Consider the following 72,089-nt stretch of genomic DNA (forward strand, 5'->3'; position numbering starts at 1 on the left):
ATGATCACTTCTATGAACTCACGCATGCATGAGAGCAGATGTCCATTATTATATCAACGCTCATTTTTCAGAAAAAGGGCGGTAATGCAGTCGAAGGCTGACGGCCTGGCCGCGGAATATCCTACATATTAGCTCATCTCTGGTATTTCTTTCGTATTTTTTTGTTTCATCGGTGTTTAGCCCCAAACTCAAGGATATCTCCACATACGATGTCGGGCAGAGCCCGGGGAAACCCACGACCATTCGCAGGTTGCTGTCGGACTTCCACACGAATGACCAGAAAGAAAGCCAGCATGAGCTGGCGTTGAATTCACAGCGACGACATTTGTGAGAGGCTCCTGGGTCATTGTGCTGGATAGACGTATTTCAACCACTAGGTCACAAAGCTACCTGGCCTTCATAAACTGTCTTCCTTCCATTTGTCAACCAAGATACGGGTACTATTACTTTTTGTGTTAAAGGCTTTAATACGATCGACTCACCTGACCTAATGTATAGGCATACGAGTGTTTACACCTGTCCTAGGATAGCAAGTAAAAAGGTGGACAAAATTGCTGAGCAAACACAAATTCATAACAGAAGACAACTCCAAAATATGCATGCATTGGTTATCTTTTATTGACTCACATTGATTCAAATAGTGAATTACGTTTTGTGTGTACAGTAAATTATATATATATATATATATATATATGTGTGTGTGTGTGTGTGTGTGTGTGTGTGTGTGTGTGTGTGTGTGTGTCCTTTTTGTTTACAATAGGCAAAATACAAGTGCCGGTTTGTATTGCATAATAGCTGAAGAGTCCACAACATGTTCGGCATCACTTAACCACGAATATGAATTTTTAACCAATAGAACGAGACTCGGTAGAAGGGGGCAACGCCAAGCTGTATACTCAGTATGAACGAGGCGTAAGCCAAGCTCTACTATGTTGTATAGTCAGTCAGAACAAGGCGTAGGCCTAGCGACGCCAAGTTGTGTACTCAGTAAGAACAAGGCGTAGGCCTAGCGACACCACGCTGTATACTCAGTCAGAGCGAGGCGTAAGCGAGTCGACAACACAAGTGATTTATAAAGTAATAAATCTAGACAAACACTAGGAGATCTACAAAACTGTGCTGTTCGGTTTTACTTCCCGTATGGGCATATTAACACGGGACATTCCCGACAGTGAAACAAAGTTTATACTGAACCATAAAGGCATGTGTAGTTACACACAATGGGGCCATATCATATAGCTTATATCATATCATACAGCTTATGAAAGGTTTTGTAAGTCTTGTAAACTTAAGTATAAAACTTTTTTTTCTCTTTTGAAGCCAGTAAACAGAATGCTGAAAAACGTGACACTGGTGTAAAACATCCTTTATTTCCATCACATGGAGAACGCTATATTTTAACCTATTTTTGCAAAGAATTCAACGTTGAAAAGGTGTAACAGAGGAAAATGAAGTTCTCAGTTTGAAAAAATCTGACCCAAAGATAGCTTTCAGGACCAGAATATCTGCAGTTAGATATGGCATTTCAACCAGCTATCATTTGTATTATGTTTCATATGAAGCCAGGTGTAAACTGATTAGGACAAAATCTTCACCAAAAAACAAATATTCATTTATACTTTGCTTTTAGGTTAACTCATTTGCTTTATAATTTGGATTCAATCGGACTACCCCATTTAGAACACATTCGACACACATATGATAGACCATTTTAGGATCAATATGCAAATTCATGTTATAAGTGTGGTTGACTTATTATATTACATATGAATCAATGGGTGAACTGGCGGTGATGTTGGCAAGTGGCGGGTTACAACAACAACACTAGCTTTTGATATGCAAATGATACTGTTGAGAAGTTGGACAAGATTCTGCTATAAAACAACCATGTATATTACCAAATCACACCACTTAGTGTTTGTGTTCCACAACAACTACTACTTTGCATTTGGAAGATGGTTTTGAGTGGATTGTAAAGTTTTTTCTTATAAAAAAAGTACATTCATATAATTAACATCTGATAATCACTATAATCCTTTTCAGAAATTTGTCAGATATTCTCCTTCTAAAGATTAATTATGCTTGCAAATAGAACTTGGTTAACAAACATACAGCTTACAAAAATAACAGTGACAAAACAAATTTCCATCATTATAAATGATGAAAATGTATTTATAAGGATACCAATCAAAACCTCAGAGGATTCCCATTTCTGATTACATGTTAATATGTTTATGTACCTATGCAAGATGAAACAAAATGAGCAAAATGGACAAAAAAGAAAATGAAAAGGTAATAAAGAAATTTGAAAGAAAATGAACCATAAAACATTCTAGTTCCAGAAAAGGTTCATTTCAAGCTTATAGTTAGCAATCAAAAGATCAACAAACTGTGTTCCTTACACATATTCGTTTTACCCCAATTACTCACAAGGTACGAGTCACTTGGGTTCTCAGAACACTGCTCTTGTGAAAATGCCCTTTGGGGAGCTGAACTTGCTGAATCCCTTGGGAACTGTATGATTCTAAGATGCTCAACAACCATAAAACCCAAAGGGAGCTGAACAACCATAGAACCCCAAGAGAGCTGAACAACCATAGACCCCCAAGAGAGCTGAACAACGCTTAAACCCCAAGGGAACTGAACAACCCTAAAACTCAAAGGGAGTTAAACAGCCCTTGAACCCCAAGGGAACTGAACAACCCTTAAACCCCAAGGGAGCTGACAACTCTTGAACCCTTCAGTAACTAGTTTCAAGAAACATTTCAAAATGACAGTGAACACAAAACACTACAAGTAAAGAAAATCCTAATCATAAATGAAAAATACATTTTTAAAAAATTTAATTTGAGAAACAAAACTCTATGATTTACATAACTGGTTAGAATACAGCATAGAGAGTCAGATATGGCAACCAAAACAATATATATTTAGTGCATAGCCTTTGTATGCAAAGGCTTTTTGTTATGAAGACCTAATCTACTCTTGTGTGTAAAATCTAACCATACAAAGACTATATTGTACATGTATGAAAATCAACACTATTTGACAACCACAAAGTAGACAAAACTGAACCATTTTTTGTCACCATTTACACTCATTTTTTCCATCAGTACAGTGAGGCTTCAATCACACTGTTTCAAATCTGATGTTCACAATTTTACAAGGTCATACAAGATCGTGCAACAACTGTTACAAACTGATGACCCTACTAACATTTAAGCCTCTGTACAATTCTGTCAGTGTTCAACATTCCTTGCCTTACATGAAGGCACAACAGGCTAGTGCTCAGTATGTGAATAACACACTAAGGTGGTGCTTCTTACTGTGCAATCAGCCAGCATAACATTGGTTTGCTGGATCGAATCAGTCTGACTAGAGTCATGAACTTGCATTTGCACACACCTCACAATGACCAGATGCTTGCCATTTCACCGAGATCAGATGCCATGGTGACTGGTTGCTATGGTAACCAGACTTTCCCCATGGTGGGGACAGCGCCCTCCTTGCATAACAAGGGAAGCTGCAACCAAAGTGGGTGCCAGTTGAAGGCAACCCAAACAGCATCACAACTGTTGAGCTTTTGACGCTCCAACAAGTCGCGGAAACATTTTTCAGCCAACGACGACAAAGGTACGTGTGGTTGGATACATTCACACGGCCAGGGTTTCGTGTTCCATCGGTGCGGTGTTGTTGTAAGAACTCTCGCCAACGGTTTCCCCGACATCCATCCCTACAGGCTTCATCGTTTCCACGGGTGATGGTTTCACACATGTGCCCATGGGAAGAGCACCGCTCTGTGTAGTGATGTCAGCGGGATGATTGTCTCTACATAACCCGTGCCACTGGTACGGCGACTTGAGATCGCGGCGAGCCCGGCGCCGCATGCGCCTCTCTTCCATCATTTGTTGCAGTCGATGGAGTTTTCCTCTTAGGGCCTCTTCCTCATCACTAAAGCTCTTTGTTTCCACATCTGGGCAAAGGTTTCCTGAAATCAAAGAAAAACACCATAGTACAGTAGAAAATCAAAAATCAATGAATGAAAGGAAAAGTGTGTTCAAAAAAATTGAAAACCCTTCAATACAATCAATACTTTTCATTTCTGCTACACCATGAAGTTTCTTTGTAGCACACAGGTCATTTCTGCTACACCATGAAGTTTCTTTGTAGCACACAGGTCATTTCTGCTACACCATGAAGTTTCTTTGTAGCACACAGGTCATGTTTGAACAACAAAAACACAAAGCCATGAAATACCAGCCATCCAAACAATTTGAAAAGGATATAACTGCTCAAAACTTCAAACATTTGCATTTTTACTTGTCCCACTGTCACTGTAAACAAAAGAAAAATCAGAAATGGATCCTCACATTTATTGTTCAACAAAAATTAATCACATGCAGGCCATTAAATGTGAATTTATCCATTAATATGTACCTTGGTGGTTAAATGGAGGTCGGGATAGCTTTAGATTAGGTTGATGATGTGTGGGATCCTTTGGGCAAGCAGCAGAGGGTCGTAAAGCGGGATTGGCACCCAGAAGGTCATTAAGGATATGGATTATTGTGCTGATGTCTCTCTTGGGTTTTCCATCACGATCCTGCAGAGTTGGATCCAGTGTACCTACACAGACAAAGAGCACATCTACATCCACAAACTGAATGATCTCAGCAAACAATGATCAAGCAGGTTGGTAATTCTGAAATACAACACTTAAATGTTACAACTGCATTAAGTTAGAAAATCTGTGAAAAGACGATTCTTGTTAATATATCAAAAGTTCTATACCATTACATTGTTTTACTTTTGTAAAATTATACAAAAGCTTATAAAATTGAATATATTAACTAGTCAAAATGACAGCCAATTTTAATATTAATGACCAAACTTTGACCTTTAAAGACAGACTAAGAAATCAACGGTATGCAAGTTAAAAGGAACTGTATAAATTCATGCCAAGCCCCCACCTAGCCAACAAAAGCAAAACATTTTTTATTTTAAAATTAGAATTTTTAACAAAAAAAAGGATAATTTGTGAAAATACACCTGTAATAATGTAACCCCCTATCTGACCTTGGTCTGGCCAACAAGATTCAGGAATAAAGAATATACCCTAAAAAAAGGGTGAACTCACCTTAAATATTTCACAGACAAAATGTATGAAAATAATGAAAACTACTAATTTGTGTAAATTTACATGCCCAGTTTCCTCCTACCATAAAGCTGGCTGGCTGCTGTCCTATAAGCGAAATATTTTTGAGTGCGGTATAAAACACCAGTCAAATAAATAAATGAATAAATTTACCTGAAAATGTTCCAGAGTACACTCCCTTGCCATGGTGGTGCATACTTTCTATAGTGGCTCCAGAATCCTTTTCTGCAGTGGGAAATGGGGTCACTTCATTGGAACACTGTAACAAAGCGGAATAAAAAAAAGCCCTGAGTAATATGATCTTGCTGGGTTCATGTATTTCTGTCAAATAGTCAATGATATCCCACTTCCCAAAACAATTAAGGCACAGCCACAGGTTTTGTGCTGCTGTGAAGCTTGTTGGGGACAATACCCAAGGCACCTGGAGAGATATGGAGTGACCACAGTGAAACCATAGCAATCTAACTGCTATTCTGGTGCAGGCTATAAACAAGAGCAAATCTGTAATATCTGTCACATCTTTCAAAGAGATCATGGAGTGTAACACTGAGGCATCCCCATATAAACTTGATAGCTAGGATGTCAAAACTTTTATTGACTCAATGACTGACTGAAAGACAAGACAAACTTACAGAGCAAGTAACAGCTAAAAAGTCAAACTAAATCTTGAACTTTTCCATCTGTTGACTTCCCATGATCTTTTTAAAGATTACCATGTGATACACAGATGTGCATATATACAGGCATGCAGAGATTACCCTGTGATACACAAATGTACATGTATATAGAGATGCAGTCTTAAAATAAAAGTCAGACAGAAAAAAATAAAAGTCAGACAGAAAAAAAAATCGGACAGATGTACTTGTGGAATTGTTAAATGATGGTCACAAACAGGATTAATTCTCACCTTTGGATTAACGGAGGTTATTCTGGATAACTGTTGAAGTTTTTGTGACAGGTTCCTGCTGGCCCGTGTGAGCGAGTTAGGGCTGAGAGGTGGGCCTTGGGAGGAGGTGCCCGTTACTGTGGAGTTGACAACCGTTGTACTGGGCACACCCTGCCCAACTGTGGGGCTTGGGCTGGCTGCTGCAGTGGGTGGAGTTAACAATGGGGCAGCATGATTTCTGTTGCGACGTGCCACACACGGTGCAGTGGAGAGCTGTAGTTGCACAAACATCATATGGTCACCGAGACGCATTGCCAACAACAACGGAGCCTTGCCGGACAGGAAATCATTAACCTGTTTGGAGGGAGACGGGAAAGGCTTCAGGTTAGAATAATGATTACACTGATGTTAACAGTCAGCAACGTCTTACACTACTGTTCATCATTAAAGCTCAACTAAAACTGATTGATAGAAATTGGTAAAACTGGTACAACATACATGTCATTGATATTTTTTTATCACTTATGTACTCGCATTAATTTTGCATTAATTCTGTTTATTGCTTAGCTGCTAAAATGCTTATGTATATAATGTAATAAAATGATGTTATAGGCACAAGTTATTAAAACATGTATTATGTAGTGGTAGATACCTGTGATGGAGTAAACTGCTGTCAATTTATGCATGTCATAATGGACAGCCCATTCATAAGGGAGACAACTCTTACAGGCATACAGAGCACACCCACCTGTGAATCGGAGAGGTTTTCCAAGGCTTGAATAACTCCTACTTCTGACTTCTGAACCTGAAAAGAGGAAAAACAAGAAAAAATATAATGACCCTAATCTATTTATTAAACAGGTAATGGAGTAAAGCTACCCTGGGATCACATAAGCACTGTGTGGTACACATAGTACAAGGTACAATACCTTTGAACTTTCAGAACCAGCTGGACTTGACACCAGCACACCTAGGTACAGTGTATATCAATTATGCATTGTTCTTGTACTATACATCTTGTACACTTCAACTTTCAGATGGACAACGGCAAACTTTATCTGTTTATCAAAATAATTAGCCCTGAATTAATAATTCATTTTTTTTTTAATTGAAATATATATTTATGTATATACAATTTGTAGATATATCTGTTTTATGTCTGATTACTAAGATATTTATTTAAAAGAATGTTAACTAAGTGCTTGGGGTTATAAAACCTCACTTTCAACATTGCCGATACTTAATCATAAGTCAAGCATTAGGAGAGAGTTTACAATCATATATACAAACAAAATGGCACGTATGCAGGACTTCAAACATAAGGAAATTTACACACTTGTTGCATTTTAATTTAATACATTCAGTAACTATTTTACAATATTTGATATTGGGTTATTCACAGCATGACAGAACAAGATGGTAGACAAAGTACATTTGACCCATCTTGGGTTTATCAGTCATCACAAGAAGATCTTGCTTAGTCATGGTAATTGTCTCTCGTCCAATTACCACACAAGTCAGCTTTCATTAGTACATCCTAAGGCTATATTTAATGAGATGCTAATCACACAAGCTGGTCATTCAGGAAGGGGTATTCTAGGATGTATTTATAAGTATTTCTGACACACTAGCTTACATCTTTTATATTTCATCGCTATGGAGAATTAATATATATCTACCATGAGGTAAATTAGAAAACCAGAAAGTCATGTGTTTATAAAGGGAGGGGGAGGGGGAAGGGGAGGGGGAGAGGGAGGGGGATAATGAAGTACAATGTACATTTGTAGGAAAGACTGCTGTGCTTGACGTCATCTGATCTAAAACTGGCCTAAACTATGCTGACTTCTGTAGATTACACATATGATTTTAAACATAATTTAAATGCACAATTGGGTACATGTACAAGAATTTTGATACAAGGAGAAACTCAAGAGCAATTCTGAGCAACATCTTCAATAATGATGTTTGTAGAAGTGCATTCAACTATGTAGGCCTCCAACTAAACCCCCAAAAAAACTGCAAACATGATCTTAGAGTAAATAAAGAGCTTCGTGGAGAATTCTTGAGCAATACTGGAAAGAAAAGAAAGATTGAGAAATTAGGTCATTGGTGACGGCTTCATTTCACAAGAGCTATGAGGTGACGAGATTTGTGGGGCAGCCTACCTGACCTGTATGTACGTCACATGTTAGCTAGGCAGGTAATTAAGGGACAGGTGGCCATGTATAGGTATTAAAGCAGGTTTGGGGTGAATGCCCTGCTTTATTGATATAACCTGCCCAAACTGTACAAGCCCTGTGTACTTGGCAGATGTATCGTCACCATGGTAAGAAAACTATATCGCAAACTGGTTATATGGTGCAGCTAAGATTTTTGAAAAAAACAATTGTGATTTATAAGTGGCGATTTTTGTGAGAGAAGCAGGGGAGAAAATGCACAGTTGCCAACAAAGATTCTACTTAACAAAAATTGACTTATTCAAACTTCAAAAGGTAACACACAGCCCCCTCCCCCCCCCCCCCCCCCCACCACGCCCTCAACCCCACCCCCTTCATTTCCCAATTACACCCTGTGACCATGTAGATACACGTTGCAAGCTAAAAGAAATCAATGGCCCAGATGTAAGCTTAATCACACAAGAATCCTACCCGATTCAAGTGTCTGGAGCGCATTGTAAGGCAGCATGCCAGTATAGTGTAGGCTGCGACTAATGCGCAGCAGATTCACTTCAACACCTTCCCATGGCCATGTAAATTCCTCAGCTATTAAAATGACACACATGTATCTATTTTCCACACTTTGACCTTATTTTCCAGTACTGCACCCTATTTTTTTTCAATATTTGAAACACAATTTTCCACTCTTGTAATTATTTATTTATTTACTTAAGTTACATTTACCAATCCTTTTTTCCTTTAACATTTCACACTTTTTTAAAAAATGCTAAAAGCCTAAAAATGTAAGTCCTGCAGAGCTAGCCAATGAAATCCATCATAAAAGCTACATTTAAAAACACCCTGCACATTAAGTTTGTCCTAGGCTGTGAATTTAGTGCAATCTTGGCCACCAGTCTGTGTGGGTGCAAGGAATGTGTTACACTGTACCCTATAATTACATGTACTCTGAAAACATGCTGAACCTACAACAACAGACTGAACTCCCTGACCAATGCCTACACATCTAATACAGCACATGTGTGAACAGGTTAACGGGTCTACAATCCTTCCATATTTATCATTCCCACACTTGTTTGTACCTCATCTTTCCCCACGTACACTTTAGTCTACAGCCGCTTTGTTACATAGTTGACAACTTCCCCGATTCTATACACCCACACACTGCAGGTAGCTCGAGCTAAGCACCTCCACCAGGTATGCCCGCTATTTGGGAAGACTGACATACAGCTACAGGGCCAAGGCTTCTTTTCAACAGTGTGCCTATGTCATAGATTTCATACATAATGTATGTTTACTTACTTTAAATGCATTTTCAACTTATTTGCAATGGGAAACAATGTCTAAATCTTAATGTATGTATTATGCCTATTTCTTTGCTTTTTCAATACACAATACTTAATAAAATTATACCCTCAACTTTCCATCACTAACATGCACATTTACACATAATTAATAGGTGAAATTCAGTTCTCTAAATTACTATTTATCATTTTAAAAAAATGCGTGGGAAAGGGGATGGAGTGGTTTATGTATACTGCATGTAACAATAATTGATCGTACAGTATTATGCAATTATTGAATATAATGTAAAAATCCTAAGCATTTATATATTACATAAATTTATAACAATGCAGGAAGAAGAGCTAAGGTTGGGGTGAAGGCTACGCTGTGCACGATGTGCCTAAAGGCTTTCATGCTGATACAGTCAGGCACTTTCTGGATATCATCACGACTTTATCCTAGTTCACCAGATTTTCAATCGACCATGAAAAGGCTCTGTGTCAGCCAGGGTTATATCTTGTGTGTACATACACTACATACACTCAAGGGCATGTAGGCATGCAAATGTGACAGCTGACTTTAGTTCGGTAAACCTAAGCAGAAAATAAAAATTTGCCCAGGCTTTATTCAACATGCAAATTAGATTCAAAAAGGATAATCTTTTATAGCATAAAGGCCATGTGAATCTGCCCACTCATTGCCTTGATCTGCCCGAGGCTATAACAGTACCAGATTTGGCTTTAGCCACACTTAATTCTAGATACAGATACATGCCGGTAGTAATTAAATCTGTATTAAAATGATGCAATGGTAGGTCAGCTAATCTGGAGAGTCTCTATATAGAGGGAGAGAGATAGAGAGATAGAGATATATTATTCCTCGAAAATAACATGAAGTTTGAAACTGCAGTTGGAATATAACAAAATGTAGAAAGTTAAGAAGGCATTTTATTATTTTTTTTTTCCCTATGTCAATTCTCCTCACCAGGGGATCTTTCTCTATTTCTTCAAATTATCTATATATATATATATATATACACACACATAGGTCACTGTGCATATTTAAACAGCAATGTAAAACATATTTAATGACAATGTTAATCTTCACAAGGTATAGTACTGTGGCAAATCCAACAAATAATGTAAAGTGTAACTATTAAACTATTTAAAATGTTTCAAATAAAACTGAAATACTGAATCCTAGTGAAATAGTAAAATTGCCACAGCACTTTACCTAATGCTAGGTCTAATCTTCAATTTCAATGTCACATCATGTTTACCATATCTTGTATTTTAACATTAAGAAGAAACCACCCATACACTTTACGAAGGTTTTTCAAAGATGATAGCTCACACTTCAGGTCAGTTTATTCTTCTAAAGTTTTCCTAACAATGGTAATTTGATTCATGTTTGAGATGCTCAAAACCATTCCACAAATCGATACCTATATGAATATCCCCAAGTTTCTGCATATTCATACAGTTTACCCCTAAAAACTAGAGAGAATACATGCCTAAATCAGATGGTTCTATCCTTCCAATAGATTATTTTAGCTTTTACCTGAAAGTTCTGAAGTGGGTCAACCCAGAAAATGTTGTGGTATATATTATTTACCACACAGAATTTAAACATCTGATCACAGGTGAAAAACTTTTACAAGCCCTCCCATTTTTTCCCTACCTTTGGTTAACAGGCTTGAAAAATTCGAAGTGAATAGAATTCCTTTACCAAACCACTTATTGGCTTCTGAGAGGTATTTTTTCTTTCTCTGTTCAACACCGCTACTAATTAATGATTTCATCTGAGTGTGACATTCATTCTGAACGTTCAGGAGAAGGATTGCAGCTCTGCGTAAGCTGATGTATCGGCAGAAGCTGTATAGACTGTGCTCAGAACGTGCCAAGTGCCAGTAACTAGCTACTGGGCTATTTTAGGCCTCCATTAAGAGGCTAGCCCAGATTCAGACAAACTGTGTCGTAACCTACGTCATAGACTAACATGTGAGCGGGCTACATAATGAATGACAACAGCACTGGCACGATTTAATGCAGATTTCGTTTGTGCTGTAAACGGAATAAGGAAAACCTGTTGGGTCCTTTGCCAGGAGGACGGTGGATGGCGACAGACGTGTGTTTTGAGTCATCTGACAGACCATAGTGCGATCAACAGTCACCCACAGTACCTGTGAGAGCCGATACTTAACACCTCGTACAAATGTTGACACATTTCGCAGAATTGATTGAAACGTACATACCGATAACCCACTTTCCATATTTGGTAAGAGAGTGATGCGGCTGCCATCAGTGACCTGATAACACTGTAACTGCCCCGAATCCAGCAATCTGCAACACAGAAGTAATCAATGTCAATACCTATATCACAAAACAAGAATATTCAGCTCAGTAAAAAGTATACTGTACGAGTTTTTTTTTTTAACATAACCTTTGACATGCAATTTATTCCCTAATTTGTGGTTCAAAGAGTGTGCTTTGGTCAATATACATTCAACTGTGTTGTGTTTTCTTGTTGATATCAGAAGAGTATCAAAGTTTAATTTCAGAAAAAAAAGGACATGTGCTTTACGTATGGTAGAACATGTGGACTGAATGTTCATTCAATGGGTTGAAATTATAAAACACAGGAATATGATCAAATGATACCCAGGTGAGAAGACGCACATCTTACCTCTTGTGAATGGTAAAGATTTATTTAAGTTACCATCTGCAAGATCATATTAATGTCAATATGCCCACCATAAAAATGCCAAACGATCAATCAATTCAAATCATATTCTTATTTCTGCTTTTTAACCAGTGAAGTTTGTTCACATATGCATTCAAATAAAAGATACAAACCTTTCAGAACTTTCATAGCTTCACTGAGTATAATTAATATGATTTTCATCACAACCTGTACAAACATGTATTATGATACTACTAAATGTACACCAGTAAAGCTGTCTACCCTGATCAAATTGAAAATAAATACAGATGGTGGAGAATAACACCCTGCCCGTACCACCATCCCTATCCACCCCCTACGCCCCGCCCCCAGAACAGCATCCCACTGCCAAAGGCCTGATTATGTCATTGAATAACCTCAACAAAAACTTTTGAAAATAAAGATGAACACAGATCTGTTAGAGGATGTTCATGATGTACACACCTGTACCACTGCCTATACCGCTGCCTATACAAGCCTGTGCCACTGCCTGTACTTGCCTGTACCACTGCATGCACCACTGTGTGTACCACTACATATATCACTGTCTGTACCACTGCCTGTACACGCCTTTACCACTGCCTGTAAATGCATGTACCACTGAATGTACACACCCGCACCACTGCCTGTACCACTGAATGTACACACCGTACCACTGCCTATACACATATAGGCCAATATGTAGGGGTACACTGGACCACAACATCTCTCATATATTCATTCACTCAGCACACATGTTTCAGTGGGTGGGCACATAGTAATTACATGCCAGTGGGGATGTGACTTTTTACCACTTTTAATTTCACCCACATATACCACAAGTCTGGGTTTTTTTTGATAAGATCTGTGTACAGCATAGCTCTGACAGCAAGTAGTACCACCTACCTCTTATAAACAGTAATATTTCAACTAATGTATATGTTTAATAAAATATCAGTTAAATAAATAGTGCCATGTAGTCCTTTTAAATACCCCTAATTCAACTGAATTCGCTGATAATATTCTAACATACATGTATCATAAGAACATGTCAAACACAAATCTTAGATGAATTTTTTTTTTGAACATCTATCCTGACTGAAAATTTAGTGAGTGAAAGATATAAAATGCATTTCTTCTGACATTCACGTCAACAAATAATGACATGAAGTTCTCTGTAGAGTAATTATGTTAACCGCCTCCTGAGTGATCACACACTGGTTAGTTGTGCAGCCTGAACTTCAGGTGAAAGTACACTTGGTACTTTGGGGGGTTTTCTCTTCTGCATCATTATTACTGTTTGGACCCTATCCTTAATTCAGACAGAGAACAGAGCCCCATAACTGCCATGTAATTGCCATAGATTTTTTGATTCATAGATTAAGTCACTGCTGTTTAAAGTTGTGCTCAACCCTGAGGTTTTGTGTGAAGTAATTTTAAGTTCTGTACTACCCCATATAAAGAATGTACGTAGGCCTATATCGCAAAGAATTACAGCGCAAAATTCCTGAAACCGCAGACCTTGTTCTATCATAAAGTTAAATACCATTTGATCTGACATAAAATATATTGGTTATCAGGTCCTACTTTGCCTTTATTGGAAGGGTTCAAACTCTACAACACATGCAAGTATGTGTGGGTGGGAATGTGATTACATATTTTCACATATGCAAGTATAAACATGCTTCCCATAAAATTAGCACGCCTACACTAATGAGAGATAACATTTTCAACAGATCTACTACCATAGACGTTATAATTTTTTTTAACATGGAATCGAAAAAAATATAATGTGCATGTTTTCAGTACACAAGCATACATTCTTCAAAATTGTTGCTGGTCATCATATCACGAGTACTGTTAATAACTGATTTCCCAAATTTACCATGTCTTCTTCAAATTAACTGACATATATTCTTAATGAATGGCTTGGCTTTTATAATTAAACGTGTAAAATTTGACAAGACTTCAAATATTTAGAAAACTTAAGCCAGACGTGTGTAAAAAAAGTCCCACTGAAAACTGTATACTGTTTATACAGACCTACACCAACTGAACAATAAAAGTAGGTCAATATACCTACATTTTACTGCTGTGTTATAGTGGTGGGTGGGGAAGGTGTGGGGGGGGGGGCACAGGAAATTTGATCTGGTTCTGTTAATTGTACAACCTGCCACCTATTTTAGCTGTTTCATGCCACACGTCATAACGCACGTGCATGGATATCTATATATGGCCTGGGAGCATGAAAAGTTTACCTAAACAATAGGCTGTTGCTGACCCAGTTTTAGGGCTCTAGGCCTTGCTCTTCCCTCTTGTGGCCTCCTGCACACCCAGTGACAGAGGTGGCTGTATTGTTTACTTGTGGTTAAGTTAGGGTAACCACAAGCTCCTGTTTCCAAACAGCGCCATGTGCCAGGCAGGCATGCTCTGCTGATCTGTATCTAGATAATGGCCTCAGAGAGGGTGCTAGGGCTTGGACATTTCCCCGCCCACATGCATATATATATTACACTGTTTGGAGGCAGGCATTGTATCTCACTGTTCGCACTGAAATCTAATATCCTTTGTTGCGATCTTGCTAGAATGAAGACTAGAGTTCAAAACCGTGAGGTGTCAATTTGTAAATCTCAACCATATAGAATTTTGGGGGGGGGGGGGGGAAGTGGGGTGTGGGGTGGTTAGGGGAGACATGGTGTGTTTGTCCAGGTATTCAAAGCCCAAGCCGTTCAATGACAAACCCGTAAATGCACAGGTCTTTTTACCAACCTCACAAATAAAAACTAGAATACAATTTCAGTTTCATCAGAGAATTACATGTACTTCAGTGAATGTCCAAAAAATAATGAAAATCTGGTTAAACATCTCCTTATCTGGACATACAAGCACTTTTAAACTGTATACATGCGGTCAACACACACATCAATTAATTTAAGCTCAACTATGTTTACCATAAGACATAACTGTGTGTACTCCATATCCTTATTTCCCAAGCGCACATTTCCCGACCAATAGAATGGCAGATGTGTCACCAGGACACAAGCTCACAGCTGTCAATAAACTCATACACTGCCTTTGTTTAGCGTAGCCACAATGACCATATATGGTCAAATCCCGACTGCGTTTCATAAATCAATGAGTGGTCTGTGTTCTACCTGACCATAAACTAGTGTTGCCACAAACAACGCTCACTGATACTGACACATATCCTAAGAGCCAGCATGAATGGAAAAACCACAGTGCGTCGTGTGTAGCCTGATCACCAGCTACACACACAACAAGGGAGGTCTGTTATAGTCTCCTACCACATCAGGAGTTACTACAATAGTATTTACTCCCCAGTTATTTTAATCCATACACAATGAGTATACATACTTCTTTGAGGTGTAACATCACAAATATCAAGATTAATAAAAGGGGCGAATCCTATATGAAATAGTCATATTACATGAACACATGCTGCATATTAATAAGGGAGATAAAAATAGCAAAAATAATAAAATATACATGTATAATACAAATATCATAACTGTACTTTTCTAGGTTTCGCAATTTAAGGGATTCACATAAATCCATATTGATACGATGAAAATTTGTGCACTCTGATTTTAATTAGAGCACCTGAACTATAATAAAACATGAATCACTCCTGGAAATATTATGTCTGAATATGTATTGTTTATGTTTATACCTGTATAAAAAATTTCAGTTCATTAGTTTATACGCAGGTAAAAAAAAACAAAGGAACAAAACCCACAGAAAACCTGAGCTCAATATAGGCAAAGACGACAAAGATATATTTGTAACCATCCCACAAGCAAAAACAAGTCACTTTTCACAACTTGTGAACCTTCTATATGCAGCTAACTAGGTCGTACTGGTTCACGCTGAAAACAGAGACACCGGAGTTATTTTGGACTGCTAGTTTTTGTTCCCTCATGACATGAATTGACCAGCCTGTGTGTGCTGGTCTAAATTTGTACATATATCCTCCTTGTGTATAACGGGGCATGACCCTTGATCTTATGTAGAGATATAAACAATAACCAGATGCATGAGGTGCATATATCTGCACCCTGATTACACTGTGGGGCATGGAAATGAACTACATGTCCATGTGCTGGCTTCATGCATGGCTCACAAAATCACACATTCCCCCTCCCTCACCCCATCACCCCCAACTCCGCTTTATAACAACACACCCTCCTCTGATCCCTAAACTAGTAGTGTTCTTTCATATTTATAAATATGTTCATCATGAAACACTATAACATGTGCTCTGGCAACGTCATGATGGTGCTTGTAGCATGATGGTCCCGGTGCTGCCAGCATTCTGGGGACACCACTGTGGACACCAGTTAGGACATTGTATACCCAAGTTGAGTCACGGTACATGGCCGTTAAAGTGGACTCTCCAATGTATGTATTACAGGTCTTCAATATAACATGAATAACTTAGTGTAGTTGAGAGTGTAGAGAGTACCGGTATACCTACTAGCTGAACTCAATTAAGGCACTGCTCCCATGACTGTGCTGGGATGGGATCCCCAGAACCACATATAAGAACCAAATAAACCATGCGCAAACCTTCTAACTAACCAGTTCACTACAGGCTATTGAAATTGTAACAGTTCACTGGGTTAGACAGAGGACAGTATGTACCCCTTCTGCCCCTCTCCCAACCCTACCCTTATATATGCGATCTGAAACAATCTTCCCTAAGTGGCAAATATCTGTGAGAAGGAGACAAATGGCATGTGGTTTTGTAGGGCTAGCCTGCTGTGCCTGCCAGGATCTCTGTGCCTGCCAGGATCTTTGTGCCTGCCAGGATCTCTGTGCCTGGCAGGAAGCTAGGATCATGGCAAGCTAGAACACTCCCAATTTGCTCCCACCTACAATACTCAGAAGGCCATCAGATTGTGCTGGACAGGGTATTTTTCTTCTTGGAGACACTGGAGTAGGGAATAACACTAAACATTCACCCAGCCTAGGTGTGAATGCACACAAATTCACGGTACATGTATCATAGTTTCTAAACAGGATGACAGGATGTAAAGGTACATCTGGTATAGAGTTTTAATTTTTCACTACTTTAGGAGAAAATAAATGCACTTGGGACTTCCAGATAACATAAATCCAAATGCACAGTACATATCAGAGACAACAGAATTCATAAAATTGGGACTAATCCTCTACCTTATCCTTTTTCTTTATGAATTCATCAGGACTTAAATTCTATTTTGTGAAAAGTAATAATGGCTAGCCCATGCTTTTGTTTTCCAAACAATTGTATGCCATCTTACTGAATTTAATCACATTTTCTTCTCAAATTTAATCTCATCTCTCTAAAACAACTCCTGAACGAAGAATTACATCAAAGTAAATATTGCGTAAGTTAAAAATGAACTTAGGTTTTTTTTTTGATCTCAAATGTTTCAGATATCGTCCTATAAATTAAAACTGTCCCAGGTGAAAGTCCACATTTGTCCTGCGTATAGCTCCAGATATGTTAGTTCTGCAGTGCTGATGCACTTAATAACCCCTCCCCCCCCACTACACACCTCTTTACTTCACACACACTCCCTCATCCTCTCCCATCTTGTGAGGGCACCTCATACCACTAAACCTCTACTAACTGCTAGCACTAACCGGTGAAGTGTTTTTACATGACAGATAAAAGTGACAAGAGCATGATCTAAAATGTCATTGTGGTCATTTGTCCTTAGAAAGAGCTTTTAAGCTAATGTCCTGCTCTAGGTCAGGTCATGGGGACGAAGAAATAGGCTTCTCTACAACACGTCTGGAAATCTGATATTTTCTAACAGTGACAGAAATGGCACAAAGTTACAACAGAAATAAACTTTCAGGTGGTGATTGGTATTTGCTCTGAGGGGTGAGGACCTAAGAGCCTAAGGTCAATCTACAATGAGTATCTGTACTAGTAACTGGGTTCTGTGGGACAGAGAGTGGCTTAACCCTATAGTGAACTTTACCATTGTCTATCAGTCTAATTCAATACATACATGTGTGTCATTTTAGGGTTCAGTGTCATTTATCTGAACAATAGAAAAATCAAAGCCAAAAATGAAAGTTAGGCCTGTATACTGGTACACCTATATAACCATAAGGGTCGACATCTGAGTTCAAGTGAATGCTTGCACCTGTAGCAGCTACATGTAGGTACTACCAGGTGTTAATCTTGCACACCATGTAGCTTCTTAGCAAAATTCCAGGCCTTCCTTCTTGACAGTGAAATGTCTCAACAATCTACATGACAAACCAAGCCAAGCATGCCTGTTTGTTTCCTCATGAAGTCTTCAGTGTAACTGATCATGTTGAAGGCAGTCCTTAAAGAGAATAACAGCTTGGGTACAAAGGCTGTCCAGTAACATACAATACAGTATACACCAATAGTCAGGGAAATAAAACTTCATTATAATAATAATACTAATAATATTTTATTTTTAGATCAATTAGTTAGAAAGCCAAATAAACAATGCATGTAATAAATAATACAGCAGTGATGTCGACAATTAATTTTGAAATTGCTGTAATACTGGTATACATATATCACACTACAAAAGTGCAGGCCAGCATGAATGTGGCACTTTGGGGTACATAGTAAGCTGTAATATACAACTTCAAGTTCCACCAAAACTGGTCAGTTCCACAAGTTAGCACTTTGTCTATTCTTATCTCAGTGTACATTTGCTAACAATGCAGAGTTGCTAAGCGGCCCTGACACAGATTGTAGCTTTACCCCCTCCTAACACCCTACAGGCATGACATTCCAGCTCCCCACACTTCTCAATCCAGAAACCACAACCATACAGCCTGTATATATACATGTATGTCAGACATAGCAGGAGTGTACTACAAGTCTAAACATCCCTATCTTTGCAATTACACCTACTTCAGTTCTACTCCAATGTACACATATCACTACTGGAAAACAAGAGGTTAAAAGCTGTCAAGATATGACAGTTAAGGCCCATATATATTTATATAAGAAAAACTCCACGGTTGAATACACCTACGGGTAAGTTAATATACCAGAGCTTTATAAATACCAGTTATATAGCGCTATCCATTCCTTACCACATGTCGACCTACAAGCAGTTATCGATACAGTACTTATGGTATAGAGTTATCTTATACAGATACAAACCATTCTATACAACAGGTATATGGTGCTTATATCTGCACCAAACAAGCAGATCAGTACAGTGTTATGGTTATTAAAAAGCCAGTTGGTTATCATTATCGTGTTTATGATCACCTTACACTCAATGTATATATACAGGCAGAATACTAATATTATGGTGGTTTAATAGTCAACTTATATACAACCTAACATACATGCATATGCATATATACATATATATATAAATATATGCATATACACACAGTCAGTAATCCAAGTACATGTACTACATTTAGCCACACTGAAATGTATGTGTACACACACAACACATGTATCAGGTGAATTTGCAGAGGGTCGTGGGCTTCCCCTGGGCTTCCTGACACTACAGTGTTGGCCGCAATCATATAAGTAAAATATTCCAGAATAGACAGCAAAACACCAATCAAATGAATACGTGAATACTGCAGTTTGAGATCTGGCACTGCTCACATTAATATCATCCAAAATCTACTTGTGGTGGCACATACAAAACAAAGATAAAGACATGTGTACATTTATTGAAAATTTCTAAATCAATTTACACACCATGTTATATTTACTGCTTAATGTTTATAGTTACTGCAGACTGATTACCAGTCTGTGGAAGTTAGATAACGCCACCTGTGATATACGTCACACCTCTCAGGCCACTAACTTCCTGTTTGGTTTATCACGCGAAAAAAAAAAAAAGAAAGGACAACAAAATAAGGTTTCCTCTTTGGTTGATAACAAAAACACAATACTTTGTATGCAGAGCGTATCCCATTCCAAACATAAACTGAAGAGAAGGCTATTGACCAATCTGAACAGGCAATGTGCTTAGGCACCATATCCTTACATGCATACAAAACCATATAGATCTCACAAGGATATTTTGATGTAAATAAAACATTGCTCTTTCGGGTACGTATATACATTATAGGCATATGTTTTCCTCAACTCCACTTACTCATAACACCCCTAAAAGGTAAACATCCCACTCACCCACAGCACCATTTTTGTTAGCATTAAAATTGAATGATACTATAGCTGTCGGATTCTCTGAGCTTTCACGCTTCACTTGCTGGATTCACCCATGGCTGTTTGAACATTTGGGCGTTGGTCACCAACACATCCGTAATCCTAACTTTCCTAACCTTAGCACACGACAGTATACATTTATTACCCAGGAGGTGAGCATACCACTGTACAGTTTTCGTTTGTTCACCACATAACCTAAGCTGCCATAGGACGCCCATAAACAAGCAATTGAGGGAGCGTGCCCACTCTATGATGCTACTCAAAGGCAATTTTAACACGACTTCCACGAAATCTTTTCAGACCTGGTGAAACCTTGCTTCACTCAATTATGTCCCTATTGAAAACATTCATTTCAGCTTAGGTCTGGATATGGTGGGCCCCACCCACCATGTCCTGTTTACTTTGACCTCCTTTCTTGTCTGGTTTTAAATCTTCGGGACCAATTAATGACCCAGAACTGTAATACATGTATATGGTGTACAACAGCTATTTTCAACACTTCCTGGCCAGCATTAATTTCCAGAAAAGCCTGTTAGCTGAATTTATATCACATAGTGTTTGATTACATGTATGTACTTACAAGCATGTGCATGTGTGTTAAGTGTTATAGTTAAAATGCATGTAAACAAATATTTGAATTCACTTATAAATCCGTGTTAACATGAAAAAAATATTTTCCTCGAGTTTTCGAGGCTCCTGGGTTATTATAATTGCGCCGCACTAGAGCCCTAAACATTAAAGAACAGTGAAATTTAGGCAGGAGAATCAATACGCTTTTTTGTCCACAATAGCTGGAGGTACACGTGTGATCTAGGCAGAAATCAAGTCAGGTAGTGCCATATAGTGACACTACCAGTGCCTCAGAACTTAGCTGTACCCCTTTATGCACAATAATCAGCATCAAGCCATAGAAGTACAGAAGTCATCAATTTGAAAATCCAAGGCATGACTTCAGTATATACATCTACACAAACACAGGGTCATAATGTTTATTTTTTACAGTTTTCACGACAAAATCTGGCACACATTTAGGACTATATAGCCCTATGCATCCCAACAACGTAACTCAAAAACGCCCAAGCACATATTTATTAGTTACATAAGCAGAATTCAGAACGAATTCAGAACAGATTTGTGTATGTTAGCACGCCAGTAGGTGTAGGTAGATCAATGTGTCCACACTAACATAGATCAGGCTGGCCAGACCACATATTGGTCCCACATGTAGGAGTCAAAAGGGAGTAGAAATAAATGACACTAAATGCAGTTTCAAGTTTATTTACTACCACCCACCAAGCTGCTTTCACCCCACAGCTGTGGTCCTGTCTGAGAACTTAGCACCAGATACAGCCAATGTAAGGCTTTGTTTACATACCATATATGGTCGGGTGTCTCACAAAATTGATAAGGTGAACACAGATTCAAAGAAATCAACACCACCACACCTGTAATGCTGTATGTCAAGGACGTCTTGTCAACCCCCAACAAACGTCAGAAAACGTGATCTACTGTTATGAACGAATAAAACGCAGTTAAGAGATATCCCCTACAACTAAACGGTAAGTGGGAGAGCAGAAATTTACAGAGATGGAAAAGGTCAAAACAGGCATCACGGAAGATTTTATGTGAGACTGTCACTTTATACACCTGTAAACTACACACGTACGAATAAGAGCGCCACATGATAATAACAAATGGAAATGACGGGCTGAGCTTGTGTCAGCTGTAACTCACACACAGTCTACTGTGAAAACCGTTATCTGCAGTTACATGTCTGTCTATTTAATTATTTATTTATTTATTTTAATGCCATACTCAAAATTTGTTCACATATACAACAACAGTCAACAATATAGGTGGAGCTTTACAATTATATGTGTGTACAATGAAGCCTCATAGTAGTCACTTGTTATCATTAAATTGTGTAAATAATGCATTACATAATAAATGTGGTATATTAGCCTAACACACCTTCCACAGTGTGTGAAATCCATTGTATACTTGAAGCCTGCTTATTTCTGTCATCACTGGTGTTTTTTATTTTGTTTACCATACAACAGTAAGAAACGCACATGTAAATAAACAGAACCTCAAACCTTTACAGCTTTGATTTAAAACTTTACCATATCTGCATGTCCTTTTTTGGTCAAAGGGGATTGGCTGGATGTCCATAGCAATTATAGAGAGATCCTCAGAATATTCCCTAAACTTTGAAAGATTTACAAAGCTTGAGCCCTTTTTGAACACAGGGGAGTCAAAAGTATTCACAGGTACCAGTTTCATACCCTAAAACATTAACAAACTCTGCATTTTCGGTCTTCATTGTACAATGCTAAATTTTATGAATACTTTACCTATTGTGGAAATACCACAGGTGCTACATGTACAAACTAAGCAGGCGTCACACTGATCAGCGAAGACCTTTCAATTAGAGGGAGAATATTACACCTGTACGCACCTGATTCCAAGAGCCAAGCCCTAATGACCCAGGGGTGGGCAGGGAGGGGTGAGGGATGATAAATAATTATCCTTGCTCCCGATGTTTACAAAATATAGTTCCACCTTCACCTATCCCACTGCCACTTGGTGATATAGTGTACATAAAGATGGATGGCTTAATTCACTGGCTGGCATATACCTGGCTCTCTATGCAACGTCAAACCACCTGAGTCAAGTCTATCAGGGTGAGGAATATACATAAACACAGACATATTTGTGTACATCCTTACGTCTGTGTTGTGAGGGGGTGGTTTTGTTTCCATGCGTAGAAGCCTAGTAGGGCAGAGTTGTCAGCTACAGACATCTGTCTCCAGAATATGATACTGCTGGCAATTTGTCATCACATCAACACAAATCTATGTATATCCACACAAACTTTAGTCCACCACACATCTTATACAACAATGATAAATGATTCAAATTATCTGTAGCTTAGCTGCTTAGCTGGCCAGCCACACCTAACAGGCCACACATGTGGCATGATATGGTGATCATCATTCATCTGTGTTCAGGTCTTTATAAGAACCCTTCCCATTCTACAGCTACTTTAGAGTACAAGTTTGTTTACTAACTCAAACCATAAATAGTCATAATAATTATAATCATGTTTACATTATCTATCCTGGAATGTTTTCACATTTTGACATAACAAATACACCAACTTGTATCACCTATCAACCATGCATGTATACATCTCGTTTGTATAGGTTCATGGTCAATGGTCCTATTTAAGTCAACTTTGATGTCAGAAGTGAAATACAAAACATCTACACATGCCTAAATCACTAAGCCTCAACAAACCAGCAAGAGTCCAGAGGTCCCCCATCTGATTCCCCCACCAGAAGTGCCCCATCCCTGAGTGTTTCCCCACCAAGGGTGTCCCACCTGTGAGATCCCCCACCAGAGGGGCCTATCCCCGAGAGATTCCCCACCAAGGGTGCCCCACCCGTGAGATCCCCCACCAGAGGTGCCTATCCCTGAGTGGTTCCCCACCAGAGGTGCCTCATCCTGGAGTGATTCCCCACCAAGGGTGCCCCACCCATGAGATTCCCCACCAGAGGTGCCTATCCCTGAGTGGTTCCCCACCAGAGGTGCCCCACCCGTGAGATCCCCACCAGAGGTGCCTATCCCTGAGTGGTTCTCCACCAGAGGTGGCCCACCTGTGAGATCCCCCACCAGAGGTGCCTCATCCCTCAGTGATTCCCCACCAGAGGTGCCTCATCCCTGAGTGATTCCCCACCAAGGGTGCCCCACCCATGAGATTCCCCACCAGAGGTGCCTATCCCTGAGTGGTTCCCCACCAAAGGTGCCCCACCCATGTGATCCCCCACCAGAGGTGCCTATCCCTGAGTGGTCCCCCACCAAAGGTGCCTCATCCCTGAGTGATTCCCCACCACGGGTGCCCCACCCGTGAGATTCCCCACCAGAGGTGCCTATCCCTGAGTGGTTCCCCACCAAAGGTGCCCCATCCCTAAGTGATTCCCCACCAAGGGTGCCCCACCTGTGAGATTCCCCACCAGAGGTGCCTATCCCTGAGTGGTTCCCCACCAGAGGTGCCTCATCCCTGAGTGATTCCCCACCAAGGGTGCCCCACCCGTGAGATTCCCCACCAGAGGTGCCTATCCCTGAGTGGTTCCCCACCAAACGTGCCCTACGAGTGTGATCCCCCACCAGAGGTGCCTATCCCTGAGTGGTTCCCCACCAGAGGTGCCTATCCCTGAGTGGTTCCCCACCAAAGGTGCCCCACCCGACTGATCCCCCACCAGAGGTGCCCCACCATGAGTGATTCCCCACAACAGGTGCCCCACCCCTGAGTGATTCCCATCGGAGGTGCCCCACCCCGGAGCAATTGCCCCACCTGAGTGATTCCAACCAGAGGTGTCCCACCCAAGTGTTTCCCCACCAGAGATTACCCACCCCTGGATGATTCCCCACCAGAGGTTCCCAATTCGTGAACCTCCAGCAGATGTTCTGATAGAGAGAGGCACAGCAATAACTGTCTGTGAGAACTGTCATGGGGAGAAGCACAGCAGTAACACTGTCAGAACTCTGTGATAGGGAGAGGCACAGCAACAGCTGTTTGTGATAGCTGTGATGGGGAGAAGCACAGCAGTAGCACTGTCGAAGCTCTGTGATAGGGAGAGGCACAGCAACAGCTGTTTGTGAGAGCTGTGACGGGGAGAAGCACAGCAGTTGCACTGTCAGAACTCTGTGATAGGGAGAGGCACAGCAACAGCTGCTTTTGAGAGCTGTGATGGAGAGAAGCACAGCAGTAGCACTGTTGGAACTCTGTGATGGGGAGAGGCACAGCAACAGCTGCTTTTGAGAGCTGTGATGGGGAGAAGCACAGCAGTAGCACTGTCGGAACTCTGTGATAGGGAGAGGCACAGCAACAGCTGTTTGTGATAGCTGTGATGGGGAGAATAGCAGTGGCTGCCTTACAGAACTCTAGTCTGTGATGGGGAGAGGCATAGTAACAACTATCTATGGCAACTCTATGATGGCGAGAGGCACAGCAATAGCTGTCTGTGGAAGCTTTCTGATTGGGAGAGGCATAGCAATAGCTGTCTGTGGAAGCTCAAGTCTGTGACGGGGAGAAGCATGGTTATAGCTGTCTTTGGGAGCTAAAGTCTGCATTGGAGAGAGGCACAGCAATAGCTGTCTGTGGAAGCTCAAGTCTGTGACAGGGAGAAGCATGGTTATAGCTGTCTTTGGGAGCTAAAGTCTGCATTGGAGAGAGGCACAGCTATAGCTCTCTGTAGGAGCTCTCAGATGGGGGGAGGCACAGCAATATATAATGTGGGAGAAATAGCTGCCTCCAGGAGGTCTACTTTCTGATTGAGAAAGTCTCAGCCTGTGGGAGGTCTGGGTCTCTGATGGGGACACAACCTGCAGGAGCTCTAGTCTCTAATGGAGAGAGGCGCAGCAATAGCTGTCTGTGGGAGCTCTAGTCTGTCATGGGGAGAGGAACACTGCCTATGGGAGCTCTTGTGTCTGACAGAGAGGCACAGCAGTATAAACATTGATGTATAAGCATTGATGCATTCACTAATGCCACTATGCCCAATGTTGATCTACCTACCCGCCAGCCACACTGTATCACACTCAAACACAAGTCAAGAAAATAAATAGAATATGGCTGGTATTTGTGACAGAGGTCTGAGTCCCATGATGTGTTTGTGTCAGTGACACCTCCCCACACTGTCAGCTCCTCGCTAGTTTATTGGACAAAGTCAGAAGCCAGCACAGCCACACACAATACAGACAGGAGCTGGTCAGGAATTTCACTTCCTGAATTCTGAGCTTCACCTTCACCCCCTCTCCCTTACACCCTGAAGACACACATACCTCACAAAGACTACCTTTGGGTGAGGTTCCTACAGGTTTAATGTGTTTCTTCACTTCTCTGAGATAGCTGGTTGGAAAATAAAAATGCAAGAGCCTTGCAACAGGAAATTATATAACCTTGTGGACATAAAGACATATTTTATTAATCCTATCATGTTTATGAAGCTCAATCATCCAGAGACATGATATATATATAGATATACATAAATATATATATATATATATATACCAGATTTGTTCTCAATGAAATTACATACTTTCCATATCATTATAATACCATCCATTTATCACTGCAAAGAATTTCTCCTCTACAAGCAGCAATTATGTTCACTGCACAATCTGCAGCACATTTACAGCTAACAGTAAATCTATGCTCAGACAGCAAAGATAAAGACAAGTCCAAAATCATAATATGTTGATCAACTTTGCTGTCCTATTGGGATGCAAGCACTGCAGGAGTGCACACCAATGCACATGCTAGTACATAAATCCAACAACATTATTTGAAGACCCCTAATGAATTTATTGAATTATTTGAATTATTTGTTTTTTTTTATGCTGTACTCAAGAATATTTCACTTATACGACGACTGCCAGCATTAATGTGGGAGGAAAACGGGCAGAGCCCGGCAGGGAACCCACAACCATCCACAAGTCAGCAACAGACCTTCCCACTTACTGCAGAAGAGGAAGCCAGCACGAGCTGGGCTTGAACTCCCAGCGACCGCATTGGTGAGAGGCTTCTGGGTTATTACGCTGCGCTAGTGCTCTAACCGACTGAGGTGCAGAGGTCCCGACCCTAATTAAATTTGAAGGCCTGTGGTAAAGTCACGGTGTGAAACAATAAATTGCCCACAGGCCCTGGGCAACTTTGTGTTCTACAGACCAATGTAATTGTCATGAATATCAGGCTCTTTATATGTGGGTTACCCAGATTTTTGCCCTTGGGCAAGACCAAGTACACTTTTTCTTTATTTTCAGTTTGTACTGACTTGACCTATTCATTATTACAAGGATAGCTGCATGAGTCAGTACACATCCACACAGCATGTCCATGTACATGCAATGCACATGCCATTCATAAAACAGTTAAACTTAGTGTTGTCAAATTAATAACAAAAAAAATTCACCATGATTGAACTTACTGATTAGGGTACAATAAAACATATGGCACAGGGAGCTGATCTTAGCGATTTAAAAGTTTGTTTAGATGAAGTAAATCACTAAATGAAATTAAAAAAAAAAAATGTTGACATCATTTATGTGTCAGTTTTGGGTGTAGAAGTGGTGGATGAGAGGTAAAGAGTAAAAGTTTTACATTTTCTTAACAATTCAAAGGTAAGTCATGTAAGTGCTCATTTGCATGAAAGGTAAAACAGGGTTCACTATACTGAGTTAAGGCATGGGGGAGGGGGAGGTAGGATTTGAGTGGGGGTGGAAGGGGGGAGATATACAGGTCAGGCCTGGGGGTGGAAGCCTACCAACTGGCAGTATTGATTGGAGCTGATATCTTAGAAGCAGTGCTCACTGAGAGCTAGGGCCTGTGCACTATACAACTGAGGGCCCAGATGCAGCCAGATCTGGGACTCGGCTTCTCCAACCACGTCATAACTGACCTGGGTTGTATGTAAATGGAGCATTATAAATACTACATGTGTGCAGATAGTAGAAAAAGCTCGGCAGTTTGCCCCAGCCACACACCCACACACATATTCTGACAAGGCCTGAGAAGCTGAAAGCCATTCCAGGATAGCTTGATACAAGTGTAGACCTGCAGGCCTATAACACAGCTAGTCATCACCAGGTCCGCCCTAATTTTCCCCTCTCGCTTGCCATTCATCCCGCTAAGACGCTCTTATACAGAGTAGTCAGCAGTTAATTCTACACACAGCCAAAGGCTGACAAAAACTTCTGGAAGTATCTGGTACACTCCGGAAGACATCTATCACGGGCATTTAATAATGATCTGAAAACAGGATTGAACTGATTTTCACCTACATGTTAATGAAAACATTAGTAAGATCTGTTTTGAAAATATATTTTGTATAGAATACTGCTTAAAATAACACTGAGTACCAGTACTTTTCAGCTCTTTAATGATACACACTTTAAGGGCAGTATTCCAAAGAGTAGAGGAAAGAGTACATATCTGCAAGTATATATCGATTATATCTCCATCTTCAACATCTCTGAATACCGATTCTTAATAGATTTTAAAGAGAGCAACATTTCTTTCAGAAAAACTGGCCAAAAAAAACAGTTTTTCTAAATTCTGACACTGTAGTATGACTGATGTAGCTTTAAAAAGACCTAAACATCAAATAAATAATGTTTTAAATGTCTGTAGAATGAAAGAGTTGGTTATTCTGTGAAAATTATGGCTCAATCTGATTGTACAATTAACACAGAGCCAATTACAGTTCTACAATGAAAAGGCACCATATGTAATTACACTGAACCGAATGCAGCAAGAATGTTACATGCTGCCATATGTTCATTCAGTTCTAATCGGCAAATCAATGAATCTAAAGATACATTGTGATTATGTCCTTATTAGCACTTAACTTTACGTTCAGCAGGTGCTCTAGCATACACTACAGCAACTGCGGACAAACACATTTGTGGCCATGCATCCAGTGCTCACTTGGAGGCAGAAAGGATTGTAATGTACAGGTTGGCATTTTAATTGGGATATGTAATTCCGTCCTTGACTAACTTGCCTATATTTCCTGGTTTTCAGATTTTCATTGATTTTACAAAGGTGTTTTGAGGTTTGCTTGGAACATGGGATGATATTCTACAGGAAAATCACAATTTTAGCCTCAAACAAAATATTCTGTGACAATTATTTGCCTTTCAAAAATGCACTTTTGTGGACGAAATTTTCGGTCCTATATACACAGATCTATATACTACGTTTTCAAACAGTGTCAAATCTTCGCCTAATTGCCCTCTCTAATTAAATAACTCCCACGCGAGAGTCTGATATAATACATTTATATTCTGCATCTGAAGCTGTTGTTGTCAATGAGAAGGAAAGTTGAACTAAAAGTTGGACAATTGTGCCCGAACAAGGGAGCAACTACTTGCACCAGTATACCAAGGTGAAGATGTGTAATAAATCAGTTCATCGTGCTAGCTGAAGAAGGAAAAATGTCGTTAAGATATTTTGTGCGTGCTGTCGTGTAGAAACTAACACATTCACATCTATTCTGGACGAGTGTACTCATGTTCCCGACAAAAACGTACAGAACGTGTAGAACCGCTCGACTCGGTCACGACACCGGTATACTGGCACTCTAGCGGAGAAGCCGGGTCAGCAGAGGCCGCCAGAAACATACGCAAGGCACCGACACAATTACAATAGCCTCGTCCACAATGTAGCTTTACTTAAACATGGGTTGCTAAGTCCTTACGAATTGTTTATTTCCTACCTTAATTTGAGAACACTGAACTTACGCTGGTGTTTACGCACAAATGCATAGTTTCTTTGTGAATTAGCCATTAAAATTACACTGAATAACCACACAGAAACATCTGGCAAAGATTTCACAGAACAATGAAAGTGAAAGCGACTAGCCCGTGTCACTACATTTGGACGGGTCCATTTTGGACCGGGGGTTCTGTGTGTTGCTGTTGTGGGAACTCTGCCGGGAGGCTGTACGTGGTACAAGAAATTTAGGAGGGGGAGAAAAGCCCTTAGCAAATATGAGAGGGCATTAAACAGCTATCGGCGCACAAACGTACCGTTCTGCAGGATAAATATTCGTACAGCCTATTCTTAAAAAAAAAAAAAGAAAAAAAGAAGAAGAAAAAAAGAAAAGAAAAATCACAAACTTTCCATTCGAACACACTCCTGCAGTTTCAAATCATGTCAATACGTATTATAAATACATCACGTGCATGTAGTTCTTACAATCAAACTTACCTATTTTTGTACAACAGGGTTATTTTCTCGGGAGGGATGCGCAGATTTCTGGAGATTAGCCATTTCAAACCATTCACGGTTTCCTTTTCCAAGATGTTCAGTTCCATTCTTCCCCCAGTCGTCGGACAAATGCTGATCTTCATTTTCCGTGCACTTTGGTTCGTGTCTTGGCTTGCAGTGTTCGAGTTTCGGACAGGGTGACGCGCACTTCCCTCTGACATTCTCAGGCTTTAGTTTAAAGGACCCCCGCGAAGTTTCTGACGTCGCTCAAGTAGGCTATTCGAGCACGTAGCTGTTGGAGTTGTGGGGATTGCTTTTACGCCTATCGTTTGGGCACCTAATACACTGAAGTACTGTCTTCTAGCGCAAGCATCAGCTAGCCATTCGTGCAAGTGTACCGAAACTGGGACAGGTCCCTTAAGTCTTACGTAGCTGGTCGTCGTCAGTGGTAAATAGTTGACTGCGTGCGGCAGGAAATGGGTTACGTATTTACCACCCAGGTTGAGATCAAGTTGAATATATATATATATATATATATATATACATTTATATATATATATATATAGACAGACAACTATCGATAGATGTCCGAGTAGATGAGACAGCACTGAAAGGCTGGTTGTGTCAGCTGGTTGGCCGATTCATTCCTGCAATAATGTTCCGCCGACTAAGTCACACACGCTGTGCCAGTTACTACTCGTACGAGCTGTGTGTGTATGAGCGTATCAGCTATCGCGTCAGTACGCTACCACTACCCCCTACACAACAACATCAGGTTTATAACTCAGCTCTGCCGACCAATCATGACTTTGAGGTCGATTGGGCGATTCCATCTAAAAGGGGTGATCAGAGAATATCCCGTACTGAGGCTCTCCAGGTTGGGGCTTGATCGCAATCGTCAATACCTCTGACGTTGGGTGTTCTTTCATTTGGGTGGTTGATGGTCGGGGTGAGGGTTGTTACAAGCATAAAATACCCATTCTTCAAGGGCTTTGTATTTCTTTTTATAGTGGCAAAAGGTTTGTTCTAAAGATATTAAATTGGAAGTAGTACATTCAATGTTAGTGTTAAATTAACGTATCTTAGATAAATAATCAGCGATGTGGGCAAGGTACGGTAAACATTGAAGAAAATTGGTTCCTTATACACGGAAAAGTACATGTTAAACACAATGAATCACTGGCAGCATGTCTAAATTCCATTTTTCATTCAGGAAAATGGAACGGGCCTTACAATGTAGGGTATAGACCGGATAGTTCTCAGCTGTTTCTGACAAGCTGCAAGGCAAGCAGACTGGCAGGCGGCAGATGCTGTGGCTGAGCAGGCTCTGCGCTTGTTGGTTTGCTGACGGGATTGCGTCATTAGAACCGTAAGTCTACTCCCACCTGACAGTGATGCATACTGATGTAGCATGGTTTTGAAATATACACCGAGCGTGCTGTAATAAATATTTGTGTTGTGTGAGTAGCTTTGTATTGCCGAACTGTTCTGCAGTTTGTAATCTACATATTATATGGATATAGGTGAAGTCGAACTACGTATGTCTACTAAATCCGTTTGTACATACACGTACTTGTTAGACAACGCGGTGTAAACAAACTTCGTCAGGGGATTCTGGGATACGCCTCCCCAAACAGAACAGTGCTCTAACTGCATTCGCCTATTTAATCGTGGTCTTTAGATGATTTGCCTTGAGACTTTGGTGGAAATTGTGTTAAGGACATAAAAGACGTTGTCTGCTTTGTTAATCCTACTTCACCCTATAAAATCCTTCTGCGTGTCCTTCCTCGCCCTATAAGACCCTTCTGCGTGTCCTTCCTCGCCCAATAAAACCCTTCTGCGTGTCCTTCCTCGCCCTATAAAACCCTTCTGCGTGTCTTTGATTGCACGTTTGACAAAACGTCGTCAACATATACTTGACAAGCAATAGTTCTGGGCAATGATTTTGTTTCTAAACATAAGATTCTATAAATGTCAGAAAATAATGGAAAGGCGCATATATATGTGCTTTTTAAGAGATGTATCGTTATTAAGGTGTCTGTAGATATAGCATGTCAAACCATTAGTAATATATAGGTACTAGCATATAATCGTACTAACTACTGGACCTGTCCCGCCCAATGCTATATTTCTGCCACTCTTCGATCTGTAATGTTAATATTGCTATGCGTTTAGTTTTATACATGTATGTATACGCTCTTTTGTGTGCAAGGCTTTGTAAGTATAGAAGGCGTATATGTTTTTGAGCGCCTCGGTAGAAAGATTTCGGTACCGATATCTTTTAAGGTCAAATTCGTAGTCACGTATATTAGGAGAAATTTCAGCGTCATAAGTACAAACGTTTCGCCCCCATAGAAGACGAATAGAAGTCGGCGTCAAGTAAGAGACATTTGGGACGCCAAACATAGAGATGAACCTCGAAATCATATATAAAACACATTTGGACGTTGGATGCAGCGCATAGAAGAAGAAATTCGGCGTCATGTGGATGCCATTTAACCGTCATTTAATTTGGGCCATATACATGCAAGATGAATAGAAACCCAGGGAAGAAACATTTGGACGTCATACGTGCGAGATGAATATCGACGTCCATGGAAGAGACATTTGGACGCCAAACACGGAAGTTGAATATGGATGCCAAACATGAAAGATGAATTTCGGCGTCATGGAAGAGACATTTGGACGCCAAACATGAAGATGAATTTGAACGCCAAACATATAAGAGTATATGAGATATGTATAAACGTCGATCTTATATTAGAGGATTATCCGTGCCACGTGAGGGTTATTTTGACATCAAAGATGACGAATTTCGGCGGAGTTCAAGATTCTTGGTTAATATTGTAGAACTCTACCTAAGACTTTATCATGTCCAGTAACTGGAGGAGAAAAAAGTGTATACTTTGTGTTAACCACATATATACCCTTGTATATCTGTAAGCAGCTGACAATTTGATTGTGAGAACATTTAATTTTTTACTTGTCAATTTGCAGTCTTGGCAAAATAAAAATAACATTTTGAATTAAATATGGAAATCTTTCAAACCTGACAAAGGCAATCCTGTCCGAGACAATGTAGAAAGTACTATATGTATAACCGTATATCCGAGACGAGTCGTGAACTTTTCCACATGAGTCAACAGGGACTGTATATCATATAAGTCTCAACATTAGAATGTGCGATATATCTAGAAAGCGTATTTAATAACGGCGGAATTTTTGAGCCTCACGTCATTTTCTTATTTGTTGTTCATATATCTATAAGTGAACAGTTGACACATAAACTTTGTTAAAAGCAAAAGGAATTCCACAAAAGGATAGTCGGATAGAAGACATTTGCACCAAAACTTACGTATCTTTTGCAATCATTGTACAATATGGATCAGAATGTAATACTCCCACGACCACCCTTCGCTCAGCAAAGAAAAGAAAATTGATTACTTTACATGATTGGTGTTTGACGCCGTACTCAAGAATATTTGACTTATACCACGGCGACCAGCGTTGGAAGGAAACCGAGCAGAGCCAACGGAGAGGGAGGGTGGGGGGGATCCAACGGCCATCCGCAAGTTGTTGGAAGACCTTCCCAATGCGGTCGCGCGGCACGCTAAGTACCTCGGCCAAGAACGCCCCAGACTCTAGGATATATAGTCCCTAATGATAATAATATTTTTCGCTATTATGTAAGTATTATGTCTTTGACAATATTGCACCTCATTCCAGGCGAATGCCTGTTGTTCATTACATGCCAGTATATAATGATCAGGGAAATAAGCATAGTTCATACGGCACCATACGCCACTAAGGCAAAGATGTATACAAGCGCTCACACTATCTGGTATATTGAGCTGGGAAAGGAAAAATTCCAAAGAATGAAGAGTACAGATCTGAATGTACCCGAGGAAGCTTTTGGATATATGCCTCACTGAAGTTAAACCATTGCATGTATACTTAATTGCAATGTTAATATCGAGAAACAGAATAAAGTGAATACGATATTATGTGTATATAAGGATGTCTTCACAATACTGAGTATAGCATTACGATAACGGGCCAGACCTATGTACAAATGTAGGTTTCTGTCCCTGTCAGCTGTGCATGTTGGGAAATAAACAACGAACTACAGATTTAACAAACATTTAAATGGAACGCCGAGAGGGATAGGAATGAAGTAACCCTTTGATCTATCTGCTGGTGCAGCTCAAGAAAATACTTATACAAGACACTTAATGTGACATTAATGTGACATTTGACTTAATTCCACGACTGCGTTTGTCCCCGAAACCAAGATGACGTCAAGAGAAGATCGACGTCAAAACCGAGCAGGCTCTTTCGCCCAAGGCTTCTATATAGCAGCGAAGACCATCCCCAACGACCAAAGCGATGCTTGTACCAAAGTATTATATGTTGTCATGACTCTTGTCTGTGCTCAGGGAAGTGAGTATCTTCCCATAAGCAGATGTTGAAGCACAGAGGGCAGTATACAATTAACATCTTTATGAACATACGTAATCACTTAGGTATACCGGCACGTGACGTTTTCACCTGCTGTCAGCAACGACTTTACTCCGATTCATTGTTACAATGTTTGAGCATAGCTTTTTTTATATGTAGCACATCGGGTTGTTGGGAATTATATATAAGCCGTAAAATTACAGGCAAACAATATGTGATACATTAACATGGATAAGTTGTTCCACAAGATGAATAGGTTTATATTTTTTAAAGGGACTCGTAAATCGTAGAATCAAAACATAAAAACACTCTCTCGTATATCTCAAAATGCAAATAGACAGCAATAGCGTATTAAGTTAAAGTTTCTGTGATACTTTTATCATTGCAGTGTTCATTCATACACGTGTCGCCAAAGGGCGATATTTATGTAACTGGGATCATGAATTGTGCGCTACGCAGATACACCATACATTCTCCACTACATGGAAATAATGAGTGCAGCCGAAGGCATGCATGGCAGCTATGACAGGTGTGACGTCATCGAATATTTCCACTCCCAAGGTTTCCTGAACAGATGTATTGAACCTTTGTACATAACTTGACGACTGCGTTGGTGTGTAGTGGGATTTCACCATTGACTGCCAATTGATTTCTGTGCCATTTCGTCCAGGCTGCAATCTCGAGCAGATTTAACGATCCACACATTATCCATTTAGTCACCGATTGCCAATAATCATGTGGAGCCATAGATGAACGTGCTCCAGATTTGGCGTGTATAGAGATACACAACAAGACGTGCACTGAGATTGCATACCCGTAAGTAATTGCCTATAAATACGATTACAAATCAACACAAAGCTCTGAATAACTTAAAAGAAAGCAATTGTGATTTATCCATATAGCGGTTGGACAAACTGTACATCTAGCCAACAAAGCCCAGGTTTAAATCTAACTTTCAACTTTGAATATTATGTCAATATTTAGGCCTACATAGTCATATATCAGTGGTGCAATCAAACGAAATATAGTCCAGTAAGGCAAACACACCGTTGCTACAAACGTTAGTTAAATACACCTTTTGGGAATATCATCCATCATCGTCCATGCCGGTACCTAAAACATCATCCTTATATATCGGCACACAAAGCATCGTTCATATACAACGATACCCATAACATCATCTACATACAAGTATAACGGCACCCATATTATCATTCATATATACCGATATTCAAAACGCCATCCATACCTACCGGTACTCATAACGTCATCCATATATACCGGTGCCCAAAACATCATCCATTTAGACCGTTACGCAAAACATCATCCATATTTACACAGATACCCAAAACGTCATCCATATGTACCAGTACCCAAAACGTCATCCATATATACCGGTACCCAAAGCTTCATCCATATATACCCGGTACCCAAAACACCATCTATATTTATACCGACACACAAACGTCATCCATATTTACACCAGTACACAAAACGTCATTCATGTATACCGGTACCAAAACATGGCCAGTATATACCGGTATCCAAAACACCATCCATATATACCCGGTACCCAAAACACCATCTGTATTTATACCGATACACAAACGTCATCCATATTTATACCAGTACACAAAACGTCATTCATGTATACCGGTACCAAAACATGGCCAGTATATACCGGTATCCAAAACACCATCCATATATACCGGCATGCAAAGCCTCATCCTTATATGCTGATACCCAAAATATCATCCATATACAAGTGTATTGGTACCCAAAACGTCATTCATGTATACCGTTACCCAAAACGTCATCCATACATACCCGTTACCCAAAACGTCATTCATGTATACCGTTACCCAAAACATCATCCATATATACCTGTTACCCAAAATATCATCCATATACACTGGTACCCAAAATATCATCCATATTACCGGTACCCAAAACATACCGTACCCAAAACATCATCGATATATACCGGTACCCAAATATCATCCATATATACCGGTACCCAATTATCATCCATACCATTGCCTGTAGCATCTGGTTACAGTAATGTGAGGCAAATTGAGTTAAAATAAAACGGTTATGTTTCATTTTCGTAAAAGGTGTGTTCAAACGATGTTTGAAAAACCTGTGTGATTTCCATATGACCTGTATTTCCTTTAAAATGTACTACATGGTCTCCAGCAACGTCCCTCCGATCGTTAGCCTTAGCTAGTAATATTCTAACTTCCCGATCTAACCACAGTGAGGTCTTCGTGGTCACAAGAATGATTTGAGTTAGAAAGGCTTCTTCGGATGAGGTGGCCTGTACAGTTTGCCTGTTTGAGTGATGTCACATAGAGAGGTTAAGAGACTCGTCCATTCCGGCAACAAGTAGGTGTACACAACTGGACTGCACTGTTTGAGAGACTCGATCACACGCTGGAGAATAATTTGCTAAGTTCACAAGTGACGACCTGTTTAATGTTAAATAGTGTACTTTTTTCGGTCTATCAGAAGAACAGAGTGATCCCTCTGTTAATTAACATAACAGAAGTTTAATACGATGTTGTACAGGTGTACCATTTGCTTTTGAAATTCACATATAAATCTTGGTCATCTCTGGGCAGTCTTTTTCATTTCTTATCAGCATGAATCTAGTTGCGTTTTCAATTATTAGATGAAGAGACGCAAGTAAGACAAGAAGCCCTTTTTCCTTGAATTAACGTTATAAAACTCGCAACATTGTCTTTTGCTTACATCAGTGGCAACATTTTAGATGATGTGCATGGATTTACGTCTAATCACACAAAAATGCACTGAATGACCCTTATCGAGCGATATAGATATGTTATCACGGTTTCGGCGTTTCAATTTTACAACTACTCATTTACAGCTGTTCGCTCTCACGCTCTTTTATAGGGCGTGACCTCTTCGCACTGGAGGGATTCCGCGCATATACCAACCCGATGCACTCTAACAACCTTATTTTTACGAGTCAGATTTCCTCATCAACGTTTTCTTGTGTCACAATATCCAGTCTGCCATATATATATATATATATATATATATATATATATATATATATATATATATATATATATGTTTCAATCAACACTTTGTATAAGCCATACATGTATGTATGTCTACATTAAGATGCACAAAGAGCGAGAGTGCGTGTCTCTGTCGTCTTGTTTTCAGTTATATTTCTTTGCGTCAAAACCTGTGACAAGTTGTTAACATCAGCAAAGTATAATTCACGTCAGAATTAGCGCATTTCAGTTTGCTTCCTTGTTTATGTACTATGGTGGCCTTGCTTTTTCAACGAATACGCTCTGGTATCAACCCGCAAAACTCGACAAACCCTGAACTAGAAGTCAAGTTTTCACATATTAAAGCCCCATTTAAAACTCGATATCCCGATTCAACAACAGGCCAATAAATCGACCCAAAACTCGTCGAGGCGGCTCGGTTCCGTTGTGTTTTAGTTGATATTACTGCGCATGTATATGTGGATCAGCATTTAGTTTCCTGTGATAATAACATTAATTCTTCTATTCACTGATTGTCCAACCATTGTTGAAATGAAAATGGTGGAATGGAATTCCGGAATTTAAATGATCTTTACCAAATTAAAACTCGAAGGCGAGTATCCCAAATCGACTTCCAGATTTCTGATTAATTTATCCACTTTTAAGTTATACTGAAAACACGACGTCGGTGTCGACTTTTGGGCCGATCGAGTGTTTGGGAGTGGATACAAACTTGTGCTTTTTAATGCAGAAACAGAACACAACATTTCCAGCAGTATGTCGGCTGGCCAACCTTATTAACATCCACGGTAACATTCTGTTTTACTATTATATACACAAATGTATGTCTTACAGTGGTTGATAAGTTATAGTAGTAAACTGTCAAGTGTCTATCACCTATTGAACTGGCTATCAAAGTCAGGGTATATTTATACGTCACTGTCATTACACAAGGTCTGTGAGTAAATTACCAACAGACCTGTACAGGATGTCTGATGAGCAGTCTCTGTAACATTGCTGGAAGTCTAAAGCTAAAGGTTCAAATCATAAAGCATACAGGAGGCAGCCATAAGCAAAAAAAAATTATTTATTTGTTTATCGGTTTATTGCTTTACACGAATCAGCTGGAACTGAGTTACAACACGATCTCCAGCTGTGATAACTGATTATAGAGAAATTTCCTTGTGCTCTTTTGCTCAATCGGTCATCAAGACTTTCTCAATATAGGAGTGGAAGCTAGGCGTGGTAGCTGCATCTGTCACTGTCATGGTCATATACATGCTCTGGAATATTCTGTTATATACTGTTGATATTGACCCGTATAACGCTGCGCTGTTAACATGGCTCTGTGTAGCAGGACACGTGTTGGTGTTTACCCGGATATACTAAATGCGTAGTGCACACATCATATGTCGGTCATGCCTCTAGACAAAAAATCGCAGGACCCACCTATATAGGCCTGGTTTAAATATGACTTATGTATTGCAAGGATGGATACAGACAAATCTGCATGTAGAAGCAAGGAAGGGTAGAGACATATACCGCGTTTGCAGGGTACATGCAGAATGTTTATTGTTTATTGATTGGTGTTTTATGCCGTACTCGAAAATATTTCACTTGAATGGCGGCGGCCTGCATTATGATAGGAGGAAGTTGGGCATAGCCCGGGGGACATGCAGACTATATATGTGCGTATAATGAACGTCTAGGCATAGGTATATTGTACGTTGAGGTCAATTGGTATATGCACATATGAATACATTCTGACAAAGACGATATATATAAGTTATTAACGGCAGAATGCGTTAAAATAGGCAATTTGGTCACTTCCGTGTTTCTAACTCAGCATAATTGAAATAACTGAAAGGTTATGGCTTAACGCCACGTCGGCAATATTTCAGCCATATCGTGGTAACGCCGGTAGCACGCCTGTACGACACAATGACCCCAGGGACCTCACAATGCGGTCGCTGTGAGTGAAGCTCAGATCATGCTGGCTTCCTCTCCGGCCGTAAGTGGAAGGGTCACTCAGCAACCTGCGGATGGTCGTGGGTTTCCCTCGGGCTCTGCCCGATTTCCTCCCACCATAATGCTGGCCGCCGTGGTATAAGTCAAATATTCTTGAGTACGTCGTAAAACACTAATCAAATGAAACAAATAAATAAAACAGGAGACAGTATATATGGTTTTCCACATTATGATGAAAAGGGTATATGCTGAGCCATTTCTTACTCCTCAGTCAAGAAAGTGTCACAAACAATATGGGTATTATAGGGGCATAATGTGAATTCCTGAAGGCAGTACTTTGCTTATTAACGCCTAAGAAACGGTACCTGATTCTGTATGTCTCCTAAAATATAACGATTTGAAACTAAATGTAGTATGTAATCTTATCCACCGTCACTTTCCAAAAGTCATGAAAATGTATACCGTTTTCTTTTGTCTTTTCTCCTTTGAAGACGTCATGAAATAAAAGCGCTGTTTATTGTGCATGAATCTGCTTTGAAGATATAAACGACGTAATTTATTTATGTGCGTGTTTGGGTAGGCTTCTCCGTTACTGTCCGCTGTCAAGGCAATCTGTGCGGGAATTAAGGGGCCGAGGTCACTCATGCATATTCGATCAGGAATTGATCAACACCGCGAGCACGGCATCAAGGTCCAATACGCTGTATTATTAGAGGCGCACCAAGCGCGAAGAAAGGTGTAAGCCTCGCTGATTCCATAACCCCGTGCGACGGAGTGATGTTAAGCTGGAGAAACCTGGAAAGTTATTCTGCCTTTTACCAGCAAATTAGCATACAATGTTTATACTCGGCGTGCAAATAGTACGGTTCGGGTAATAAGAATAGCAACGTTTTATTAATACGGTACCCATGTTCACATTGGTAAACCATTCTGCATTCGCATTTCCTTTTTGCCACTTTTCTGATTCTACATATGAGTACCACTTGTCAGATTCTGCACACGTGTACCGCTAATCAGGTTCTACACACGTGTACTACTAGTCAGGTTCTACACACGTGCACCACTAGTCATATTCTACACTCGTGCACCACTAGTCATATTCTACACTCGTGCACCACTAGTCAGGTTCAACACACCTGCACCACTAGTCAGATTCTACACACGTGCACCACTAGTCAGATTCTACACACGTGTACCACTAGTCAGATTCTACATATGTGTACCACTTGTCAGGTTTTACACACGTGCACCACTAGTTAGATTCTACACACGTGCACCACAAGTCAGATTCTGCACACGTGTACCGCTAATCAGGTTCTACACACGTGTACTACTAGTCAGGTTCTACACACGTGCACCACTAGTCATATTCTACACACGTGCACCACTAGTCAGGTTCAACACACCTGCACCACTAGTCAGGTTCAACACACGTGCACCACTAGTCAGATTCTACACACGTGTACCACTAGTCAGATTCTACATATGTGTACCACTTGTCAGGTTTTACACACGTGCACCACTAGTTAGATTCTACACACGTGCACCACAAGTCAGATTCTACATACGTGCACCACTAGTCAGATTCTACACACGTGTACCACTATCCACATTCTACACACGTGTACCACTATCCAGATTCTACACACGTGTACCACTATCCAGATTCTACACACGTGCACCACTATCCAGATTGTACACACAAGCACCACTAGTCAGATTGTACACATGTGCACCACTAGTCGGGTCCCACCATTCTGTCTTTTGTAGTTGTCATCCTAGATGGCGAAATGTTATTTCTTCCAAACGGCAGTTATCCGCAAAATAAATTGAAAATGGCACAATTTGCAGACACAGAAAACGCAACAATGAAATTGGTGTAGAAAATTACTTATAAAATCGCCTTCAGTATCCGTGTTCAGTCTCCGAGTTCCACTGGTTTTTCTCACTAATGGTAAAATTTTAAGACTTCCGGCTTAAAAGTATTGACGTATTTAGATTCAGCGCACAGAATTAGAGTCAATCAACACAAGTGCTCATTACTAAATGAAAATGAAACACGTGACTTGTTAAAACGACTACAGATGCCAACTTTGCATGCGGAAATCAGAACTTTTTGTGATGTCTACCCATGTAGTGCCGGTAATTGTATATCAAATTGCAGTTTGATCGGCCTGAATGATATTTGAGAACAAGATCTTTGTAGGCTTTGTATAAAATTTGAAAGGGCAACCAAACCATGTAACCATGTCAAAAGTCGCAAAGTAGTTAAGTTATGCTATGTGTAGACCATTGTTACGGTTGAATGTTGGTTTTCTCTAAAATTTTTTGAGATATTAGAGCTTGAAATTAGCGAACAATAATACTCCTAACAATTTACATAGGTGTTGCGCCATGACGATCTGGGCTAAAAATAAGTCCAACCGTTGATGTAAGTGCAAGATGCATGTAGATGTAAAATCGATAATAATAAGGTTTCTCCCACAACCTTGATTAAAATGAAAATCATACTACGTATGTAACATCAAACCCGTCATGTGCATGTACGTTGTGCGTAACATGGTTTATGGCGGATTATTGGCTTGTTGTTGGTTATGTAAAATTCCTTGAAGACATTAATACACTATTCTATTTTGTCTTACTCGTAAGGGTCCAAACATATATAAGCCTAGAGCAAATGTTGACATGCGTCTCTATGAATGTCCCGACAAAGTGTCTTTCTATAAACAGAGCAACGCCACTAACTACTAATTGAAACACGGGATTATCGCGGGCATTCACTTTACGGAGCTGGGAGGAGCACCTTAACTTTGCCTCCTATCACACGAAATTCGCTGCAGTGCATATTTTAAATGTACGAACAATCTCGGGTATAATGTGCGGATCGTTGCTCGTCCCGAAGGCCCACTACACACATGTGTATGTTAAGCTCAATGTCTCTCCCCGCCTACACGGTTAGTTTATGGTTTTAAATAGCTGCTGACCACAATGACCCAAAACTGTACATTTGCCATCTGGCCATTGTACCACTGGATATCTAGTCAAATTAACACATATGTATTAATTTAACTGGGGAACTTGGCCACTGCATGGAGGTAAAAACGGTAGATTTGTTTTTGTATCTATTTAAAACAATTTTGAATCATTTATCATATATACACATTGCTTTAATGCAACTTAGTGCTTTGATAGAAGTTCGTTAAAGCTACACAAAACGTTATCTCTCTATCTCCCATTCAGAGTTAAAAGGGATTTTTGCAAGTTTACAGTAAAAACGACATGTTAGTATTTTTCAGTGTGTACATTTACAAACTGTAAATATGTCAGTACTGGTACCATACCAGTGAGTGAGTGAGTCCTTGGGTTTAACATCATACAATTGTTCAGTCATATGACGACGAGGGAGTCCTTAGAGTGCATGTTATGTGCCTCCTTGTTAAACGACGGATTTCCACTGGTCTTTTATCTAGTTCTGCTTCACTGAGACGACTTAAATCGCCCCGCTCAAGCCATCATACTGATGCGGGTCAACCAGTCGCTGTACTTCCTGTTAATGCTGAACGCCAAGCGAGGAAGTTACAATTTCCTCTTTTAAGGTCGTAGGTGTGACCCTACCCAGGATTGACCCTGGATCTACCGTTCCCGAAGGGACGCTCTACCAACTGAGTGTCGGTACCACGCGAAACTTTAAATTGCACTGTTCTTTTTTAATAGCACCAGTGATGTATGTCATCCTATGCCATTTACAGTTATGCGCGATTTACACTGGAATGCGGCGTCATATTACGCGAAAGTATACTCATCGTGCTGTGCATCACAATCATTTACCTGAAACGTTATGTAGCTAATACACAGTGGAAGGGGCCTGCGTGGCTGAGGGGTCACCAATGCCGTCGATGAAAGTTCAAGTTCAGCCCATGCTGACTTCCTCTCTGGTCGTACTTGAGAAGACCTATATATATATATATATATATATATATATATATATATATATAGTTAGGCTTTTTGGAGGAGGTTATGAGCTACCTGCCTTTTGGTGTATTTAAAAAGCGTACAACTACATTTTTTTACGTTTTTGCGTGTATAGAAGTGAAGACGATATTAATCACTCACGTCCTCATGTCATGTCATTATGACCCTAGTGCTGGAATTCAAGAACAAGAATTTGAATATATCGAATCATTGAATACATCTACGATTCTATTGTATTGGTATGGATTTATATTTAAAAATATCGACCTGGTTACAAAACAACGGCTCGTTAACAAAACACTAACCTCATTACAAAATACCACTGCACCATAACAATGCACCGACCAGTTTACGAAACATCAGTCTCATTAAAAGAATAAATAAAACACCAGCTTTTTGCAATATCCCGGCTTCTTGATAAAGCACCAGCCTCAATAAAACACCATTCATAATAAAACACAAACTTTCTCAAGGACCGACGAACAAAAACGGCAGCAGTTGCTGTACAAAACACCTGCCTCTCTACGAAACATCAGACTTTTTACAAAACACAGGACTCTTTACAAAAAAACAAACTCTTTACAAAACAGCAATCTGTAAAAAAAAAACATTAGCATAAGTTTATTAAAATGCCAGCCTCTTGGACTCTGGGACGCTGTAAACTAGGTCACAATAAAATACACCAGTTTCTTTACAAAGTATAAATGTACAACTCCAATTCAGTTTTTGGTCCCAGGTTAAACAGATTCCCATTGTCAGGGCATCACTTCGTGCTCGTTTAGTACATCATTGTATCATCCGTGCTTGGTAGAAGGTTCTAAACGGCACGTCAAACCACCCAATGAAAACATGCCTTTGAAACCAAATGGAAACTGAAGTCAACCAATCGGGGCCAGGTCCTCTGAAGTCTTTTGACTCTACTAAAACTGACAGTGGCAGGAAAGGGCGAAATTTGGACATACAATTCATGAGAGACCAAATGTACATGTATTGTGATGTCTAATGCATTACGTTTGGAAATATACAGATTCTAATCGCTCATCAGATGGGCGCCCTATCATCTTGCTGGACGCAGCATTCAGTAGTATTCATGAACAACCCGAACGAGTGTGTCCACAAACGAGGTCTTGCTGAACGCACAGACAAGGCTTGTATCTGCACCTACGTGATCTCCAAATGATTTCCACGTGGATTCTTCAGAAATCTTCAATGCTTTGTCAGTGGCCTGCATAGCAACAATAATGTTGTGCGCTCAACCCTCAAGTTGATAAATATATAATGGAGTTTCTTCATGGACAACCTAACTCCCAGTTGGATGGTCCCAATGAACATGATATAAGTTTTACTATAATTTATACAGAAAACAATCTATAGCGTTTTGCGTGCTACAGTTGCAAACAGCGTGTTCTATGGACCACCCAGCGCTGTAGTCATGGACAGTGGGCTACAGTCTTGTCCAAAGACTGGGCTTTGTATCGATTTTTGTCATCGATACACTGCCGATTACCGATCAGCCGTGGGCGGCTGGAGTGGCCGGAGCTTGAACCATGCATGTACAAACCGGCTGACCGGTCGTTCTACTGACGGGGTATATCGAACATCAGTCAAGTCGCGTTAATACCCGAACACATACAAGAGAACACTCCGATCAAGCGTGGGTAGTTCATTTCGTTAGCAAATTGGCGCGTGTTGACGAGCCTTCGGCGCACCAGTCACCCAGGGATTCGTTAAAATAAACAAAGACACTGTCGTTTTGTTCAGCGCCCACTTGCCAGACTGCGTGATTTCTATAATATGGTTTACCGACCTCCCTCAACGAAATTATCCGCAAATTACTGGCATGGATTCAGTATAGGTGTAAATACCGATCCGTTGTTAGCGTGAATCCCTGATTTCCTTCCGTCGTGAACTAAAATCTGTTTATAGTAATTAGCATTATATTTAACATCACTGCAAGGCGGGTCATCTTTTGCGGTATAATGCCGACATAGTATTACGATATAGGCGTACTGTGTTCAATAACTGACTCTCACTGGCAAACGCAAAATTCGGTCTGGTGTGTATTAGCTCTTGGTAGTTTCTAGTCAAGATTTATACCAACAAACAACCAGTTTCACTCAACCGTGAACGGAATATTTGAATGTGTATTTCCACGTTTAACAACTGGGTTAAAAACATAACAGTTTAAACCACATGTTTCAAATACAAAACCAAGAAAAATTAATTTATACCATTATTTTTGGAATTAAAAACATGAATGTATGTATGCTAAATATCTGAAAAAACTTTTCTAGATTATATATTTTATACATTTGAAATGGTTTTCCACTTTACCTGATGTTTGTGTTAGTTTAACTGGTTTTAATAATATTCGGATGTGTTTGTTTTTTTATCGCAAACCATTTTCTGTCTCATTCATTCATTTAAATTACAGGCTATCAATATTCTGTGATAATTTACCTTGACCAATCGAAATATAGCAACATGACAGCTCTTAATCTTAAGTGACTCTTAATATGTAACAGGTGAAACATTGTTCGTTCCACGCATGCAGTGAAAGACCGTTGCAGGTAAAATTCATTTTTCGGATTTTGCGGATTTTTAGTACTCTGAGGCCAGTTGGGAATTGGCTTTGGATTTCTTTCAACGAGAAAATTTGAAACAACCAAAGAAATCCATTTAATGCTTTCTAAATTATATTCAACATGTAACCACTGTATAACTTTATAGTTATAAAATCGGTTGAAAATTCTTGTCAAAATGAAAGAAAATTATACATGCAGTACGTAAGACAAAACCTGAAAGAAACGCTTTGGTACAGTAAAATTATGCATCTTTATGATTTTACCTTACACCGTGGTAAGCATACATTATTTGGGTTCCTGCTACCTGCTTATTTGGGTTACGCTTTCAAAATACGGGGCTAGTGAGGACTGGCGTTATAGTATGTATGCCTGGAGATGGAATATATGTGTGAAGCGAGAGATACATGTGTAGATATATGTGTGTGTGTGAAGATCGTTCGGCTCGAGTTGTAATTCGTTTAGTGGGTCCCCTCAAAGAGAGCCTCATAGAATTCTTGGCTGTCTGCTCGCCTCGCTGTGGTTAAAATGGACCCGTCCACTGTTTTACGAGAGAATCTGGTGAATGACGTCTGTGCGCTGGTTCAATGTTCAAGCCGACCTCGTGTTTTTCCGTTCACTCGGTCTTATTCAGCTCATGGACCTAGACGAAGGCAGGTATGGGGTGGCTCAGGAATGGCTTGGCCTCATTTCGCCTCGGATCGTTCAGGATTATGGATTTTCGCTGCAGTTATAGCCTTTATCGGGTTCGCATTGCCTGATAGCTAGCAAAGACCGCATGCAGGCTGCATAGGCTGTCCGTATTGATGATATGCCGACTGACGTTGGCAGTATGCTTCTCAATTTCAACGGAAAACTGATGTTACTCTCCATGAACTGAAAACCTTTGTTTTTGTTGCTGTGTAAGACTTACACAACAGATACCTTTGGTGTGGGTAATACGCCGCATATCGGTTTCCAAAGGGACGGGTCTATTTGTGTGCGGACTGTAATCAACTAATACAAGCGATATGATACTCCCTTTAGGCCCTTCCGGGCTCCAATATGCATGGTGTCGTATTATACAAATGTTATACTTGTGTGAACATTGGCACGTGCTTACCCACACAGCGCCCCCCAGCTAATATTATCATTCTCCTAAAGATCAACTTCCGTCTTTTTGTTTTGGTTCATTCTTTCTTTTGTTTCCCTCCGGACAAGCGGAACACAATTTTAGATCAGAAAATTGCGGGGGTGCATGCTATATGGTTTGTTCCTTACTACATGTATTCAGGAAGCAACAAGACAACTTCACCAAGAACTTACACAGCTGCTAGGCCCACTTGATTTAGAATTTGAAGCATAATTAGAGATACATCAAATTCTGTTGACAATTCAGATATCACACTGTTATACTTATACAGGCAGAAAAAGACGCATGGTTTGGATCTAGATGTGTATGACCACATGTGCGAAGGTCTGCTCGCAACAGCCTGTGTGGATGGTCGTGGGTTTCTCCCGAGCTATTCGGGTTTCTTCCCAGTATAATCCTGGGCGCCGTCGTATAAGTGAAATTTTCTTCAGTACGCCGTAAAATACCAATCAAATAGAATAAGTAAGATGTATGTGGTGTTTGGCAGGGTCTATGTAATACATTTAAATGACAGATGTGTGTTGTTTCTTTATCCATCAGCTTGTACTTATTGTAGGCCTACTTTTCTTTCTTACATTGTAGTTCTGGCCAACATTTGCTGTCCATTAATGATTTTATTGACGTAGTTTGAAAACAATTTCAGAACACGTTTTGATATTTCTTAAAATCATTTTCAGATACCCCAAATATCTTGCTTTTGTTGATATGTCCACGGATAATGTATATCACATATCTGGTTTTTTGTAAATCTTTTAATAGGTATCTGAAATCCCTTTAAACATTTCTGAGCGGATGTGTAAGTACATGTATACATGCCCTCATTCGCTCTGTCAATGGAGCATCTCTTCTCTTAATATAGTAACCAGGCGAACTATTGAGGTACATATATCACAAAAGAATTCGTCATATTTGGAAGACAACATTTATTCTTGATATCTTGAAACGAATTTGGGATATCTGAAATAAGGAGTTCTATATCAAAGACAAATAAACTAATAAGACCAAAGCCGCTTGCCTTAAGTATAGAGTTAAATCGTATAGGTGGTTTGCAGTGAGAGCCGTCCATGCAAGATTGAGCGTTGCCCAGTGAGTTTCTATTGTTAGAGGTGTTGTAAGCTGAGCCCTTAGCTGGAAAGGACATACAAAGGTCAATATACACAAATTTACCTCAAAGATGGTTGTCATTGCAAACCATCTATAGGCAACTAATGGCAACACATGAAGTCGACCCATCAAAATGAATCGCAAACATACTGGATTGCTTTCCCCACGTGATAGAAAATATGAATAAAAATACTCTTATGGCTAATACATTGTAAACGCTCCTTGACTTGTCTTTTTTCTCGCTGGACACTTCATTACATCGTATGGTAACTATTATGTTGCACATTCCAGTTGGCCTGCGGATTTGGGATGGACAAACATGTAGTATGTAAAGGATAGGCCTTGAGATTTTTTAAACCAAAGATTGATTCCGCAAAGTGCATTAAATATTAATACTTGTTTTTTCACGCTTAGTTACTGGAAGCCTGTAAGTTAAATTACCTCACTAAATACTTGTTACACCATGACAAATACGACGGACTTTGACATTTCTGAATTGTGCACACAGTGTTACAAGGACGTTTTTAATCGGACATACGTCAAAAACCGCTCTGCTGAATCGCAAAACAGACAAAAGCTACCAGAACTGCCGTAAAAAATATGACTCATTTTTGGTCTGAGTCAGAAAGCATTCATTATTATGCATGTTTATGGTCCTAATTTTAGTAGATTCATTCTTAGGTAGGAATCATCAGAAGCACACGGTCCAAAGTTACAGGATCTATTATATAATTAATGAGTCATATCACTTATCAGATTTGAGTTAATCCAGAAACAGCATCGGAGTCGATTCTACAGTGACTTAAGCAAGAAGACAATTAACATGTGATTTAAATGTTGACGCTTGGGAGGTATATTTGTTACGCGAAGACAAATGCGAAATAATAATTTGAACCTCTCAGTGGGATCATAGGCATTTGAAGTTTGTTTTACATTTGGAGGTAGTCAAAGCCAAAAAGCCCATTGTGTGCAACATACCTTAAGAGAATTGCCTATTAAGCTCAGTGAAGGTGTACAGTTGACATCACCGAAGACTTTAGATTTACAGTTATAGCTAGGCCCAACGTTAAAGTTTCTTCTCCATTTTGCCTGGACGTTACTTCCGGTTCCACGCAAAGGTAGGATCCCGTTATCCAATCACCACATGCATCTACCATGTGAACTGTGACATGTGCAGGTTAGCCTTCCCCCCAGGGGGTGAGGGATATTATTAAAGGTATATCTAAAACACACAGGAACGTAAACTTCCGCCATTTGTTTTGGTTCAAGTTTCATCTATTTCTGGCTGCGAATGGAATTAAATTCGGTTGGTATATTTATAGGACTGAATGAAAGGATTTTCTTTATATAGGTTTTCATTCACTAGGGCTTTCCGATTCATTCTGAAACAAAAAACCACAATGAAAAATTCGCCTTTTATTCAATACCCAGTAAGATTTTGTAGTTCACTTGAATATTCCAGAACAACAACAACAGTATACCGGGTAACAATGTCAAATCAACAGTCAGAACTGCGAGTCAAATATGCTTCATTTAACAATTTCATTTTTCATCGACGCCTTACTCGCGTGCAATGTATAGACACGTGTACCACATTGGTGGTCTTTAGAGATCGTGTAAGACAAACTGGAAAATCCCTGGACACGAGCCGGTGCAGGAATATGACGCACAGAACGCCGTCAAAACCTCTCGGTTTTACCGGTTTTCCTTCACTATACTTTGTTTTCTTTTCTGAGGAAAATTAATTCGTAAGACATCCTTTGAAAGTGTGCGAGATTTTTCGAAGTTCATACTTTCATAAATCGTCACTCTCCACGATTAGCCAGTTTGAGAAGAACCAGCAATTTTAAACCGAGACCGAAGTTCCTTTCAGCCGCTGGAGAGCACTCGGGGGATCTTAACTGCGTTGAGGAAGTTCAGATTTCGTTTGATCACGGGAGTGCTGCTTTTTAGAACGGTATGGCCATGGCTGTAGGTTACAAGTGCGCAATTCGGGCATCTCGGTCCAAAATTTGCCTCCGAACTGAAGGATGAACGAGCACTGATTGGGTAATATTGCCACATGAACATTTTAGGTTGTTGAAGGCACTGTTACTTGCCCCTAGTTAAAATATATCAGAATGTTGTCTGTTTTGGATAGAATTGAAAATTTTGTTGACAGTCTATTTTCCCACCCCCTGGAGGTTACCAAGGTAACAAAATGCTATGACCATTTCCAGCAACCACAGAAAAAACCTTGGTGGTCATGTTAGGTTGATTTTTTCATATGTTGTGGAGGAAAGGGCTGCATGTGGTGGTATATGATGGTACCACACGAAAGTTAGGGGACATATATTGAAGTTGAAGTTGACACATTTATCATCGTTTAATCTATAACTGGCGCATATTAAACGTAGCCGATCACCCTTTGTTCCGACTGGTCGCTGGAGTGGCCGTTTCAGCAAACTAATACGTGTGCTCCTCCAAAGAAGTGTAGTTAGGCCTTACTCATTCAAGCACTCTTGGGTCAATAACATACGCATACATGTACTGACCCTAGGGATCCGCGAGGGGTCTCCGTGGCCGAGGTGGTTAGCGCAACTACAAAACAGCATTAAGTTGTCAAGAAACCTCATTTAATGTCGTCATTTTAAAAGGTGGGGACTCCGTGGTCTGGTGGTTAACGCACTAGAGCGGGACAATGACCCAGGAGCCTCCCACCAATGCGGTCGCTCTGAGTTCAAGTCCAACTCGTGCTGGCTTCCTCTGCGGCCGCAAGAGGATAGATCAGCCAGCAATCCGCGGACGCTTGTGGGTTTCCCCCGGGTTCTGCCCAGTTTCCTCATACCATAATGCTGGCCAACACCGTATAAGAAAAATATACTTGAGTACGGCGTAAAACAAATCAAATAAATAAAATAGAGAGTTACGCACGCACTGTTGCGACAGTGAACAAACCAGCTACCAGAATAGCTAAAACTTTAAAATACAACACGTGGAGAAGCCTTATTGGCTTGTTTGGCTTGGTTTATGGGCGTCTTTGTAACGCATGACATTTTTCGAACAAAGAATTCCTCTATTATCACTGCTCTCCGGGCATTGGTGGAAAGAAGCGGTCTACGACGCTCTTTAGCCATCCATCAATACAGCGTATGTAACACGTGTATAGTTCGCCAGTAACTTGTCAATGGTTAGGTGTTACCTCTACTCATGAAACTGGCCACCATCGTGTAAGTGTTACGAGTATGGCGTAAGACGACACTCAGATAAATGAATTGATAAATGAACAGAATACAACACAAAGCCTGCTGCATACTCGGTATGATGCCTTGAGCAGCGACTACTGCCAATGAAACTATTCTGTCAAGGATACACCTTTGTAATATGATCAAAACAACGCCGGTTCTTTACTCCGGGCATTCACGTTTCGTCCATCTTCAAACCTGACCGCCGTCAAATAAGTAAAATAAAGTATTTGAGCACTGCGTTTAACATCAGTCCAGTAAAAAAATAAGTAAACAAATAAATATAGAGGGATTAGCCAGTGGTCGTAATTGCGGATAAGGCTATATCGCCTCTAACTTATTGCATTTTCTTTGGCTTGTTAACCCTAATCTCGTAGGAATTAACATGACATTAGTTGAATTCATGGGTTCTTCAGTATGGTGTTGATGTCTGGTCTGTAAAAGTCATACATGTCATTGTATTCTATTCCGTGAAAAGTTATATAAAACATAAAACATTCCTGGGGACAGATCTAAGCCTAACTATTAAACTGAGTAGTGTTTCTATTTAATATAATGAAGCTGACCCAAATATTGAATCGCATATTTCGAGCTTCGCAGCTGGTGAGTCAACCAATGAGATTGCCACTAAGAATGTTATCCGGCTTGTGGTTGGTTCTGAGAAATATGTCTCTATGAGGCGGTTTATTTTTACTTTCTCCGTGGGGGCCCGTGTTACATTTATCCTGTCTGTATGGCTTGGAGGCTTTACCACCAAAGCTGACAAGGGCGCCCTACCAGGACCGTTATAGCATGTTCAACAGAAAGAATTAACCTCTCGCTTTGAGTCTGCATAAATCCCTGGTGGGAAGTTTCTGCATACATTTAGTGGGCCTAAAATTATCTTCTCAAACAAAACTAAAAGTTACTTTTACTTATAAGAGCAGTATTTTTAGTCCTGGGATAGGTTAAACGCAATATTTAACCAGGTACAGAGTTAGCTGTCACTCTTTTGGAGTTCTGCTTACAAGCCGGAATAGCCATTCATAGAAAGAATATGCACGTGTAAGTGTATTCTGATCAAGAATATGCATGTGTAAATGTATTCTGATCAAGCTCAACACTTAAATTCCCCAATGTGGTGGTGCTTTCATTTGTGTTAAAATAAAGTTAATGAGCAGTTCACAACAAAGGACCTTGTATGGCAAGGCGCGGAATCGGTCCCAGTGCAAGAAACTGCGCACCTCTAGAAGCGAAACCGACTATAGCCGTGAATGACAGCTGTTGACACACTCGTAAGGCCACCCTTTTCTTCAGTTCTGTTTTATTCTGCTTTTTCTGTTATATGACAAGCACGCGACTCATAAAGTTCCAAACAAGCACTGAAGCGATGTTTTGGTCAAAAAATCGAAAAATGGTATCGTACTCCAGTGGTAGTAAAATAACATTTTTCCATTAGACAATGTAGAGTGGGGAAAATCACTGCACGACAATGGTAATTTCTGAAAAATTCTTGAGCTATGAAGAATATACATCATTATTGACAGCTGGTGTTGGTGGGGTCCAGAGGGCTGTGAGTGTGGATGGTGTATGGGGGAGGTCGGGGCTGGATCGTCGTTGAACTAAGTTCGGGTGGTTGGGTCGTTGTCGTGGGCGGGTGAACTCGTCGTGGTGCGGGTTAGCTTCGGTGACGAGATGTCCTTCACCGTTAAAGGTAGTGATGGTGGAGGTGATGGTGGTAGTGATGGTGGAGGTGATGGTGGTAGCGATGGTGGAGGTGATGGCGGTAGCGATGGTGGAGGTGATGGTGGTAGCGATGGTGGAGGTGATGGTGGTAGTGATGGTGGTAGCGATGGTGGAGGTGATGGTGGTAGCGATGGTGGAGGTGATGGTGGTATCGATGGTGGAGGTGATGGTGGAGGTGATGGTGGTAGCGATGGTGGAGGTGATGGTGGTAGCGATGGTGGAGGTGATGGTGGTAGCGATGGTGGAGGTGATGGTGGTAGCGATGGTGGAGGTGATGGTGGTAGTGATGGTGGTAGCGATGGTGGAGGTGATGGTGGTAGCGATGGTGGAGGTGATGGTGGTAGTAATGGTGGTAGCGATGGTGGAGGTGATGGTGGTAGTGATGGTGGTAGCGATGGTGGAGGTGATGGTGGTAGCGATGGTGGAGGTGATGGTGGAGGTGATGGTGGTAGCGATGGTGGAGGTGATGGTGGTAGTGATGGTGGTAGCGATGGTGGAGGTGATGGTGGTAGTGATGGTGGAGGTGATGGTGGTAGCGATGGTGGAGGTGATGGTGGAGGTGATGGTGGTAGCGATGGTGGAGGTGATGGTGGTAGCGATGGTGGAGGTGATGGTGGAAGTGATGGTGGTAGCGATGGTGGAGGTGATGGTGGTAGTGATGGTGGTAGCGATGGTGGAGGTGATGGTGGAGGTGATGGTGGTAGCGATTGTGGAGGTGATGGTGGTAGCGATGGTGGAGGTGATGGTGGTAGTGATGGTGGTAGCGATGGTGGAGGTGATGGTGGTAGCGATGGTGGAGGTGATGGTGGTAGCGATGGTGGAGGTGATGGTGGTAGTGATGGTGGTAGCGATGGTGGAGGTGATGGTGGTAGCGATGGTGGAGGTGATGGTGGAGGTGATGGTGGTTGTAATGGTGGTAGCGATGGTGGAGGTGATGGTGGTAGTGATGGTGGTAGCGATGGTGGAGGTGATGGTGGTAGCGATGGTGGAGGTGATGGTGGTAGCGATGGTGGAGGTGATGGTGGAGGTGATGGTGGTAGTAATGGTGGTAGCGATGGTGGAGGTGATGGTGGTAGTGATGGTGGTAGCGATGGTGGAGGTGATGGTGGTAGCGATGGTGGAGATGATGGTGGAGGTGATGGTGGAGGTGATGGTGGTAGTGATGGTGGTAGCGATGGTGGAGGTGATGGTGGTAGCGATGGTGGAGGTGATGGTGGTAGTGATGGTGGTAGCGATGGTGGAGGTGATGGTGGTAGTGATGGTGGTAGCGATGGTGGTAGCGATGGTGGAGGTGATGGTGGTAGTGATGGTGGTAGCGATGGTGGAGGTGATGGTGGTAGCGATGGTGGAGGTGATGGTGGAGGTGATGGTGGTAGTAATGGTGGTAGCGATGGTGGAGGTGATGGTGGTAGTGATGGTGGTAGCGATGGTGGAGGTGATGGTGGTAGCGATGGTGGAAGTGATGGTGGAGGTGATGGTGGTAGCGATGGTGGAGGTGATGGTGGAGGTGAAGGTAGCGATGGTGCAGGAGAAGGTGGTAGTGACGGTGGAGCTGATGGTGGTAGCGATGGTGGAGGTGATGGTGGAGGTGATGGTGGTAGCGATGGTGGAGGTGATGGTGGTAGCGATGGTGGAGGTGATGGTTGTAGCGACGGTGGTGGTGGTGTCCATACAAATGCTGATTGAAACCCCCGGAGCCACGTCCTATTCAATCGATCTTGAAGGACTTGCACCGCAGACTGTTCTTGGGTGAGTACGGCTCTGAGTTCCCCAACAAACTCACCTACCAAAAGACCGGTGTACAAGAGAATCCCAATCACGACGGCTGTTGTACCTTTGTTCTCTCGCAGGCCTTGCATGCACTGGTCTAACCTCTTAGGCATCGTGGCCAAGACTTTACTGGAGAGTTGGGGTCAAAGTTTAAATGCGTTTCACATCCGCCGCAGGCACCCACCTATTGAAACTAGCTGGATAGTCACGCCACTTGACCAAGTGGTATGTTTTGCCCTGTTCTTTCTTTGTGTTTAACACGGTCTCCACTTGGTAGTACGTCTCCGGGGAGGTTTTCAAGGGTTGGAATTCCGTCTCGTAAAACGTCCCCTCCGACCGCTCTCTGTTCAAATCTTCCGACGTATAGACCACAGGCTCCTTGGGATGACACTGAAGGGCGTGGAAAACTTCTTGACTCCAGCTGGAGAGGTAAGATTTCTCGAAAGCCCCCTTTGCTGATGAGACGGTATAACCAAGCACACGCCTCCTTTTCGTTTTTGGTAGTGATGGTGATGGGTGCTTGACGGATACTGGGACGGTAGGCCCGATTGTAACCGCGTTTTAAGGCGGGTAAGACGTCCACGTAACGTTGTGTGTTGTTGACCGCGAAGTGTTTGCACATGCGCCCTTTAAACCGGTCGACCACCCAGGATTTCGTTTCGTTAAAGGTATGGAAGAATATGACATCCAATTCTCCTTTAGAAGTGCTGGAAAGGGATCACTGACATTCTTTTCTCTCGTCCGTTTGTACGAACAAGGGGTGTGCTCGCTTTTGAAGATGGTTTGGAATGCGCCATTGAGATTAGCCCCAGTGCGGATGGGCACCACCCAAGAAAGAATGTTTACGCACATCAACAGGTAACGTTTCCCACCGTTGTATTTGGCAAAGGCACTCATATGCTCCGCTTGCCACTGACTGTCGATCCTACCCACGATGACCCGGTTACGGGTAGAGTGACGTCGGACTGGGCGATGGAGGGTATACGTCTCGTGTTCTGCTAACCAGACCTTCACCCGAACCCATGCAACGTCGAGTCCGCGCTCACGGGCCGCCTGGGTTAACGGCTCCACCCCACTGTAGATGGCGGGGCTATCAGGCTGGTAGTGCAATTGACGTAAGACGGTAGCAATGCTGTCGGGAGATTTTTTCCTTGTGCGGGTTCGAAGTCTCATTCGGTTGGTGAATGAACGCTGACGACAGGTCATGACGGTTGAACTGGACTGGAGAGCACTGTACACGCACGGTGGTCACTCTTATTTTAAACCGTACCGTAACGTCCACTAACATAGGACAGCGAAGGTGATACGGACGGCTAGGAACGAGACCACCACGGTAGGTGAGATCGTGGGAGATGGCTCAGGCTGGGTGGGGTGCTGGGGTGCTGGGGTGTGGGTGATGGATCCCGTGGACCGAGGAGGGCAGTCAGTTTCGGTGGTAAGGTGTAGTCATAGTTGTTGAGGATGGGATTAGTACCTCCACACGGTTACATACATTTTTCGCGAACACACGGAGCACGGTGAACCGACTCTCATTCACGTGACCTTTTTCGAACATGGCTCGTACTACGTGTTTGTGCTCTTTGAGATTCATGAGAGTGCTGACTAAATCTTCACATCCTAAAGCAGTTGACTTCACAATGACGAACGTCTTTACATGTCCCTGTTCTAGTAGGTAATGACCACACCTGCTTGATACCACGCGTGTGAGTTTTGTTGAGAAAGCCTCCCAATCTACAAGCTAGTCTAAGATAAGAACCACCCGTGAAACACTTGACAAAACTTGACAGAACTGATCACAATATAAATTCATAAGACAAAAACGAAACTTTGACAGCACCTAGAAATACACACGAAAGTTTCAAAAAATATTTTTCTGGTTATTTTCGATCTTCATACTGTGTATTGTTTGGACGAAAAATGGGCGATTTTGATCCAGAGTGCATTTTTGTCGGGTTGTTACTAAGCAACCATCTCTTTTGTGGTCATATAAGTTTTATACTTCTGATTCGAAAATTTACAGAATTGTGCTGGGATTTTGAAATTTGCACTTTCTTACCCTCTCTGGGGCCATTTCTCCGCCTTACCGTACCAGGTCTTTTTTCTTAAAACATGCCGCCGGTTAACATAAGGAAAGGAAACAATCGCTAGCAGAGCATGAACTAGACTTGAAATCACAGCGAAGTCCTTGGTGACATGCTCCTGAGCCATTCTGCCGCCTCAGGCCGCTAACCGCTCGGTCAGAGACGCCCCAGTTGTAAGGCTATATTTACAGAAGTGGTTGGCATTATAGTTACACCGGTATAGCAGGCCTAGACTGTGCTTACCGAATCACTTGGTAAGCCTTATACTAGCAGGAGATGGGTTCTGTGATTATCGGCTGGGAACACCTCCTCATGTTTTACGAGTGGAATGCGAATGTGGGACTCCATTCCTTTTCCACAGCTGTTCAAGGCAATATTATGTATGTTTAGTGTGTATTAGAGGCCTGTCCTTCATTTACTCATGCATGGTAATTATGAAAGAGATCTACAAACACAATCTTAATCTATGGGTCGAAACAGACATTCGTATACCAGCCATCAATCAACAAGGACGTTCCAGGTCAATAATCGTAAGGTCAATTCCCAAACTGCGTATAACCCAAACCACCAAAAAATTCACACAGTTAGGAATAACCCTGGAAAATGGATATTGTGATATGCAGTTTACCTTCCAAAAACATAATTTCTGGTGTCATAATTTTTCAAATTCATACTACAGCAAACTTGATTCAATGAGAATTTGTGTTATGACTGCTTTTTTAAGACCTTAATAATATTATCTTACTATCCGAAAGCTCTCTTCCATACTGCATGCCTCCTTGAAGCGATGTGGCTCACTTGCATTTATTGTGTGTTTTTTCGTCTTTGTGACTGACAGTCAGGTTGCTTTTCCGTCTGTTCACTAAGTACCCAAGGAAACCAGATTGTCCCGTTAAATTAAGCGTGTTACAAGGCACAAAATGATAACGGCTTGCAATGCACATACCAGTCACTTGATAACGTTGTATATAGCTTTTCGGATCTTTACCTCAGTATATGTCTTGGGATACCATATGACGTATCTTGTAAAAGGAAAGAGTTGGAGAAGCGACACTTTCAATGCTAGTTCACACTCACTAAAAGAACGTTGGATCATCATAGTCACGTGTTGTTTTTTTTTGCAAGGTGTGCATGAACCTGTGGTAAATGTGTGTGACATTGACATGCGCATGAGACTCATGATCAAAGCTTTAGTTCGTGTGGCTTGATGGCCATTTTAGACATTTTGCGGGCTGAATGTTGTGTTCTTTTTATGTGGTTTTACTTTTTATTTAACCAACTTAGCAAAACATTAATTAATGCCCACTAGCCCTTATTGGCCAGATTCTTGGTGGTATAAGTTTATATACACCTAGCATATGTGTTATCCTTCCAACTACTAATGGTAACCGCTGCGTCTCAATTGCTCAACAAATAATTCACGTAAAAAACACGTACTAAAGAAGATACATACTGAATATTATATATATATCTCCTTTTACGAGATAGTATACATTGTTTCCCAAATTCAAGGCATCCTAGTATAATAAAAGTAAGCCTGTTATTCTTTTAAACACTTGACATTTGGTCAATCTTTGACCTTTGCTTTCCAAGAGTACCAGTCACTTCATTTCTCAAGGCCTTGACCCACCAATCTCCTGAAAAGTACGAGTGAATTTATATCCCAAGGTCGACCCAGAGTGCATGGTGATTGGAGAATCTCCCGGAACGGCCAGTTGAGAACGTCTATTAAGGCAGTCCACCGAGTCAAAATTAAGTAGTGTCCATTACAGTGCCTGGAAACCCATAAAACAGGATGAAACTCGTCAGCTCAGATCAAGACAACTGAAGCCTCATAGAAAACTAGCAATTTGGCCACCACTCAGAAACATGAATATTTAGTTCGGTAGAACAGACAATTGTCTGTTCTTAATGTCTTAAAGAAGTAACGAAATCAAGTTGGTTTGACTGGTTTGAGTGTTTAGACGAGGAGTAGGTTAATCCTGACCACAAGATACAACTCTGTGTCACATTATGCTGACAGTGGATCACTGATACCTCCAGAACACAAAACTTTTTCACATTATATTGGCACCGACCAGGTCTCTCATATCACCGGAACACCACATTGTATTACATTTCCTTGACATCGGGTCTCTCATACCACCTAAACACAAGATTGCGTCACACTATATTAAGACCGGCTCACTCATACCACCAAAACTCAGAATACCACCGACCAGGTCTCTCATATCACCAAAACACCACATTGCGTTACATTATATTGACACCGACCAGGTCTCTCATATCACCGGAACACCACATTGTATTACATTTCCTTGACATCGGGTCTCTCATACCACCAAAACACCAGATTGCGTCACACTATATTAAGACCGGCTCACTCATACCACCAAAACTCAGAATACCACCGGCCAGGTCTCTCATACCACCAAAACACCACATTGCGTTACATTATATTGACACCGACCAGGTCTCTCATATCACCAAAACACCACATTGCGTTACATTATATTGACACCGTCCGGGCCACTCATACCACCGAAACACCACATTGCGTTACATTATATTGACACCGTCCGGGCCACTCATATCACCAAAACACCACATTGCGTTACATTATATTGACACCGTCCGGGCCACTCATACCACCGAAACACCACATTGCGTTACATTATATTGACACCGTCCGGGCCACTCATACCACCGAAACACCACATTGCGTTACATTATATTGACACCGTCCGGGCCACTCATATCACCAAAACACCACATTGCGTTACATTATATTGACACCGTCCGGGCCACTCATACCACCAAAACACAACATTGTGTCATATTATGCTGACATAGGGACATTCATACCAAGAAAGCAACACACTGTTTTGACGCCGGTCGGGTAACTCTTATCCCTAAACACCACAATGTGTCACATTATGTTGACACCGACCAGGTCTCTGTTATCACCGAAACAACACACTGTAATACATTGTGTTGGCATCGAGTCTATCATATCATCAAAACACCACATTGTGTTACATTATTTTGACACCGGGTCACTCATACCACCAAAACACAAGTTTATGTCACATTATGTTGACATCGGGACATGCATACCACCAAAACACTAGTTTGTGTCACATTATGTTGACATCGGGACATCCATACCACCAAAACACTAGTTTGTGTCACATTATGTTGACATCGGGGCACTCATGTCACGAAGACACTACACCATGTTACGTTGTAACATCGACTGGGTCACTCAAACCGCCACCCACCACATTGTGTCACATTATGTTGTCACCATGTCACTCTTATTACCACACCTTGTTACACTATGTTAAAATCGGGTCACTCTTATCAGCAAAAACCACATTGTGTTAAATTATGTTAAAAAGGGGTCAATCTAATCAGCAAAACACTACACCATGTTACACTGACACCGGCCGGGTCACTCTTATTACCGAAACACCATTATGTGTTGTATTGTACTGTCACCGGGTAAACATACCACCAAACACCACACCATGTTACACTGACACCGGCCGGGTCACTCTTATTACCGAAACACCATCATGTGTTGTATTGTACTGACACCGGGTAAACATACCATCAAAACACCACACCATGTTACATTGACACCGGCCGGGTCACTCTTATCACCAAAACACCATCATGTGTTGTATTGTACTGACACCGGGTAAACATACCACCAAAACACCACACCATGTTACATTGACAATGGCCGGGTCACTCTTATTACCGAAACACCATCATGTGTTGTATTGTACTGACACCGGGTAAACATACCATCAAAACACCACACCATGTTACATTGACACCGGTCGGGTCACTCTTATCACCAAAACACCATCATGTGTTGTATTGTACTGTCACCGGGTAAACATACCACCAAACACCACACCATGTTACACTGACACTGGCCGGGTCACTCTTATTACCGAAACACCATCATGTGTTGTATTGTACTGTCACCGGGTAAACATACCACCAAAACACCACACCATGTTACTCTGACACTGGCCGGGTCACTCTTATTACCGAAACACCATCATGTGTTGTATTGTACTGTCACCGGGTAAACATACCACCAAAACACCACACCATGTTACACTGACACTGGCCGGGTCACTCTTATTACCGAAACACCATCATGTGTTGCATTGTACTGACACCGGGTAAACATACCATCAAAACACCACACCATGTTACATTGACACTGGCCGGGTCACTCTTATCACCGAAACACCATCATGTGTTGTATTGTACTGACACCGGGTAAACATACCACCAAAACACCACACCATGTTACATTATTCTCCCACAGTGTCTAGTTAATCGGGGTAAACCATTCAGTTCGACGGAAAGTCCCTCCTGGCGCTTTCTAGAAAATATTACAGGGTTTCTTTTTTCCGTGTTCCGCATAATTCCATATGCCGACATTACTACTGCGTTCACACCAGGTGTGAACACCATTGGATGAGTTTCATCAAACTTGGATCTCCACCCACCCATGTTAACCAATCCTTGTTCAGGACTGATAATGTCAAGCGAAGAAGCCACGACTAAATGTCTGGCTTTCAGATTTTTAACAGCTGGAGATACTTTCGAACAAATAAGTGCAGGGGCCCTGTATCGTGGTCTAGTAAAGCACCTGGAGTACAATCGCAGGGTGACGAAGCGATTGTGGATTCGGGACGTATTATTACTAAATTAAGTGCTGTAAAATTCCCCCACGGTGTGACTGTTGTATAGAGATTGGTACTGGGGTGCCAGAAAGTGCCACTTTCTACAACACACGTATGATTGTCTCTCGGTCATATTTTCACCAGACAAATTAATATTGTTTACATCGCCTTGTTGAGGAGCGGAATCAGATTTCCAAGAAAGAATATTAATATATATATGCTGCATTCATGTACATGAGTGGAATAATCCAGGTCTTTGGTCTATTGCAATCGATCACGTTTTCTTATTGTCCATTATTTTCTCAGTTGGCGAATGGCCGATCTTGACCTCATTGAAGCATATATGTCCGCGGGTACCTGCGAACGAAGAAGTGATGAATTGTACCCCGGGGTTGAGGCAATGTTCGAACCGGATGTAGTAACATTTCCTTGATTCCGTCAAACGCATATGCTTAAAGGCCAGTTGCCTGTCCTTAATTTAAACAGGTACTGTCCATTTTATGACCGAAGTGCAGGCATATTCGGTCCTTTGGTTGTTCAGAGGCGGAGATATAGGCTGAAATGCTGAAATGAAAGGGGATATAAAATAATTCTTGATGGTCGTTTCTGTGGTCAAGTCTTGTTGAACTGCCAATGAGGCAAACATGTAAACTTGGTAGACGTCATTTAGAAAGTGGATTTTTAATTAAAAGCAGAATAAACTATGGACTATATATTATTAAACGCTTATTGTTGGCTTGCGCGATTGTTTATCGAAGACATTGTCTGGCCTAAGCCGATCTGTCCCTTACAACCCGCAATCGCTGGTTTGGAGATGAATTACTCCTGCAAACTTTGATTCCTCCACCAGTAAACCTGACCGCTGTCACATGTAAGTGAAACATTATTAACAGCGACAATAAACAGCCATCATGTCAATAAATAACCTTGGAGTTAAAGTCGCTATCAGGATAGTGTCAGTAATTTGGCGACGGTATGTCATTGTTGTGGTGTAACCCTAATGGTGACTGATGACGTCATATATAGTTATATTGGGGTGATTCTGAATCAACCAATACGAGGACCCCCCCACTTCTCCAGAATGGCCCAGATCGCTAAACAATACAAATGAATGTCCGCCTGAAGCAATTACCTGGCTCATTCGTGTTCTATTTGGCCCTTCGTTCTCATTTTCTTTTTTTTTGGAGGGGGGGGGGATGTATATGAATAGGCCTATTAGCGAGGTGGTGCATATATAGTAATGAATGATTCGAAAGAAAACTTGTGAGTTTACTAGCACGATTCGCCAATTGACTGCACAGCATTACGTCACGGTTGTTCTCTTCAGGGATAGACATTATATGCAATCTGGCTATTAATGAAAAAGAACGACTTGTTTCATCGTAGGCGGGAAGAATATAAGGTCGGTAAAACGCTTAAAAAATCTGCTTGGAATTCTTATTGGAGAGTGGCTAAGATCAGTTTCTTAAAAGCACGAAATTCAACTGCAGTTCAGATTTTAAGCTGTGTATACAGTGTTTTCTGATTTATGTGGTATTTAAAATATCTTATAACTAAAATACATGGAGTTTATTTGTCTCTCAGTGGCAAAAGGCGTTTGGTTGGCTAATCTTATACACTAAAAAATTAATCTGTTTAATTTAACAGAAAGTCTGTTATCTGAGTGATGCTAGATTGTATTTTGTTATTGCAGCAGATTATTCTGTGAAATATTACACACATATTCTATTAATTCATGATAACCATTCTATTAGACTAACGGGAAATTTGTTGAATGTGACACAGTATTGTGTTACAAAACGCCATGCGGCATCATTTAAATAACAGACTTCATGATAAATTTAACAGATGAATTTTTTGAGTGTATAAGATTAGCCAACCAAACGTCTTTATCCTGTCCATAATCAAGCGCTAGACCGCCCGTACGGACATAGTACTGCAGTAGTCACGCATTCGAAGCAACTTTTTATAGAGATGACATGACCAATCTGTAATGGTTAGCTGCAATTTAACTTTAAACAGGGAGGAAGATAGATTCTTGAAATCTTGAGTCATTTCAATTCAACCGTAAGTACGTTGTTTTAATGGATATGAAAGTTACCAGGACTGAAGTGACAATATATCCGTATTGCCTACCTTACAGATGTTAAACATTTAAAGACATTTACTGCGGTGAAAAAAAAAACAAAAAATACATAAAAAGAAACAAAAGTGAAAGTAATGCTATCAAGCATGTCTACTCTCAAAAAGCACATGTGTACCGTTTGGTACAAAAAATTGTAAGTACATGTACATAACAATAATGTATACAACTTTCACGTTACTGTTCCTGTGCAAATGTGTTAAAATTAATGTGCGCCTGTGGTACACATCTTGTTTATCTGTGGTACACATCTTGTGTATCTTTCTGCACTGGGCCGCCAAACAAAACATACAGTATACTCACACCAGTGCAATTGGCGGCCAAACAAACATACAGTATACTCATTCATGTGCACTGGGCCGCCAAACAAACATACAGCATACTCACTCCTGTGCACTGGGCCGCCAAACAAAACATACAGTATACTCACACCAGTGCACTGGACCGCCAAACAAAACATACAGTATACTCACAGCTCTGCAATGAGCGACGAAACAGAACATGCAGTATACTCACACCACTTCCATGGGTGGCCAAAGAGAACATACAGTTCGCTACACACTTCTGAAAAGGGAGGCGAGATAGAGCTTACAGTATAATACCGCACAGATTGGACCTGAAATGTTAATCATTGCCATAGGGCCTTGTGAGTGGTACACGATCGGTGGAGTGACGCGATTAATGCTACCTACAGTCCATCTTGTAAAGGTCACCATCATAAGAAATATATGTTTGCCTCAATTTCCCAAAACATTTCACATTTATTATTTTCTAAATGGCCTTAAGCGTTATAGTGACAAACATTGACGCACAGGAGGATGATCAAATACCGCTGTATCACGGTTTCAGAATACTGGAATTTAGTGTTCTGTGTATGTATACAGCTAGAGTCGATCATTCGGTTGAGGCTATACGTTAAGGTTCCATCCCACTGTGGTTGCACGCGTTTTGAGCATACTCAATACATAAAGTGGGTTTGAAAAAAAGTGCGAATATTTGTGTTGACGCATACAGATTTCGCATGTTTTGACTATTTATTTGTTCATTAGGCACAAACGACACCTCTTTCCTTTAGGAACTTCTCATGTTCACATACGTTCAGATTCTCAGTTTTCTCACCCCAAGTACTCACTCACTCAATTTTCTCTGTCATTCGTCTAATGTAAATTGCTTTTTACGAAACCTTTTTCAGACATCCATTTTATAGTGAATGAGAACAAAAATAGTTGCCTAAGATTTCTGACAAGTCAAATGATACTTTTTCTACCTTCTTTGATAAAAGAGTTCAAACTCAAAACTTCCCTACCCAAAAACTTTGTGATAGGTTGTACCTTTAATGGTTACATGGATGTGTTCGCTGGACAACATGTTGATTCTAAAGAACGATATTTTCCTTGCGTGATTTTTCGTGAAGCTATTTCTGGAACTGTTGGGTGATAAAACGTTGACACGTAAGTTACACGTGCAAATCGGGTTTTTGAGGCTTACATTGAATGCTGTCAGTGTCCAGTTCAATGCAATCATCTACTATTCCACTGGGTATAGGATATTGCTCAATGTGTCATTTAAATGCCAAGGCAGCACCTGGCTAAAACATATTTCAATCGAAAGCTGGATACTCACGTTTTTCAAAAACTATCACACTTGTTTATTTCAATGAGATTTGAAAGAATAACATGTAGAACAAAATGGCAATACTGCAAAAAAATGACTGGTGTGATTCGAGGTAGCCATCTTGAGACTTTTATCCAATCAAACACGTTGCTATCAGGTTGAGCGGCCTAAGCTGTGACATAGCCTTTGCCCATTCACTCGAAGAAGTGACATATCATACCACACAGAACTACTGCGTAAGGCATCATTTTGAGATCGTTTATAACGATTTAGTTACGTGTAGCCGAAGGGTCATTTCACAACGCGTTGTGGAGCAGATCTGTATCATTACCAGACCACCACAGACGCGAAGTTAGTCGATTTAAAAGCCGTGTAGGCTAATATTCAACGATGGTATCACAAATTATGTCAGACAGTATCATACCGTCTGGGCCCAAACCGCATTCATGTCCTCAAATACAGTTTTTGTCGTTCATTCGTTTAGTCAGCAGTTTTTAAACAGCAAATATCAGATTTAGTGCAAAATTCACTGGTGAAGCCGAAGGTTTATGGCAATGAGAAAACGGTATCTCACCGTACAACGCTTAAAATTAGTTCAAAATGCTATGATATAATTTTTCCTCTGAATTTATTACAACTGAAGAATTTAAATTTTGCTCATTCGTCTTTCTCCCATACAAGTGATATTTTTTTTCTGTTTTCTTATATAAAATAGGGTAAAATTATTGAAACGCCGTGTTCAAGCCGGGTGCTTTCTCTGACATCCGCGGTAACTAGGTCAGCACTGCCAGCGCTACAAACCTGAAGGATAAAATCCAGCGACAGGCGAATGTCTATATCAGCATCAGTGGTACTTTGATTTATTTCCATTTGTTTCAGAATTGAGCACAACAATCCTATGGTAATTTTGTAAACATTTAATTAGGGTCAAAATCACCAACACAACCGCTCTGGGGGATACGGCCTGAACCAGGACTACCCCGGCATCTGCAGATAGGCTATTGAAACAGAGTCGCTGGAGTTCCTGGTAAATGATAAAGTAGGCCTGCTGTATCAACAGTTCAAGCAGTGGAAAGAAATATTCTACCGGCACGTGCAATTTCCCCAAAACTATATTTATCATTTGAGCCTTCATCGTTGAAGTCCACAACTATTATTTGTCATTGGCTACAGTTTAGACTATTATACAGAAAATACCTTCGACGTTAGGGAGTTTGAGTAGCCGTGACGTCACCTTGATGTCAATAATGGAGACGTACTGAAGATGACAAGACGAAGTTTCACTGAACTTTTACAGGTTGGAAAAAAATCTAAAAATATATTTAATGCCGGTTTGAGATACTTTGAATGGTAGTCTTTCAGCGGACATAAACATTAGTCAGGTGCTGTCTTTCACTCCATTGCCTACTAGACGGTACAGATGTTTGTGGTCCACAAACTGTCGCCTTGAGCCACTGTATGTATGTATGCTTGGTATTAAACATCGCAATTTTTCAGTCATATGACGACGAGGAGCCAATAGATGTGTGTACATATACTGTGTCTTCTTGTGGCAGGGTGAGTCCATTCCGCCAAAGAGATGATGGGACTGAAGTATCATGTACCAGACATGATACCCCACCCTGTTACATTATACTGACACCGGCCAATCAGTCCTGTTTCCTTGCTCTAACCTCTCAGTGCTATGCGCCAGGCGAGGCAACAACAAGTATCATTTTTAAAATCTTTGGTATTCTTGAGTACGGCGTAAAACACCAATCAAATAAATAAATAAAGTCTTTGGTATGTCCCGGCCCGGGTTTGATCCCGGGATCTCTCGACTTCGAGGCGTACAGCTCTGCCATCGCCGCGACCCAATGATTTCCAGTAATACAATTGATAAACTAGCCAATCAGGCAAACAGTCAGTTATACACAATCGATCAGTCTTATACAATATGGCTGAGTGATGAATTGTTGTATATCCGTTTAATTTCTTTGTACGAAGACCTGCCATTCAAACATGACCTTTCCTGACTGCAGCAGGCCATGGATAACTAAACTGAACAAGTAGATAGATAAAAATAAAAGTGTAGAAAATTATAGAAAATCAGCATTTTCTCCATTCATAATTAATTCCGTGTCTTAACTTAGGAAGTTGCATAACTGGGCCGTCTTGTCTGACCCACTTATAGATTCCGGATGAGGACGCATAAGGAATAAAGGTTAATGGTGGGAAGGTAATAGTGAATGCAGTAAAAATAAATGCCACAAGGCTGATCTTTGAATGGGCGAAGGTTTTATTTAACGCCCAACCAAGTTCCAGGAGATAGCGCCGTTCTGAGCGAACCTTATCACGTTTGTCAAACTCATACATTACTAAAATGCGATGAGAGAAATCGTTGTGTTTTTCTGTAATTTTTTGTGCTCTTGTGTTAGCATCAAGCTAGATGTAGACAGGCGGATATCGATCGAGTAGAAGAGTCCCGACCTGCTCAGCCCAGCGCCTGATAGTAATGACTAGTCTCTTAATAAGACAACAGACCCCGCCACACGAGGTTTCCCCCATTGACGTCATAGACTTCGCCGATGACGTAGGAAGTGATACGCTTAAAGGTCAATGCAATTGTGACCGACTTTCAAGACATGGTTAAGCGATGGATGTAAACAACGAAGAAGGACGTTTTGAATGGTATGCACCCAGTGCACTAGCATAGGTTATATGATCGCCCCGGCTGCCAGGATTCGGTGCCAAGCCACTGGCTGTCTACCTGTCCAACCGTAAAGAGGCACAGAGCCATAACTTCCAACCATTACTTTTGACTTTCAGAAGGTGCACTGTTCGCTAGAATAAGGAATCATTCCTGATTATCCTGAGGAAAAACTGCAGCGATTGACGGTTCTAGCTTCAGACCAAAGGAAGGTCGAGGGTTTCTAACTCTGGGAGTGGGGGGGGGGGGGGGACAGTTTGGCCCGTAGATCATGGAATAAAGTGTTGAGAGACATCATGAGAGAAGGGGTGGACTATACAAGTCATTCACTGAAAATGGATAGAGAGATATAGGGAATCAATGGAACCCTGGCAAAACTACGTCAATGCGTGGACGTCTCAAAGGTGAAAATCTCCAAATGACAGTTGGCTGTTTTTCCCAGCGGAAGGGTCTTACGGAATGCTGTTCAGAGGGCAAGCATGCATTCCCAAGCACCGGACGTCTGAATGGTCTCTGAGGAGCACAGCTTTAACCAAATCTCGTCAGAGGGTAATATCCAAATATATTCAGAATTTCACAACTTTCAAAGACAGACAAGCGGTTGCGAGACATATAAGATTGTGTTTCCTCAACGTTGTGCAGTGAATAAATTTGTGCGCCATATGAAGTAAACCTTTCATGCTGTTTGGAAAGTACTAATGCTGAGAATTAAAGCGAATTTCTGTTTGCTAACATAGCGATGCGCGAAGGGGTTGGTGGACGGGGTGAGGGTGGGGGCTGGGTGGGGGCTGGGTGGGGGCTGGGTGGGGGCGGGGCGTGGTTTGTTAGCCAATAGAAGACCTGTGGCTAAATCGCTACTGTTTCCATACTTCGCTGCATCGCTATGTCCACACTGGAAATTGGTTCTGCTACAAGGTCTGATATCATTGTAGTACAGTTGAAAATTACAGCAAAGCTGACACAAGAAACAGGTGACTAAGCGTGCTGATTTTCACTTCAGAGCTGTTTCAGAGTAATTTGATGTAAACATCTACATGTGGTAAACGTACATTGCGTATACGATGAACATGTCAACAGTAAACTAGAGGTATTGTGGCCACTCAGAGCAGAATGGACGCTTTGTTAAGATATTGTTTACAACGTTGTTGTATTTTTGACTATGCCACAGCGGAAATGTAAATTCAAAAGCGAAGGGTAAATTCACTAAACCGCGAAGTATAAATTCAACGGTTAAACCAAGTTTTTCTTGCATATACACAAATTGTACATGCATTACAAAACTATACGTTTTACTGTTTGGGCGTGGACCAGTATGTATCTATACCCGCAGAACAAACAAACTTCTTTCAACTCAGCTTGGCCCTGAAGTGCACTGAGGGGCATCTCGAAAAGAAGGAAGAAAGAAAATATATGTACAATGTTGTTGGAAAAACTGAACTTTTTCAGTCGGTAAAATTCCCATGGAAGCAATCGCCATAATGATAAGTATGTCCCTATTTTTTTTTTACATGGCTTTATCATATCATGTTACAGATCAAGTACGAGTTTTTGGATCCCTAACTATCACCAATCTGGACAAAGTTATGACCGTTCTTTCCAAATATGGACTTTAAAAGTAGTTTTTCGAATATTTTTGGGCAACGGTTCATCATAATGAATTAGATTGATACATGGCTTCACCGTAAAAAAGTTACAGATCAAAACTGAGTTTGGGACACCCGCGTCTTTGGGCCGTCTTTAGAAGTGCTGCTTAAAATTATGGCGTTTTTTGTTCTGCTGGTTATGGACTTACTGTGGTAAAGCTATTATTGTGATGTGTGAAACCGTAACGATCATCTATTGCACTGGCACTAGAACCAGAATACTCGTTTACCGCCAAACAATCTCCACAGACCAGGGCAATCAGACAATAATGCATCAACCTATTTGCGATATTGAGAATATATCAGAAACTGTCCTGCTTCGATGTATCACAATATTATCATCTCTTTTCCACAATTCATCTATTTATTGGCCTTGGAAGCCTGGTATCGGGCAGGTTGGAAGGCGGGGAGTAGGGTTGGGGGAGGGGCACAAGGTACCGTGCCTGGGGAAAGGGAATCAGGTAGCGTAATCTTAATCATGCACTCTCCAGAGACTATGACCTCGTCGACCACTACTGTTATCGGCGGGTTGTTTGTCTTCTTCGTTCCACATCATTCTCTACTATGTCAACCGTTTATCTGAATTGGTCCTGTTTGTTTATCTTTGCGTGTGGGGCCTACGGGTAGGCCTGCGGTGCGCGCGGGCGGGCTCAGCAGCCCCGTCCATTCATTGATGGCAAATAAACACCGGCTTTAATTGAGCTCATCCTTTGCACAGGTGCCGGCCACGCAATAGACTGGAGCTTCCAGCTGTTAAGAGCCTGAAAAAATCTCTTCCGTAGATCAAACGGCTTATCGCTCTGACCTTTTTCGCACCCTCAACTCCTGTAGAAAACGCTGGCGGTTAAGGGGGGGGGGGGGGGGGGTCGCCTGAAACGGAGCAGGCTTAATCAACCACTCCCAGGCACGCTGACAGCCATCGTAGCGCCCCCATCACACCTCGCCTGGCGCTGCAGGGCAGAACATGTCTTAGGATTGTGTACGATTCTCCATTCATCAATGGGGAGGAGGTCAGAGCATTTTGTACAACACACTGCCATGTTGCAATTCACGACTAAATTAATGGTGATTCATGATTGAATCCATTATTCCTTTAATTCATGAAAATGAAATAAGAATTAGGAATGTAGGAGCTTAAGGCGTTCTCGTAAGTTGTGTCTCGCTAAAGGCTTTTATTTATTTGATTTGATGTGAACACCACACTTAAGAATTTTTCGCTTTTTTTTATAAACGACCGCTTATTGTCAACCATCACAAACAATGCTATCTTTTTTCCTCATATAAAAAAGAGTTACGCCATATGAACAAACATTTCAAATTAGAATCGCAAGGGCCATCTTGCATTTGGTTGGTCCTGACGCAAAGATAGCTAATCCAATAGAATGAACGATGTTTTGTATCTGTTATTGTTGAATTCTCTCCTTTTACAACATGTTTAAACAAAGTTTTTAGGAATTTATGATCCCTAGTTGAAATCTTTCCTGGGCTTGAAAATCCTCAAGTACATGGTTGTCACCAATGCGCCACGAACAGTGAGACATTGAACGATATCAGCACTAAATCCGATATTCATATACCACTCGTCGCTCGGTACCAAGATGTGTGTTAAGAAACCACAATCACAGTCCCCATTTTCGACACAATCACCAGTGCCAGTACACGAAGATATACGAATGAAATAAATCTAGCGACATACAAAAATGAGGCGCCGTGAGTTTTAAAAATGCGTCAGGGAGACCAATATTCTGGGCATGGAGTATGGTGTAATGGATTAATGTTAATTCCACCCTGGCGTATAGCCAGAGCTGTAACATAAATAGATGTAGACCAGTCGTGTTGTGATCGTACATCTGTGTTCAAACAAGCACCAAACGGCTGGAAGGAATTTATGGTCTTTTCGTGATCTGAATGACAAAATGTGTAATTACGATCTTAAAATTAAAGTATCAGTTGTACATGTATTCTATTCAATGAAAAAGAAAAAAAAGTGAACTTTTAGTTGTCATTCCACAGAATATCCCTTAATTTGTCTTCATTTCAAGTTTGACTTGAAAGGTTTCTACCCATAAGGACGC

At 41.0% G+C, this 72,089-nt stretch overlaps 1 protein-coding gene across 1 annotated transcript; it reads right to left on the minus strand.

Moving 5' to 3' along the window:
* Positions 1 to 1,105: 1,105 nt before the first annotated feature.
* On the minus strand, positions 1,106 to 30,659 carry LOC135469888 (midnolin-like). The gene is made up of 7 exons (XM_064748520.1): positions 30,175 to 30,659; positions 11,751 to 11,838; positions 6,787 to 6,843; positions 6,060 to 6,392; positions 5,306 to 5,411; positions 4,438 to 4,623; positions 1,106 to 3,988 (listed from the first exon to the last, which is right to left on the minus strand). Exons 1-7 carry the CDS (start codon positions 30,393 to 30,395, stop codon positions 3,654 to 3,656), a joined length of 1,326 nt encoding a protein of 441 aa, XP_064604590.1. The 5' UTR covers positions 30,396 to 30,659; the 3' UTR covers positions 1,106 to 3,653.
* Positions 30,660 to 72,089: the final 41,430 nt, after the last annotated feature.

The sequence above is a fragment of the Liolophura sinensis genome, chromosome 7 (genome assembly GCF_032854445.1).
Source record: "Liolophura sinensis isolate JHLJ2023 chromosome 7, CUHK_Ljap_v2, whole genome shotgun sequence".
Classification (NCBI taxonomy): domain Eukaryota; kingdom Metazoa; phylum Mollusca; class Polyplacophora; order Chitonida; family Chitonidae; genus Liolophura; species Liolophura sinensis.

Coding starts and splice junctions, on each gene's coding strand:
- LOC135469888 (XM_064748520.1), bottom strand. CDS start 30,395: ATGTCAGAGGGAAGTGCGCGTCACCCTGTCCGAAACTCGAACACTGCA. Junction 11,839..30,174: donor ACCCTGTTGTACAAAAATAG/GTAAGTTTGATT, acceptor TCTGTGTTGCAG/ATTGCTGGATTCGGGGCAGT. Junction 4,624..5,305: donor GTACTCTGGAACATTTTCAG/GTAAATTTATTC, acceptor TTGTCTGTGTAG/GTACACTGGATCCAACTCTG.